The 72,089-nt window shown below is 34.1% G+C and overlaps 3 protein-coding genes and 1 long non-coding RNA gene across 5 annotated transcripts; 3 read left to right on the top strand and 1 right to left on the bottom strand.

The window, feature by feature from the left end:
- Positions 1 to 13,083: 13,083 nt before the first annotated feature.
- LOC145632257 (heat stress transcription factor B-3-like) lies at positions 13,084 to 19,261 on the top strand. Its single transcript, XM_081684582.1, has 2 exons — positions 13,084 to 13,677; positions 18,532 to 19,261. The coding sequence occupies exons 1-2, from the start codon at positions 13,435 to 13,437 to the stop codon at positions 19,045 to 19,047; spliced, it is 759 nt and encodes a 252-aa protein (XP_081540708.1). The 5' UTR covers positions 13,084 to 13,434; the 3' UTR covers positions 19,048 to 19,261.
- LOC145632258 (uncharacterized) lies at positions 15,389 to 16,792 on the top strand. The gene is made up of 2 exons (XR_014112537.1): positions 15,389 to 15,788; positions 16,614 to 16,792. It is a non-coding gene; the product is annotated as an uncharacterized LOC145632258 (long non-coding RNA).
- A 1,552-nt stretch (positions 19,262 to 20,813) lies between the features above and the next one.
- Positions 20,814 to 53,685, bottom strand: LOC145632256 (ABC transporter A family member 1-like). Of its 2 annotated transcripts, XM_081684580.1 has the most exons (40): positions 53,409 to 53,685; positions 51,344 to 51,423; positions 50,610 to 50,781; positions 46,909 to 46,991; positions 46,455 to 46,671; positions 44,017 to 44,246; positions 43,869 to 43,929; positions 43,679 to 43,765; positions 42,008 to 42,240; positions 41,811 to 41,925; positions 41,640 to 41,729; positions 40,349 to 40,506; positions 40,152 to 40,264; positions 39,552 to 39,658; positions 38,561 to 38,623; positions 38,063 to 38,149; positions 36,992 to 37,090; positions 36,711 to 36,895; positions 36,353 to 36,407; positions 36,106 to 36,177; positions 35,112 to 35,807; positions 34,774 to 34,952; positions 33,880 to 34,090; positions 33,072 to 33,155; positions 31,644 to 31,685; positions 31,432 to 31,528; positions 30,891 to 31,018; positions 30,690 to 30,794; positions 29,488 to 29,634; positions 28,264 to 28,536; positions 27,212 to 27,347; positions 26,183 to 26,262; positions 25,997 to 26,104; positions 25,427 to 25,577; positions 24,764 to 24,900; positions 24,598 to 24,672; positions 24,171 to 24,474; positions 22,198 to 22,331; positions 21,217 to 21,275; positions 20,814 to 21,140 (listed from the first exon to the last, which is right to left on the bottom strand). In XM_081684580.1, the coding sequence occupies exons 1-40, from the start codon at positions 53,493 to 53,495 to the stop codon at positions 21,059 to 21,061; spliced, it is 5,622 nt and encodes a 1,873-aa protein (XP_081540706.1). In that variant the 5' UTR covers positions 53,496 to 53,685; the 3' UTR covers positions 20,814 to 21,058. The 2 variants fall into 2 exon arrangements, with proteins under 2 accessions (XP_081540706.1, XP_081540707.1); XM_081684581.1 differs by lacking the exons at positions 46,909 to 46,991; positions 51,344 to 51,423; positions 53,409 to 53,685 and having other exon boundaries at positions 50,610 to 50,738.
- A 3,614-nt stretch (positions 53,686 to 57,299) lies between these two features.
- Positions 57,300 to 60,410, top strand: LOC145631009 (meiotic recombination protein SPO11-2-like). The gene is made up of 11 exons (XM_081683120.1): positions 57,300 to 57,462; positions 57,537 to 57,620; positions 57,734 to 57,863; positions 57,960 to 58,097; positions 58,565 to 58,653; positions 59,096 to 59,224; positions 59,311 to 59,405; positions 59,493 to 59,555; positions 59,631 to 59,707; positions 59,793 to 59,920; positions 60,043 to 60,410. Exons 1-11 carry the CDS (start codon positions 57,385 to 57,387, stop codon positions 60,175 to 60,177), a joined length of 1,146 nt encoding a protein of 381 aa, XP_081539246.1. The 5' UTR covers positions 57,300 to 57,384; the 3' UTR covers positions 60,178 to 60,410.
- Positions 60,411 to 72,089: the final 11,679 nt, after the last annotated feature.

The following is a 72,089-nucleotide window of genomic DNA, read 5'->3' as shown; positions in this document are numbered from 1 at the left end:
AAATGGAGGGAGTACTTGTAAAAACATGACTTATGATTGTTTAAAAGATACGGAGTATTTAAAACGCACCTTAATAAAGTGTGAAATAGACGACCCATCACGTCCATTGTACAAGACTTTCTGACTTTCTCTTTCAATCTTTGGTTGATTGGAAACTAAAGTACTCGTGTATGTAATTACAAATAGCCAAGGAGTTTATTAATTATGCACTCCTTATTTAGAATATTCCAAGCTCACCTAACGATGGATCAACTTGAGGTCATTAACGTTACCGTATTGTACCTCAAAGATAGTTTAATAGGCATAGTACATAGGTAGAGATAGCAATGGATCTTGATCTGGATCCGGAGATCTGATCTGGACACCGGATCCAGATCCGCTTTACAGGATCGGGATATCCAATTTTTGGACCCGATGAATCTGGTTCTGAATCCGAATCCGTTTTGATGGACCGGATTCGGATTTAGATCCTTTTTTTTTTTTGAAATCTGTATTCAGTCTGGATCCGACCCGTGATTTTTTTTTTTTAAATTTTTTTTTATATATTTATTATGGTGTTATTTAAGATTTATGTACGTACTAATTAAGTTGACTAGCCTTACATAGATATAAACCTATATTTTTTCAGTTGTTACATACTTTGTTTGTTATTATTTTATGAACTAAACTTTAATCAATTTTCAAAACAATGATTTAATTTTCGTAAAAAAAAAAAAAAAAAAAAAGATAAATCATGTAGATACTCCGTATATATTAATTGAACTTATAAATATATATTTTAGCTCCTTTTACACAAACAAAACTTTTAAAAGTAATAAATTTCTAAAAAAAAAAAAAAAAAAAAATACATACAGATCCGAATCCAAATCCGTGGATCCGTTAGATCTGGATCTGGTCCTAAAATTTTGGATCCACGGATTCAGATCTGGATCCATATCCTTAAAACGGATCTGGATTCGGATTCAAAAGGATCTATTTCAGATTCGGTTCGTTGCCATCTCTACATATTGACATATTGCTAATATATACACATACTCCATTCTTTTTTTTAAGGGTTTACGGAGTACTTGTTTGTAATTTGCGCAATCTTTTTGTACAATTTTGGGTTTTGAACATTGATATTAGATAGCTAGGACAATACTTGCAAAATAGTGAGGTAGAAATAGCTTAGATAGTCTCTCTGTTTCATGAGATTCTAAAACAGATATTTAGAGATCATTCTTATCACTGCCATGTATAGAAACAAAATATTCTTCAAGATCATACCTTTGATCAAAACAACTATTCATAAATCACATTGATGTATACATTTTTTTTAGATTTCAAATACATAGTACTATATTATATTATAAGCAAGCATGCAATTCTTGCTAAAGGTGGTGGGCATTTTCTATAGGGGGTGTTTGGTTCACAAAAAGGTATGACCGTATGAGGTATTTAGTTCACAAAATGGTATAGTTAGTTTGGAATCAAGAATAAAACTAGGGTGAAATGGTGGTTGGAACTTGATTCTAATTATAATTACCTTACATTTGGTTGTTGTTCAGAAGTGAGTTTTTTCTTTTTATTTAATACATAGAGGTGTGGTATGAGAATTGAGCCATACCCCTCTTCTAAATCTGGTCCCATATACCTTGTGGTGGGTTTGAGCTTTGAGATATGACTTTAGAATTTGAAATTTTCATAAACAAACATTAGGGATGGGTTTTACTCGCTCATTCCAAATTAAATTCAAACTCATACCTCTTTAAAATATGCACGCCATGTATGCGATGCTATAAAAATTATTTATTTAAACTATATATTTCAAATTTGTCACACATATAAAGGAAAAAAAATTATTAAAGATAAAATATTACATGAAAATGATTATATTAATTCTCGAATATGGATAAAGGTAGATAGTTGGTTTAGTACTCAACTAACAAGATGGTATGACTCATATGAGTTTGATTGACATACATTCTTTCATCGTCAATATATGAAATTTAGAATTATGTACTATCTCTATTCTTAAATACTTAATACACCACATGTAAATACAGTAGTCTGACCTTAATTAGGTATAAATGATTAAATATTACTGAGTAGTAAAACATATAAAGAGAACTTGATATATAAAGCTTTATATTAAGGAAAATGCTATACATGCATAGCTTTTAGGGTTACATATATAAGTAGCTAAAAATGAAAAAAATTATATAAATATAACATTAATTAATTACATCGATTTGCGTGTAATTTCGACATGCATTCCTAAATTAATATAAATAAGGAAAGTTATTAAATGCTTATTCATAGCCCTAAGTGCTACATATAGCATTATCCTTGTATTAATACTCATTTAACAAAAAAATTCATTATAATTTTTATTTTATTTTATATGTTACTAAAAACTATAGTCCAAGTTAGTATATAAATAGTGAAAAAAGTCAAACATGTCAATTAGCTTAGGTTAGGTTCACTTCACCTTCAAAAAATAGTATTCAGTAAAAATAATGGCAGTTTGATAAAAATAAGTTCTGTACAGTAATTTAATTTTAGTTCAGTAAAAAGCAGTAACTTTAAAGAAAGAATATAACAGAAATTTAGTAAAAATAATCCAATTCAGCAAAAATAAATTAAGTTCAGTAAAAATAATTTAAGTTCGACAAAAATAATTTCAGTTCAGTAAAAATAATTTAAGTTCAACAAAAAAAATTTCATTTCAGTAAAAATAATTTTAGTTCACAAAAATAATTTCAGTTCAGTAAAAATAATTTCAGTTCAGCAAAAATAAGGTGAAGTGACCGTGGCCTTATTTAGAAACAGAGAGTTATTGATTGATTGCATAGACATAAAAATTTATTAGTTTTAATTTTAGTTTGCTGATGGATTAATCTTTCCTTTATATTTACGGAATGATTAATCTTTCCTTTTATTTGCTAAATGATAAATATTTCCTTTTTATTTGCAGATTGATTAATATTTCCTTTTATATTTGTTGATTGATTAATCTTTCCTTTTTATTTACCAATTAATTAATATTTTCTTTATTTTAATTTTCGTTTACAAATTTTAAAAAATAAAATAAAATGATGTTATCATTTTAGTTGGACACCACAACCTCCTTCACTGATATAATAGAGATATGTTCCATGGATTTAGATCTGCCGTCAATTCAGGTAAACGGGTCGGGTTTTGATCGGGTAAGAGTGGGTCGGATCAATTCGGATTAATTCCATAACCTATGTGGGTCGGGTTTGGGTTGGGTCATGCTTGAGTCGAGTTACCTCGGGTCATACGTCTTATCGGGTTTAGGTCAGGTTAATAACAGGTCGGGTTACATTCGAGTCGGGTGAACAACAGGTCGGGTTTATTCAGGTTTTCACGGGTTAAAACGAGTTAGGGTGAGGAATAATTTGCGGCTTTTAATCAGGTCGGGTCATTTTCAAGTCAATAATTTGCGAGTTTTAATTCGGGTTTTCAAGTCAATAATTTGCGGGTTATAATCAGGTTGGGTCATTTTCAAGTCGGGTCATTCTCGGGTTCAAGTCGGGTTCGGTTCAAGTCAATAATTTGCGGGTTATAATCAGGTTGGGTCATTCTCTTATTCAAGCCGGGTTATGTTCAAGTCAATAATTTTCATGTTACAATCAGGTCGTCGGGTAATTTCCAAGTCAGGTCATATTCGAGTTCAACTAACTATAAATAAATAATTATCATTTTTATCAAGCTAATTATTTCCTTTGACTATAATATATATGGTAATATACTAGGGAACTATATATAGTCTATAATTTAGGAAGATAATTATCTCCTTTGACAATACAACAAATATATACTATATTTAACTCTTAAATTTGAGGATGATGCTTATTTCTTTTGCCGGCCTGGACCGATTTGGTCTCCCTATTCAAAATGCTTTGATCAACAATAATAAGGTGGTCTAAATTGTATCTAAGGTGATTTGAAGTCGGATAAGAAATAATTTGGGTTGAATTTAGGTCGGGTCAATAACAAGTCGTGTTAATTTCGAGTCGAGTTAGAAACAGATCAGGTTGAATATTTGGGTCGGGTAAGTAATAGGTCTTGTAAAATTCAGGTCGGGTCAATAACAAGTTGGGTTTAATTTGGGTCAGGTAAAAAACAAATCATGTTGATTTCGGGTCGGGTTTGTAACATGTTGGGTTAAATTCGGGTCAAGTTAGAAACGGGTCGGGTTGAATTCAGTTCAGGTTAGTAACAAGTTGGGTTAAATTTGGGTTTTGACGGGTTAAAATGGGTTTGGGTCAATTTCGGTTCAAGTTGGGTTCGGTGCAAGTTAATTAAATTGGTCATTGTAAACCGGTAAATCGGTGCAAGTTGTAAACCGGTAAAATGGTCATTTAAGGAAAATTGGATGGTTCTACCCACCTAATTGGACTCCCGAAGGGTATAAGGGACCATGTTAAAAATTTCAGCAATTTTTAATTTTCGGGCGAAAAAATAGTCAAAGAATTCCAAAACTGAAGTCTAATATCCACGCTTTTTGAGAAATTTTGGAGGTTTAGGGGCCTATTCTTGAAAAGTCTTGAAATTTTAGGGAATACATCTCGAGGTCATATAATATCATTAAGAACCATATATGATCATTATTTGTAGCCATAAGTGTTCGTGGTAGGCTTAAGTTAATGAAATCGATGCAAGTTGTAAACCGGTAAATTGGTCGTTTATGTAACACCCCAATAATTCTCTCTTTAAACCTGTGAGGACCCTGAACAATATTCAAGAGAATTACTGGCGTGCTACCGCCACATGTTCAAACGTTAAGGCTATATCAGAAATTAGCAGCGGAAAAACTAAATCAGTTATAAATAAGTTTCAAAACCAAAAAAAATAAAACCAAATTAAGTGATACAAGCTGGAACCATTAAGGCCTTTATTCAAAACCCAACAAAAGTAGTAAATAAATAAAACTAGAGTTTAAATAAATTCAAACTTATGAAAAGAAATAAACTGCGAATAATAACCAACTCTCCACTCAAAATCCCACAACCCTGATGCGAATGCTGCATGTGTAAGAACCTGTGGTTAATCTGCTTCCAATATTACAAGTGTAAAAATTGGATCGTCACAGGGTCATTGAAAGGCGAAGGCCATGACCAAAGAAAGACACATAAAGCACGCAATCAGCAAAGCTGAGTACATACAAGCTGCAAAACATAAAAGAAATCCCTAACATGCTACTAATAGTCAATCATCACGCATCATTAGTTTATAGACTTGACACATGACTCAACTATTTACATTACTAAGACTCCATTAATTAATAATAGGTAAATCATTATTTTTATTCATTGGATTACGCAATAGACAAGGTTGTCCAACCCATGCTCCATTTGGAACATAAATAAAAGAAAAACCCCATGCCTCCTTTCGGAAACATCAATAAACATCCAACGACCACGGGCGCAACTCCGTGACCATAGTTAGTATGAGATCTCACCTAACTCCTAGTTTTTAAAAAAATAATATTTGAAATAGGAGACTCGTAGATCAGACGACCTCGATAAAAGTACACGGCTAATACCCCATGTACCCCAACCCCTGATTGTCATATCTCCAGATGTGCACCAATCCAGAGTTTTATTGCTCATCCATCTTGCACTTTACGTGATTTACAGGTTTAGACTTGGTGATGACTCATATGCATAACAATACAAACATTCTAAATACAATTCAATCAAACAAGACAAGTTTCCAATTTAAATTCTTGATTTATTAGTGACAAGCAACATTTATTATTTATCCCTTTAACTACCTCGGTGTATAAACACCTTGAGTGCATAAGACACCCCAAAACCTTAACCTCGTCTTATAAGACTTGAATTCTTCCTTTACTCATCCTGTTTGCATAATCATGAATGAGTAATAAATTAATCTTTACACCAATCACATACCTTTGCTTCTAAGCGCACCTTGCATAATTAGAGCACAAATAATACTTGCAATATAAAATAGTGCACATCATTTGAAATTCACAATGTATAACCAAACAATTTAACCCAGTCAACCCTATACATGATACTAAGTTCTCGATCCGTCCTTAAACATGCACCTAAAAGAAAGGTTTCGTAACTTGTACGTACCTTGAGCAAACAAATTGGTCTGCCACTTTACTAACTAGAAATAACCTTCAATAAACTCCTCTCCTAAACCAAATAATAACATCTCAATCAATACCCAATCAATCAAATTTACAGCAATACTAACTTACTTTAAAACCTTCAAAATTCAAATCAAACAACACTTTAAAACCTTCCCTTTAGTTAAAATTAAAGGTTTATATATATTTCTTTAAATTTTCTTCATAAAAATCGTAAAATACACTCTTATACATGGAATTACAACAAGTTTAAAGTTTAATAAAAAAAATCATAAAATTATTTAAAAACCCCTAATAATCTCCCTTTTTGATGGGTGATTAAATCCTCTTTATAAAACATCAAAAGTAGTACTTAGAAACTATTTCCAGCACTTAAATCTTCAATAAAAACATATATTTATGCTTAATTAACTTTAAATATAATTAATTTTATTAATCAAACTCAAGGATATTTTTTTTTTTTTTGAAACACAAGGATAATATTTTAAGTATAAAAAAACTTCGTTAAAATCAAAAACTACCCGAAAATCATATTTAGAGGCTGAATTTGGCCACGAAAGGGTGATGGTAGTGAGTGTTTCTTAAAACGTTGTTTCTACATGAAAAACACTACTTTCTTTTTTTTTGTTTTATCAAAATCGGATGATTTTGAAACCTGATCGGGATTAAAACGGGATTAATATTAACGAACAGAAATCTAAAAATTAAAACACGAAATTACATGTCCAAAATAATTTGGAATTAAGTTAAACTAATCAGTAGCTATAATCACCAAAATTTCAAAACATCATTACTATAAAAGCCCTAAATCAATTGTTCATAAAAACCCTAAAATCATGATTTTCAATAATTAAAAACCCTAGGTTATAAAATTTACAAAATCTGAAAATTATGACATTTATAAAATCTGAAATTTATAATCTTTATACCATCAAAATATAATTTGATACTAAAGATATAATCTTTATACTAAAATCAAAACCCAAACAATTAAATTAACATTAAGCAAAATAATGAAACAAAGGAGGAAGAAAATAAGACTAACCTTTTTGTGTGGGAAATTTTTGGGGATTCATAGGGTATTTTTAGGGGAGAATGTTGTAGGGTAAATAGGAAGATTGGGCCTCATAAAAATAATGGGTCGATTAAGTAAACAAATGGGTTAGGCTTGTGTGATTGGACATAAATTGTAGAATAAAGGTGCATAAATAATTTGTTCAAATAATTTTCGACCCAGATTTATAATTTGAAACTTTTGAAATTAAATTATGAAAAATAACAAATAAATATTATAAATAAATTAAAATAAATTTTCATTTATAAAATATTTTTAAAAATACGGGGGATTACAGTTTAAAGGCAAATTGAATGGTTCCACCCATCCAATTGCACTCCCGGAGGGTATTAGAGGTCATGTTAAACATTTCAGCAATTTTTATTTCAGGATGAAAAAAGTCAAAAAATTCCAAAATTAAATCCACGCATTTTGCGAAATTTTGGAGGTTTCAGGTCCGGTGTCGAAAAGTCTTAAAATTTTAGGAAATATATCTCGGGGTCATATAATGTCGTTTGGAACCATTTATAATCATTTTATGTTTTCATAAATGTTCGTGGTAGGCTTGAGTTAATGAAATCAATGCAAGTTGTAAACCGGTAAATTGGTTGTTTAAAGGCAAATTGGATAGTTCAACCCACCCAATTGGACCTTGGAGGGTATTAGGGACCATGGTAAACATTTCGGCAATTTTAAATCCGGATGAAATAAAGTCAAAATTTTCCAAAATTGAAGGCATTGTCCACGTTTTTTAGACATTTCGAAGGTTTCGGGGCTTGGTGTCAAAAAGCAATGAGATTTTAGGGGATACATCTCGGGGTCATATAATGCCGTTTAGAACCATATATGATCATTATATGTTGTCATAAATGTTCGTGGTAGGCTTGAGTTAATGAAAACAATGCAAGTTGTAAGCCGGTAATTTGGTGATTATTTAAAGGCAAATTGGATAGTTCCACCCGACCAATTGGACTCCCGGAGGGTATTAAGGACCATGGTAAACATTTCGGCTATTTTATTTTCGGTCGAAAAAAGTCAAAAAATTCCAAAATTGAAGGCTAATATCCACGTTTTTTGAGAAATTTTGGAGGTTTTGTGACCCGCTGTCGAAAAGACTTGAGATTTTAGGGAATACATCTTGGGGTCATATAATGTCGTTTAGAACCATATTTGATAATTATTTGTTGTCATAAATGTTTGTGATAGGCTTGAGTTAATGAAATCGGTGTAATTTGTAAATCGGTAAATTGGTTGTTTAAAGGCAAAATGGATGGTTCCACCATCCCAATTGGACTACCAGAGGGTATTTGGGACTATAGTAAATATTTCAGCAATTTTAATTTTTCGGGCGAAATAAAGTAAAAAAATTCCAAAATTGAAGACTAATATCCACACTTTAATTTTAAAGAAATTTTTGAGGTTTCAAGGCCTAGTGTCGAAAAACTTTGAGATTTTAGGTGATATATCTCGGGGTCATATAATAATTTTTTAAAACATAAATGATCATTATATGTTGTCATAAATGTTCGTGGTAAACTTGAGTTAATGAAATCGGTGCAAGATGTAAACCGATAAATTGGCCGTTTAAAAGCAAATTGGATGATTCCACCCACCGAATTGGACTTTCGGAGGACATTAGGGAACATGGTAAACATTTTGGCAATTATTATTTACGGGCGAAAAAAAATCGAAAAATTCCAAAATTGAAGGCTAATATCCACGTTTTTTCAGAAACTTTGGAGGTTTCGGGGCCTGGTGTCGAAAAGCCTTGATATTTTTGGGGATACATCTTGAAGTCATATAATGCCGTTTGGAACCATATATGATCATTATGTTGTCATAAATGTTTGTGGTAGGCTTGAGTTAATGAAATCGGTGCAAGTTGTAAAATGGTAAATTGACCGTTTAAAGGCAAGTTGGATGGTTCCACTCACCCAATTGAATTCCTGAAGTGTATTAGGGAAAATGATAAACATTTTGGCTAGTTTTTATTTTCGTGTTAAAAAAGTAAAAAAAATCTAAAATTTAGGACTAATCCACTCATTTTGCGAAATTTTGATGGTTTCGGGGCTCGGTGTCGAAAAGTCTTAAAATTCAAGGCAATAAATATCGAGGTCATATAATGTTGTTTGGAACCATATATGATAATTATATGCTGTCATAAATGTTCGTGGTACGCTCGAGTTTATGAAATCGTTTCAAGTTGTAAACCGGTAGATTGGCCGTTTAAAGGCAAATTGGATTGTTCCACCCACGTAATTGGACTCCCGGAGGGTATTAGAAACCATGGTAAACATTTTGGCAATTTTTACTTCCGCGCTAATAAAAAAGTCAAAAAATTCCAAAATTAAAGGCTAATATCCACTTTTTTGAGTAATTTTGGAGATTTCAGGACCATTGTCGAAAAGACTTGAGATTTTAGGGGATATGTCTCGGGGTCATATAATGCTGTTTAAACCATATATGATCATTATATGTTGTCATAAAAGTTCGTGGTAAACTTGAATTAATAAAATCAGTGCAAGTTGTAAACCGGTAAATTGGTCGTTTAAAGGCAAATTGGATGGTTCCACCCACCCAATTGGACTCTCGAAGGTTATTAGGGAACATGGTAAACATTTTTGAAATTTTTATTTACGGGCAAAAAAAAGTCAAAATCTTCCAAAATTGAAGGTTAATATCCACGTTTTTTGAGAAATTTTGGAGGTTTCGGGCCTGGTGCCGAAAAGTCTTGAGATTTTAGGGGATACATATCGGGGTCATATAATGTCATCTTGAACCATATATGATCATTATATGTTGTCATAAATGTTCGTGGTAGGTTTGACTTAATGAAATCGAAGAAGTTGTAAACCGGTAAATTGGCTGTTGAAAGGCAAATTTGATGGTTCCACCCACTCAATTGGACTCTCGGAGGGTATTAGAGACCATGGTAAAAATTTCGGCAATTTTTATTTACGGGCGAAAACAACTCAAAAAATTAAATAATTCAAGGCTATATCAACGCTTTTTGAGAATTTTTGGAGTCTTCGGGTCCGGTTTTGAAAAGTCTTGAAATTTTAGGGAATACATATCGGGATCATATAATGTCGTTTGGAGCCATATATGATCATTTTTTGTTGTCATAAATGTTCGTGGTAGGCTTGAATTAATGAAATCGGTGCAAGTTGTAAATCGTTAAATTGGTCGTTTAAAGGAAAATTGGATGGTTCCACCCACCATCCACCCAATTGGACTCCAGAAGGGTATTAGGGACCATGGTAAACATTTCGGCAATTTTTATATCTCGGCGAAAAAAGTCAAAAAATTCCAAAATTGAAGGCTTAATATCCACTCTTTTTAAGAAATTTCGATTGTTTCGGGCCAGGTGTCGAAAAGTATTGAGATTTTAGGGGATACATCTTGGGGTCATATAATGCCGTTTAGAACCATATATGATCATTATATGTTGTCATAAATGTTCGTGGTAGGCTTGAGTTAATGAAATCGGTGCAAGTTGTAAACGGGTAGTTTGGTCGTTTAAAGGCAAATTGGATGGTTCACCTTGCCAATTGGACTACCGGGGGTATTAGGGACCATGGTAAACAATTCGGCAATTTTTATTTTGGGGTGAAAATAAGTCAAAAAATTCCAAAATGGAAGCTAATATCACGCTTTTTTTAAATTTTGGAGGTTTCGGGTAGAGCTGTCAATTCGGGTAAACGGGTCGGGTTTAGGTCGATAAGAGTGGATTGAGTCATCTCGGGTCAGGTCAATTCAGATTAATTCCATAACCTATGCGGGTCGGGTTTGGGTTGGGTCATGCTTGAGTCGGGTTACGTCGGGTCATACTTCTTATCGGGTTAGGATCGGGTTTAGGTCAGATTAATAACATATTGGGTTACATTCGGTTCGGGTGAACAATAGGTCGGGTTTAATTCGGGTTTTCACGGGTTAAAATGGGTTAGGGTAATTTTCGGGTTCGAGTCGGGTTCGGTTCAAGTCAATAATTTGCGGGTTAGAATCAGGTCGGGTCATTCTCGGGTTTGAGTCGTATTCAGTTCAAGTAAATAATTTGCGGGTTATAATTAGGTCAGGTCATTTCAAGTTGGGTCAGTCTCGAGTTCAAGTCGGGTTCGGTTCAAGTCAATAATTTGCAGGTTATAATCAGGTTGGGTCATTTCCAAGTTGGGTCATTCTCGGATTTAAGTCGGGTTATGTTCAAGTCAATAATTTGCAGGTTACAATCAGGTCGGGTAATTTCCAAGTCAGGTCATATTCGGGTTCAACTAACTATAAATAGATAATTATCATTTTTATCAAGCTAATTATTTCCTTTGACTATAATATATATGGAAATATATTAGGGAACTATAGTCTATAATTTAGGAAGATAATTATCTCCTTTGACCATACAACAAATATATACTACATTTAATTCTTAAATTTGAGGATGATGCTCCTTTCTTTTGCTGGCCTGGACCGACTTGGTCTCCTTAGACAAAATGCTTTGATCAACAATAATAAGGTGGTCTAAATTGCATTTAAGGTGATTTGAAATCGGGTCAGGAACCATTTGGTTTGAATTTAGGTCTGATCAATAACAAGTCGTGTTGATTTCGATCAAGTCGGGTCAGTAACAAATCGGGTTGAATTTTTTTGTCGGGTTAGTAATAGGTCTGGTAAAATTCGGTTCAGGTCAATAACAAGTCGAGTTGAATTTGGGTCAGGTTAATAACAAGTCGGGTTGATTTCGGGTCAGGTTTGTAAAAGGGTGGGTTGAATTTGGGCGGGTTAGGAACGGGTAGGGTTGAATTCGGGTCAGGTTAGTAACAAGTCAGGTTAAATTCGGGTTTTGACGGGTTAAAATATCGGGTTTGGTTCAGGTCAATAATTTACGGGTTACATTCGGGTCGGGTCATCTCTAGGTCATTTGATGTTCGGGTTCGGGTCTCACATATTCGGGTCAAGTCGGGTCTAGAGTTTGTTTCAGGTCGGGTCAGGTCGGATTTGGGTCACCATTTTTTCGGGTTCAAATGGTCCGGTTAATAATCGGATTTGAATCGATATTTCGGCTCGAGTCAACTTTTTACAAATCTACATGGATTACAGGGAATAGAGTTTGTTCTCCGTACCAATTTAATATGGATTAATTTGGTCATAATTTTTTTGTCAATAATATTACAGTTTACCAAATATAAAAGATGTCCACGATATCACTCAAGATATTACGAAGCATTTTAGTACAAACTCTTTCAGAAATAATGGAAATCAATTTTACATAGATCATTTTGATACATTGAGTGATTTCAACGAGCGAAATATTGACACGACAACATACATACATCTCTAAACACCAAAATACATACATCTCTTTCTTATGTATAGTATAAATTACATATATCAATTAAAATAGATTATACTACCTCCGTCGTTAAAGGTTATGTGCAACGATTTGACATAAAGTAGAGGGGGAAAATGTCTAATCGTTGCACGTAACCTGTAACGGAGGTAGTCTAAATAATGCAAAAATCAAAATTGTAAAATTAAAAAAAAATGAAAGGGGTACTAAGGGCTTGTTCTATTCATCTTAATTTCAGTTCAGTTCCGCTCCAATAAGTTCAGTTTCTAATTTTCTTATCTTATAGACAATTTATTTCAGCTCTATTTAGTTTGATTTAGCCCCAATCAGTTCAGTTCAGTAAATCGAAACAGATCCTAATTTCAACAAAGAAACAAGGACTTTATACAAGAAAAAGAAAAAAAAAAAAAAAACAAAATATATACGTGTACCTAATATGAAAAGCATGAAACTAACTGTTGTTTCTAGTTAGTACGGACTATATAAAGACGGTCCAACATTGAACATACGTTTCAACAACTTCATATTACATAATTCTTCCAAACTCAGAAATGTAGAGAGAGAAAATCAAATAAATAAATACAAAATTTAGAGAGAGAAATATAACAAGGGGAAGAAATTAAAGAAAAACATCATCTAAGAAAAGCTTCCTTGCAAATCTCATGAACTGTGGTGTCGTCTTGGGTTTCTACTGCTGGGGTTGGGAGTTCTTAACTGCCCTTCTTCTTTTCTCAACCCTTTTTTATTCTTCTTTTTAATCATATTTTTTTTCTTCTTCCTTTCGTTTTTATTTTTAACAAATTTCTAAGATTTTTATTCCTTTCTTTTATAACATAAAAAAGGGTTAAGAAAATTAGTAGTTTTTTGTAAAGCACAAAAACATTAAAAAAAAAAAAAAAAAAAAAGATTTTAATGGAAGGTGTTTGTGAGAAGGGGTTGTTTGAGTATGGAATAATAAGGAAATCAAATCCACCACCCTTTTTGTTGAAGACATACATGCTTGTGGATGATCCCGAGACCGACACCGTTGTATCGTGGAACGAAGGCGGTACCGCCTTCGTGGTGTGGCAGCCGGCCGAGTTTGCCCGGGACTTACTCCCTACTTTCTTCAAGCATTGCAACTTCTCTAGCTTTGTTAGACAACTCAATACTTACGTAAGTTTTGCTAAACTACTATTGTTATAGTCAACTTAAATGGTTAATTTTAAAACATAATTTTATGTACACTTTGAGCAATTTTGTAACATTTTAAAATTGACTAGTCATATAATGTAGTAAATATTTATTAAAAAATGTCTAGTCTATTTTTAAAGGTATATAAGCATAAATTTAATAATTAGAAAAATTAATCAAAATTAGGAACATCATTTTGATCTTTAATTATGATTATGTTGATCTTAATGTTGTTGTTTGTTGTTGCGGGTTTGCCAAGTTTATTTAATCATGATTAACAAATGGGAAAAGGATTAAAGGTTAAAAGCTATTGTCAACAAGTTGATTATGATTGTAGTTGGTATTTGTCTGTTTGTAACAAAGATATAAGTTAATTAATCCTTCAAGTTACGTTTACTTGGGTAATTACAATTTTATAGATTTACTTTAGGTAAACAACAATGTAAATATTTTGTATTTCATTTGTTTTGAAAAGTTTAGTAAGCAGTCACATGTACTATTTTAGGATATTGAGACTATGATGAGTAAAGTTCGTCATGCTATAGTACGGAGTAATACATAATGATTTATAAGTCGTAATCTTGAATCGAACAAATGTAAAATATAATTAAATGGTTACCTAATGATACCTTACTGGACAAAATTACATTTAAATCTTATTATTAATATTTCCTATAATACAAGTATTATAGTAATGGTTTATCTAATGTTGTAACTATTATGTAACACTTTGCTCAAAAAAAATGTACTCCGTAACACTTTGCTCAAAATAAAATTGATTATGAGTGGTAATTATAAAATCCATACCCCTTTTCAAAATTGTTCATAAACTATTTTACTCTGTATTAATTTTCTTTCCATATTTTAATGATTGTAATTAATATACAAATAATACAGAGTAATTGCAAATTTGTAGACATACATGCATCTCTCCTTTATAGGATGGATTAAGTGAATTCTTTTTTATTTTTGGTAATTTAAATGATTTTAGTGAAATTTAATATAGGTTGAATAAAGAGAAGTTGAAGGACCCTCATTAGTCCTACATATCATTAACATTATTGATAAGATAAATATGGATAATTAACAATAAGCATTTAGTTATTCCAATGATAAAATAATGAGCTTAATTAATCCAAGTCAAATAATGAAAGTTTCAAGTAATAAAAAATTTCATCAATTAAATGCTATGACTTAACACTTATTTGCTATGTTTTCGATAAAAAAAAACCTTTTATATGCTAAATTCCGAGATTTAGGGCCTGTTCTGATTGACTTAACTAAGCTGAACTAAACTGAATATTTTATGTGAGAAGGAAATCAAGAATTGAACTGAACTGAAAATAATTTGAAGAGAACATGCCCTTATAGACCCAGATAAAAGGTATAAGAAAAATCTTCATCTCATAAACCATGACTCTTAAGGACCAAACTCTTTATTTTAAGATCACAAGATAATTAACTTTCTATCTAAGTTCTAAAAATTACACTCTTGATATATAAACAAAATTGATAAAAAAAAAATCTTATATACATTCAAGTAGGGGTGAGCAAAAACTGTGGGTACCCGGTGTTGGAATTGGAACCGGTTAGGACCCGGTGGGTCTGGACCCGGACCCGGTTATACCGGTTCCAATTCTGGGTCCAAAATATAGGACCCGGTTATATCCGGTTCCAATTCCGGGTCCTATAATTTTGGACCCGGTACCCACTGGGTACCCGGTTATACCAGTTCCATTACCGGGTACCCGGTCTTGGAATTGGATTTTTTAGTGCAAAATATGCTATTTCGAAAATTCGAATGCTTGGATTTTTTTTTTACAGCCCAAATTTGTGTAAGCCCAACATATTAATGTACTCATATATCTTTTCTCAACACTAACCCTAAAATCTCACAGCCTCCATCACTCTTTCAGATCTCACATTCTCATGGTCTCACCCCTTGTCCCCTTCACTGCTCAGTGCTCCATCAGCACGGCGGCTCCGTTCAAGCTTCACCACTCCATCAGCACGGCGGCTCCGTTCAAGCTTCACCACTCGGATTCTCCATTGAAGCTCTCACCGTGACTGTGTTGTTGCTCATATTGTTAAAGGTTCTTCTCCTTTCAAGCTCTTTTTATAATTTTACTAAAAATTTTAACTTATTTTAGTAATTTATAATTTTATATACCGTAAATTTTCTGAAATTTGTATTAGTTTTGCATGTTTATGATAATTTTAGTTAGTTTCTCATGTTTATGAAATTTGTATTAGTTGTGCTATTTTTTTGGATTAGCTTCGCATGTTTGGGTAATTTTCTGGGTTTGTGAAGTTCTGGTATTTTCTTTCAATTGTGTTGAGTTCAAATTTATATGTGGGGTTTATTTAATTCGTGTTATTTTTGCTGAATTTTGTAAAATTTGTTTGTTTTTAACAGAATTTGGGAGTATTCAATTGGTCAAATTGATGAATTTTATCTGGGATGTTGATTATTCATTGAACCCAATTGATGAACTTACAGCATTATGCTAAATTGCGTAGCTTTAGTCGTTAATTGTAGTATTTGATCAAGTGGGTCAATGCTTGATTATGCTCTAATAATATTTTTCTTTTTGATGTTGAATTATGAAGAACTAGGAGGGTTTAAATCTGATAGTTGAAAATGGGATGCATTCATTTTACTGCAAGTTTGGCGTGCTTAGAGAATTGATACTCTAAAAATGAAGAAGTGATATTGTGCTATTTTTTTATTACTGCAAGTTTGTATAGCAATTTTCTCTAATTTTGGTTGTGATTTAATATATATATAATTTATATATATGTATATATGTATATATATATATATATATATATATATATATATATATATATATATATATATATATATATATATATATATATACTCTTATGATTTTAATAAATGTGCTTTTTTTTTACAGGTTATTTGTGAAGTGTGCTTCATGCTTGGAATCAAGAGATTTTACCTTGTAATAAAGTAGGATGTTTTATGATTTTATGGACTTTATGTCATTTTGTAAACTTGTCATTTTGATGAAGTTTGTATGGACTTTGTGGAACTTATTATCAAGACATTTTTAATTATGTAAACATTTTTCAATGTTTTTTTTTTCTAAGTTCAGAGATTACAGGAAGCAGGTAGGTAGTAGGTTACAAGAAGCAGGTTAAAATTTCAATAAAAATAGCTTGCAAAAAAAAAAAAAAAAAAAAATCAGTAAAAATAGCAAGTAAAATAAGGAAAATAGAAACCGGGTACCCGGATTTGGAACTGGTACCCACCGGTTCCAATACCGGGTCCAAAATTTGAGGACCCGGTATAACCGGTTCCAAGACCAGTTCCAAGTATCCAGGACCCGGTACAACCAGTTCCAATACCGGGTCCGTCAAAATCAACCGGGTACCCGGTTGTGCTCACCCCTACATTCAAGTACACATAGAAGTACGTGCAACTAAATTAACAGGGATACCGGATACGAATAGTAATATCCATTTGATATGTGTAAAGTACTAGTTTTGTACTATTTGCTTACAAAGTAAATGGTCAAATACTGTGAATATGATGGGGCTAGATGAGTCAAACTCTCAACGAGAAATTTGGAAATTGGAAGTATCAATCATCTCTTTTTTAGCTTTGTTCTAGATTAAGCTGGATAATGTGGAATAGCCACTTGACTTTTTTTTTTTTTTTTTTTTTTTTTTTCCCTCTTTTTGCAGCATTAAATGTCACCTGAACATTCGTCTTATTCTAATAGTCATTTTTTTAGAGGAAAACAATAAAGGGAAAATTTGACGAAGAAAATAGGAAAAAAAAAAAAAGAGGGGGTTGGTAGGTTTTGTATTCTACACGTTTTCTTTCCTTATTTTCTTAATAAGGTGTCAATTTTTTAAATTGCGGAATTGGTAACATCTTTGGAAAAATGTATAGAAAAGAATAAAGTTGAAAACTTTATTTATTTTAGTTTTAAATCCATGGGCTGCCCTTCTATTGATCAAATTATGCAGTAGGTGGTGTAATACGTCAAGTCGTCAATTTTATGGTTTGAGATTCAATACTTATATTGTCTATATTTGATAACACTTGATCGTGTAGCATACATATGTAGCTTTCTCCTTATTGATACATTATACATTATGTTAGGTATAAGTGTGAGTAGAATTTGTCCTACATTGAAAAAGAAAGCAAAGAGCTTTCAATTTATAATCTAAGTTGCACAACTACGGCTACTGACACGGATACGAATATGAAACAGATACGAGAAAACGATTATCTCAAAATAAGAGACACGGGTACGAAATGTTAAAATTCATATAATATATTTTTAAAAAGAATTTGACCATATATTTGTCATTTCGTTTGCTTATTAGATCATATATCATATTAACAATGTGATTTATATGAAGGCACTCCTATTATTTAATAATTACCTTACAAATCTTAATTTACTTAAATTTTCTCATTTTAAAAAGTTTAACAACCCATATCATAATAAGGTACGATTCGAGACGTATCATTGCGTGTCCCACAAGTGTCGGTGTCTGACACGGACAGTTGGATGAAGTGTCCATGCATCCTAATTTATAATCCAAGCAGTTTATTACTCCTATTATCAATTAATTTTAAAATGAAACCTCGTTATGGGCTTTGGTTTGTGAGCTTATCTCTCTTGTATCCTCTCTTATGGTACTAATATTGGGTTATTTGTAGGGACCAATAAAATAATCGTTTTATTTATTGCCCTCAATTATTTCTTCAATATATGCCCTATTTTCTCTTTAATCATGCACTATTTTATTTACTCAGCTTAAATAATATTATGTATTTCCTGTTTTCATACTCAGGGGTTTAGGAAAGTGGCAACAAGCAGATGGGAGTTCTGCAACAACATGTTCCAAAGAGGCAAGAAAGAATTGATAGGCCAAATTCGACGTCGGAAAGCCTGGGCACACCGTCCACAACCACCAACGGTTGCAGCCAACCCAACAAACTCCGAAGCTCCTCCAAATAATCATGATGAAGATCAAAGATCCTCATCAACTTCATCATCCTCTGAGCTCAACATTCTAGTGGATGAAAACAAGAGACTAAAGAAGGAAAACGGGGTGCTAAGCTCAGAGCTCACAAACATGAAGAACAAGTGCAAGGAGCTACTTGACTTGGTCGCGGTCTACACAAACCGAAAGGAAGATCAAAGCCAAGGCAGCAACAGCAACAATGATGATGACGAAAACTATGAAAAACAGCCAAAGCTGTTTGGGGTAAGATTACAAGTCCAAAGTGAAAAAGAGAGAAAGAGGAAGAGGTCAGAAGAAGTTTATGAGACGGCAAGACTTTTATTATCTCAATCATGCAAGTAAAAAGGCTGCAAATATGAATACAAGTCCATTATTAGAACTTGGTTTAATTTAGCTGTCTTAGTCTTAGAAATTTATCCTGATGAAAACTACAGTTCAGCTAATTACAAGTATGATTATTGAACTTTAATTAGTGAAGAATTCAGGAACATAATTGTAGATAAATGTTTGTTCTAGTTCACAAGTAAACTAGAAATTATGAATAAAGGTTGACATATGATATAGTTTATAACTTTATATTGGCTTATTAGTTTTCTTTCACTCTAAAAGATATGATTGTGAACTAATAAATAGAAAGGTACTTGTTCCACACTTTAGAATGTGATCAAGAGAAGGTAAATAAGTGAAATAACAATCAAATCACGCTATCGGATATTTCAGTTGAATTTTCTGTAAAACCTTCTTTCTTTTCAATCTAGATCACCTGTTTCAATGATGGATTTTCTGCTTGTATGAACCAAAAATGTATTTGGACTAAGTGACTAACCCTAGCCACAAGCCATAAAGAAACATCTTTTGCAATAGAAAATGCTATAAGACTGGAATAGACCCGGTCTACAATAACTTATTGTAGACCCAACCTTCTAGTTTACCATACGAATGTGATTATATCATACGAAATGTGATTATATTATTACAAAAATGATTATATCATCTTGAAACTATTATGTAAATGTATCACTCAAAAAGTGAATTTATTATTATAAAAAGTATCAAATAGTAAATTACATCATTCAAAAGATGATTTTTAAATTTTATCATCCTAAAGATAATTATATAATCTCATTAAATGGTTTAATATGAGATCAAAATATGACTCACAAAAAGATAATTATATCATCTAAAAAAGTGATTATATCATCCAGAATGTGATTATATTATTTGCAAGTGTCAAATTTTGGGTCTACAATAATTTATTGTAGACTGGGTCCATACAAGACCAATTGGTTACTTAATAAACTTAGATTGCTTCATTTTTTTTTTTTTTAGAAAATGTGCATACAATACTTTGTTAGCAAATAAGGTGCTAAAAGTGGGAATATTAAGCTATATCAAAGGTTATTTACTTATTTATACCTATCGACCAACACCATGTTTTTTTTTTTTTTTTTTTTTTTTTTTTTTTTTTTTTTTTTTTTCCAGCAATCCTAGGACTCCCGTAAAAACAATGACAGATTATGAAAATGTACAAATGGGTATTTTTTAAGGAATTCTGGAACTTAAAATAAGCTATATACCTTCAAAAAAAAAAAAAAAAACCCCAAGATATTGTTTCCACTCATTAATTTATGCCCGATTTTTTTTGGTTTTTACAATGATATTGGCAATGAGTGATAGACTCATAGAGCCAATGAGTCTTAGGTGTTGAACAATTCAGAATAGTCTAAAATTTGGAATCTCGGGGTTAGGAAATTACTTATCGTATATTGGACAGCGAGACGCAATATTTGGGTCTTAATCTTATATATTGGACACTGATTATCTAGGGACTCAAGTCACATTGCTGATCAAAATCGAACAATTCCCCACAATATAGTTCCTTGGGTTCAAATGTTAGTCCCTCGGGTTAACAAAAAGTTAGTCCACATAAATTATTTTTTGCGTTTGTCAAGGGGATGGAAAGAGTTAACCCAAGCAAACAAAGTGGCCAAAACGACGTCACTTCTACAGCACTTCTGCAATTGTACAAGCTCATCCATGGCTTCAACTGCCATATATGCTATTCGATATCTTCAACTTTACGAAACCAATTAGATGTGAAACACATATCATGATTTCAATTAGATTGTTTCACATTTAACTTGTTAATAATATACATAAATATTCACTCAATATGTTGGTTATACAAGATAAAACAAAATCAAAATTTGTGCTCAATCACTGTATAATTATGAGGTTAATATGAACAAACTATTGTGGTCTCTACCTATTGCAGGCACGTCAGTGACACTAACCTTAAGTTTGCCTCAACAAGATACAGAAGCCTCCTAGATATTCAAGTTCGCATATATCATCACGAGTTAGCAGCAAAGTGATTAAAAATGGTCTCCAAAGTGGATTGACTGATGCTATATTCTGCTATACCAACTTGAGTCCTGCAAGAGTATTTTCCATACAAGTTATAAACAAAAAAGAGAGGCAGGATGATTAATAAATTTAGCAATTCTTTACCTGTTCCGTTCGATGTGACCAAAAGCATCTGCCAATGACAGATCCTCGCCAAATGGTAACTGCAAAGAAAAAGTTTATCACATACTAACTTGATTTGAAGCAGCTCACCAAGAAACAGATGAACATCAATGACTTTCTACTAGGCATTTAAATGTCAAATTATGGTTCAAATTGGCCAGAAAAGAACTCCATTGAACATAAATGTACATTTGCAAGATACAGTGGCAAATCCATGTTGGTTTGAGTACACACGCAGATCCTTTTTGGTTGGGACCAAAGGTTTACCCCTTCCATCCCGTTTGCACCAATTTCCTTAAGCTGCAGATTACTCCCTCTATCCCGTAGTTTGCACCAATTTCCTTATGAGTTTGTACTTTTTAGTTTGCCCCATAATATTAATAACCATGGGGACAATCACTTTACTCTGACCAAACAAAAGGGGAGGGAGGGATTATTACCTATGATGCAAAGCTGTGCCGGTGTACCCAGATATCAGAAACACTAATTGGGGGGACAGGATTGAATGTCTAATGCAATAATGCTAGAGAATTATAATACGGATACTATGAGGGATATAATAAGGCAATTGCACAGACTGGATCACAAGTCACTGAAATCATACAATAGATAGACAAGTTGGACATAAGGGATGAAAGGCAAAAAGGCTTATTGATCAAAGCAGAAAAAGTCATAGGATCAGTTTTCCTTCACACAGTATTTTGAGATCAGAGTGCACCTGTGGTATAGTGGTATTTTTACTCCAATCAAGATAAGCCAACAAGACCAATCATTATTCCAGACATTTTAAGTGACAACATCCACAAGCTAATCTCAAAATCTATAACTAAAATATTTGCACGAATATTTACCACTTTCTTTGCCCTATAATTACAAAAACATTGGATGGCAGGTAGCAAATGAAAAAAACAATAAAAAAATTATCAAGGATAAGAGAAGAAAAGCAGCAAAAATTTCCAGTACCTGGTATCTAGCACTCAATCCATTGCACCCCTGAAAAGTAGAACCAGGAAATGATGATAGAATAAAGGACTCTATTACACTGAACTTGTCCTTTGTCAACCACCATTCAGTGAAAACCGGTAACGGGATGCCACCTACAAAAAAGCATAATCAAGTTAAAAAATGCATCACTTCTATTCTTATAGCTAGAAGCACAACATAGCTTTCTATGAAAGGAAAGCTCAAAATAGTTTCGACAAGCAGTACATGAATATTTCAAAGAATCAGAGCGAGAAAAAAATAGCTTAATTAGAACAATAGTTACAGGCTTACAGCCCTACTACACCCCTACTACACTGGTAGTAAAATAGCTTGCATGAGTTCAATCTCACTTTGGGAAGTAAAATTTGACATTAAATCCACTCAGCTAGTTTATATCGTGTTCTTGCACCAATATATCATGAGAATTTGTCATACAAGACAAAGCGCTCAAGAATTTAACAAATATCGCAAGCGTCTTAGGTGGATTAATTCTAGGGAGGTTTTCAGTTTATCATACTACATAACATTGACAATTGCAGTGAAACTGATTAATTTAATAAAATATCATAGGGGACAAGCTACGATTATCAATATGAAGACAATTTCTTTGTTGTGAGATAAAAAATAAATGTCCCATCTGCCATCTGCACATGCTTCAAGGAAGGTGAATAAGAAAACAAAAAATAATTTGGTTGATTAAAGGTGAATATAACAAACACGATAGTGGAGTTTGGTTGATTTAAAATTTAAAATTGAATAACAGAAGAGGATACTAGAATTTGGTTGTTTAAAAGTGAATTTAAAATTAGCAAAGGTGAATTAAACTTTTATACAGGGACAAATAGTTTTTGGGTGAAAAGAGACTTTTATTTGAGGACGGAGGGCGTATAAATTTGCTGCTAGCAAGTTGGGAAATCAAGTAAGCTTGTTAAGTCCACCAAAATATCTGATCGCAATGCCCCACACAATCCATATAGGGCTGGCGATATTTTCTAGTTGAGAAACAAATCCAAAATTGAATTACAAATATTCTAAAACCATGGTTTGGGTATTTTGATTTGGCCCTAGTTCGAACGTTTGATACGATTTCCTTTCATATCTCGGTGGTAAAGGGATGGAGGACTAGGACAGAAAGTAAGAGCGCCACTTTTGGCACAATGGGCCTCTTGTTGGAGGCCTGCATGACGAAATAATAACTCAGTAGTAAGGGCACGGAGCCCCTCAAAATTGCATGGGAAGTCAGGGTTTGCAACCCCTAAATCAAATAGTGAACTGTATATGCTTTCTGCTCTTTGGTAGTTTGAAAAATTCACAACTGTAAGTAATCAGCTATCTTAACTAAATAATGTACCTAATCCACAATGCAGTGAAATCAAACATTAGAATATGTATATTAGACGATGAACCCATACTCTTCCTCTTGAATGACCATTAAATCAAAAATATAAAAAGGATTATTGATTCTCTTTAGTCCATCAATCATGGGTATTATAACATTGTGCAACCAAGGCACCAAGTTCTCATTACCTTGATTTAAAAGGCAATGAATTTCATCACTAATATCAATTCATAATGCAGACCATCTACAAATATCAATTAGTTGGCAAAGAAGTTAGCAGGACACATGCACGAAAAACACTGAAAATTTGTCTGAAAAAGAAAATCCACTTCATTTTCTCACTTAATTTCTGCAATTATTGCTAAGCTTCCGGACCAAGTGCATACACTGTTGCCCCTTCATAATCCAGATTATATCTCAATTATAAATATATTGAAATTAAAATTACAAATCCACATTTTAAACCAAGACATGAAATTAGCAGGTAATCATACTATTCAACATGCAAGCTTCAACCATAAATATATGATCCAATCACTTTTAATGAAAAGAAAAACCATAAGCAGCTACATATACAGTAAGAAAAAGCAGAGATTGAGGGAAGAGGCCATACCATCACGGATCAGTTGATCTGATAACTGTTCGCTTAACATCTTATCAGATGCCATACTTGAATTTATTAGAGTAGCTACTCGTTCTTCATTGCCAAGACATCGAGCTATCATCACTATCAAGTCTCTTGACAAGCTGATTTCAGCTACTGGTATACTGTCAGCTGTGATATCATCAGCAGTCCCAATGCAAGTCTCCAAGTCTCCTAGTAAGCTTTTAGGATGAGATGGAACTTCAGCAAGCTTCTCTTGAATCATTAACGATAGAGCTTCCAGTTGCTCAGACTTTACTTCCGTTGGTTTTATCTGAAAAACAGAGGTAAAGTTGTAAGATATCTTCAATTACTCACATGTTGTCTCTTTTCTACTTTCTTGTGCAATATACAATTTTCCTTCCAGAGGGATTAGAGTTGAAAATATGATTAGTACCTCCAGCTCAAGATGATTTCCAAATCGTGTCTTCAAATGCTGTGGACTTCCAATACATCTTAAACGTCCCCCAACCTTAAAATCACAATAATTAAATAATATGGTCACTAAAAGCTGCAAATTAAAAGTGGAGCTTAAAAAAGACAATGAATAATATTCTTCTTACCATTATTCCCATCCTGGTGCACAGTGCCTGGGCTTCATTCATGCTGTGTGTAGTGAGTATAACTGCTGTTTTCCCTCGTCTTGTAGATAGGTGGGAAATAACATCCCACATGAATCTTTTAGCTATAGGATCCATGCCTACAGGGATAATTAATTACACAGAATAAATTCATCTTTAGTTGAGCCTCAACATATTTCGAAAGAGGGGAGTGGCCAGGTGAAGAGGGGGGGGGGGGGGGGGGGGGTTGGGGTGGGGTGGAGAGAATCAGATCAAGACCATCAAGTCTGCACACCATTACCTAAGAGCAATACCAATTGAGAGTTCATAACACATTATAATTCTCAAAAGATCATTCGATTAAGATTAAGACATAATTGTTTTGAAGAATATCAAAAAAAAATTATAACTGTCTAAACGAGGGTTGAGGGTTGGTTTCGTTCACCATCCAGTCTAGACAACAGAAAAAAAAATAAAAATGGCAGAAGGCAAAATGAATCTGGCATAAAAATGTTAATTCACTTACTCTCATACCTAGCTCAAAATTTATTATCAGTCATTTGCCGAGATCAATAGCAAGATCATGGAAGTCACAAAATGAAAACATTTCCACAGAAGAATTTGGAGAATTATCAGAAAGAATGATGCTTTATCAATTTAATTTACCTGTAGATGGCTCATCAAGTATGACTATGGAAGGATCTCCAATCATTGCAATTGCCACAGATAACTTGCGCTTGTTACCCCCGCTAAGGGAAAAAGACGGTTTATTGGCGTGCTTCAACAAGTCAAATTCAACTATTTTCTCCATAACTACCTATAAAATATTTGATTAGCTTAAAGAATCAATTAATAATTAAACAGATCTATAGTGATACAGCCTAAAAATAAGACATATAAAACAACAGAAAATAACAATGTAAGCTGGTCATGAATGATGATCAAAAGGACACTTTTTCAGAGCCAAGACAAGAAACACCTAGAGTCAACTTATACTGAACTGTACTCAATTATCCAAGATACTAAGCTGTTGAGCCATTCCAAAATGATAAAATTGTGGATCTGAAAATAAAGTAATGTTAAGCATTTTGTACACATAATGGAACAATTGAGATGCTTAGTAAGGGCACAATAGGAAGCAAGAATGAGAATCTTAATGCGTGCAGATAGAATATTTAACATATATACCATAAACAACGGATAGAATTTGCTCCACAGCATTTCATAGTTTCATACCTCTTCAATCCGATCGTCTGATACTCTTTTAATCCTTGCATACAGTTCAAGATGTTCCCAAACTGTCAAATGTTCTAACAAAGCATCAAACTGGGGGCAGTAACCTATCTGTAAAACAACAAATTACTATTCAGTAGGTAAACATGTGAGTAGGTGATTAATTGCGAGAAAGAAAGAAAGACACACATGCTGACGAGCAGCCTTGGGATCCGAGCGTATATCTTTTCCAAATATAAAAGCAGTTCCCTCTGAAGGGAATTCTTCGCCTGCATATGAAGGTTAGAATAGATTATCAATCAAGTATGCTCAAAAATCATAATCTGTTGAAATGACCTTACTTCAAAATGCTCCAAGTATAATTTAAGTTAAGTACTCAGATAATATCAACTTCCACGTAAGGTAATCTGGTCTTATACAGAAGGGGGGAAAAAAAAAAAAAAAAAACACCTTTGTAAAAGAAACGTAGAAAGCCAGAGAAAATTTCATAAATGTTAACTATATGGCAAATTTTAACATACACAGTAATCTGTAGCATCTACTGTACTCACAAATATAGAAGAACAATTAGGTACCAATAGAAAACTAAGAAAATATCAGTAATAACAAATAAAGAGAAGAACAATTAGGAACCAAACAATAGAAAACTAAGCGAATCTACGTAACACTTTCCAATATGATTTCACAACTTTAATTTTCCATGGTTATTCACATTACTAAGGTTCCCAAACAAACTATCCCCATGATTTCCCTTAAGAAATTCACCCTCTTACTCCTTAATTTCAATGATTTCAATGTCCCACTCGGATAAGGAAATTCCATTCTCTCCCACACAAACAAAAACGAAATGTTTTTGCTCGCATAACTGACAACAAGTCATCAATTTGGAACATAAAATTGAAACTGAATACTTCACATGATTTGCCTAGTACTGTTTTACTATTACATCAATCAATACATTACCCATTGCTACCCAGAGTTAGTTTTGTGGGCTTAAAGGGCCAGGAAAGAAATATTGTTGTGACGTAAAGCATAATGCAGCATAACACTTTTATGACAATCCCTGTTGCACTTGAGGTTAAAAAAGAATGCAAATGTTTTCTCAGGAACCACACAACTAGTGATTTACAATGAATTAAAAAAAATATCAAGAATCTTTATGAATAAAGGTAGTGGGGGCATTGCCAATATATCTACTTCAAATTTTTGATACTATACCAGATAACATTGACAATGTGGTCGTCTTTCCCGCTCCATTTGTCCCCAGAAAGCCAAAACATTCTCCTTCATGGACAGCAAAAGTTAATGAATGAACTGCGACTTTTGGGCTTTGAACTTTTCCACCGGGGTAAACCTAAAAATTTCACTGATTCATGTCAATACTATATATCAATCAATCAATCAAAGCCTTAATCCCAAAAGTGGGGTCGGCTAACATGAACCAAATTTGATTATTCCGTGTAGTCATCAACATAAATCTTTCTCCTCCATCCCTTACGATCCAAAACTTCATCCTCACGTAAATCCATGCACTTCATATCCTTCCTCACTCCTTCCAACCAAGTCATCTTTGGTCTCCCTCTTCCTCGTTTAATCCCTCCATGGTCCCACTCTTCCACTCTTCGCACCGGTGCACCCTCGGGTCTCCGTCTTACATGTCCAAACCAACGCAAACGATTTTCCCTTAATTTATCTACAATGCCCGCCACACCTACTTTCTTGCGAATAACCTCATTTCTGATTCTATCTCTTAAAGTGTTTCCACACATCCACCTTAACATGCGCATTTCCGTAACCTCCATCTTTTTAATATGCTCTTTCTTAGAAGCCCAACATTCTATACCATAGAGCAACACTGGTCTTATGGCAGTCCTGTAGAATTTTCCCTTCAACTTTAAGGGAATGCTGCGGTCGCATAACACTCCCGTGGCCGCTCTCCATTTAAGCCACCCTGACTTAATCCTGTGGGTCACGTCTTGATCAATGTCACCATTCTTCTGGATGATCGACCCTAGGTACTTAAAACATTCACTCATGGTCAAATCCTTTCCATCCAAACTCACCACTTCATTGCTTGTCCCCCTCTGAGTGCCAAAACGACATACCAAATATTCAGTCTTACTCCGACTTAGCTTAAACCCTCTAGATTCCAACCTTTGCCTCCATTGCTCCAACTTGACATTAACCCCATCCTTAGTCTCATCCACCAAAACGATATCATCTGCGAACAGCAAGATAAAACAACAAAACTAAAACAGCAAAAGGCATACCTTGCACAGGTTACGCAAGTATATAATAGCTCTATCAGCAGCACCAGAAACCACCCTATTTCTTTCTGCTTTTACATCAATATCCTCATCAAGGTCAAGAGTCACAGCATCAGAAGATGAACCCAATAGAGGTTCTAATATATTGTTGGTGCTCGGACTGTTCACACAGCACAAACTCTTAATTCTACTCCAGCACAAATTAATTGTAATGGGTGTTATTTTGCGAAGAGGTAGAGCTTCAAGTCCAAGCGTTAATAGAAAAAAGAAGATGCTCTGCAAATACAAAAAAAAAATTAAAATAAATAAATAAATAAAATAAAAAAGCCATTTCAGAGACCTTTGTGATCCTCCTAATAGTACAAGTAAAAGTGTTCAATCTATCAAGTATGCCCAATTGCTTTTAATAATTTTAGAGCAATTACAATGAAAAATGTACATACAATGTTCTAATATCAAAAGATGAAACACGTACATACAATTTGAGTACTATTCTGCTATTATTTTCTTTCAAAAGCAAAAGATTGAAATAATACATAAAATTAATAAGATATTTTGACAAAGAAACAACATAACTTGCAAATAGATTGAATACCATGGGGGTGACAGTGTGACACACCGACACCCAAATTAGAAAGGAAAATCAGAGCAATTATTGCTCATGCAAGATATCATGTAAAGTTTCACATAAGAGTACAGAGAATAAATGAACTGCTACAGTACATCATTTGGCAAAAAAAAAAAAAAAAAAAACCTTCACAATAAGAAATCTGCTATTTTTTTTCCCCATGTGGGCATTCATCGCCCAAAAAACAAAGTTGGTGATAAACCAAAAGGGAACCAAAAGACCATTCTACTCCCAATTCGGGTTCCATTCATAACAACACACTTGAGCTCACTTTGATAGAGACCAAGTTACACTAGGCCATGAGGGTGTGATTGGCTACTGATAAGTCAAGCGGATGTAGGAGACATACAATCCCAATTTATCCACAAACACTCAGCATCAAAGAAAGAATAATTCAGAAGCACTATGAAAATGAAATACACAATAGATAATCCCCGGAAAATTGTACATATAACACATTTGATGGTGATTTGAAGTTTAGAAGAAAAAAAGGCAGAAGTTGGCAATCACAATATTTATGAGCATTACAACAAAAATAAGTGTGATTGTTATTCTTGAATGAAAACATTTCTAAAGAATAATTTGGATGAGTAAAGAACCTCAAAACCTAAATAGCAAATAGAGGCACCAGTAACATTCCAGTCAAGAACCCCATGACTGGATTTATCTTTCATCCCTTGGCGTAGAAGGGCTAATGATGCAAGTCCATCTGCAAAGCAGAATCCAGGTGCTAGTCTGAAAATGTTCTGCAAAATTATAACATATGTCAGGACTATTATCAGCATTGTCAGCAAGAAGGTAAACAAAAGAACATAGAAAGAAGATTATTAGTCAAATCATCCAGATAATTGATAAACAAATCAATTCTCCCAAAAAGCAAATGTCATATAATAAGCATTACCAACAATATAACATGTCAATTAAAAATCTCAAAACCCTGCACCAGTAAAACTGTTGCAATTAATCTGAAATGAACGAAGCAAGAAGAAAAGCACCTGACATGGTAAGATAGAGCATCTACAATGGCAGCTAACTTGCCATGCCATGTTACCTCAACGATTAGCTACTACCTTGCTAATTATATAATGCTCACTTGTCAATCAACTTTTAGTAAGGAGTTTGCTTGCCCAAGCAAAAGCTAATTTCCCATTTCAATTCTAATGGACAAGCTAGTAGCTTAGAACTAGGGGTGACAATTCAAGTCAACAGGTTGGGTTGGGTCAGATTTCAGGTCGCTTTCGAGTTGGGCTAAAAAATCTACTTCACAGTGATATTTTCAAATCGGGGAAAAAAATACACATTACAGAATTAATCATTTATAACGAAAAAAAGCCTGCTACACAATGCAATTGCCACCTCACATAACAGAAGAGATGAGGAGACTGAAGACTAGTTTATGCATCTCTACACCTTGTAGCACAGATATACAACAGTTAGATTCATGTCTTCTGTAACAGACTTAATAGGATTTACAAAAGTGGCAAAAGAATTGGCAAGAAAAACATAAGAATTAGGTGAATCACAGAGAGACCAATCCTGATATTATGAATTTCTTATTTCTTTTAATAAGGTTCCAAAACAAGTTGTGTACTTCCAAATCAGAGCATGAACAAGACTGTAAGTGATAAAGCCAGGAGAGGTATATCAGAATGAATTACTAAATTTCTGGTGAATAATATTAAATTTTTTGTGCCACGGCCATATAATTGCGTTCCCATAGAACTAAGGAAAAAACAAAAGCATACAATTGTTATCAAAGTATAAAAGCTGAAACAGAAAAAAGCAACAATAGAGCCCAAACCTTAAGATGAGAATTTACTGTAGCAGTTGTTTCCATCACCCCCATTACAAAGGAGATGACCATAAGAATAAGTCCGGTAAAAAAGTGGACCAGTAGAACAACATTCTGTGAGAAAAAAATAACATTATGCTAAGCAGGGAACTAACTCTGTTTAGTATAAAGCTATACAGATCATGCTAAACAACTCAGAAAAGAACAAACCTGTGCCACACTATGGTCAGAGAAAAAAAAAGTCAAGCAATATGTTGAAGATGCAACTGCTAGACCGTACTCCAGAAAGATAACAACTGTTGGGAAAAAACCGCCTGTTCCCACAAACTGATCCAATCCTGTAGATCAATATGACAAACGAAATTTTTAGGCACAACACTGAAAATGAAGAGTTAAACAAGTACCAATATGAAAGAAAAGAGAAAGTTCGTCAAAAGAGCACATTTTCCCATCAAGATTCTCAGGTCAGAAATATCAGTTTCCACTTATTTGCACTTTCAAGACAAGGACCAGTATGTATGCTGCCATAGGCAGAGACCACGAAGAGGAGAATAACAGCATAAAAGATTAAATTTTGGTAGATTTGAAGACAAAGACTCACTTTATATAGCCTATAATAACAAATTCTACACTTTAGTTGACATGTAAAAATGAAGAATAAAAATCGGATATGCTATAGCACCAGCAGGTGACTCAAAGTTCCATAGAAGACATGAACCCAAATTTGGGAAACTAAAGGAATGATGCATACCAAAGATGTAGAAAAGAACAACTGCAAAAGACGTCGGTAAAAGGAAGCTGACAAAGTCCCATAAATAGGTGGAAGCCCAATACGACAGTACAGATACCTGAGGCAAAATGAATAGCTACATGACTTTAACCAAAAGAAAAGTAATAATCACCCATTACAATAGCATAATATCTAAATTCCAAGAGGAATATAAAGGGCCAAATGAATCATACCCCACTCAGTAACTGCTGATGCTTAGCTTTTACTTCACGTTCCTGCAGTCACACATTTCGACTTCTTTAGACCATTGTTAACAATCCTCAAACAATACCAACATGTAAAATAAAAACCTTTACCATAGAAACAAAAGAAAGTAAAGGCAACAAATCAAGCACATCACAGCATAATATAGTTAATTTTACTCTTTCTAAAAGGAGCTACATTCTGTATATTTAAGCTTAATGATTTTTCTATGCACACGTTTTTTACAGATATGGACAGAATAATGATAAAAAATATTACTAACACTACTCTTAACATTTACTATTTGCACAAATTTATAGAAGCTTAGTGAGCGAGTGGGTGGGTGTAAGAAAATGATGGTTAACGAGAGAAAATGCACAAGAGTGGGTGGGTGTAAGAAAAAGGTGAATTAAGTAAGAGAGTGAGTATAAATGTGAATATTGTGGGGTAAGAAGGGTAATGTAGTAAAAGGAGTTTGCCAAAGTGAAAGTTTTGAGTGTTGACATATTTTAGAAATGAACCAAAATGGAAAATGTTAAGCTCATTCAGAAACAGATTTAGCAGTAGGAGAGTAGATAATGATGCTTAGGAAAAAAATTCTTTGGTATATGGAGAAAAATTCCCATGCACTTGACGAAGAGTTTGGCAAAACTAATTATAAAATATGCATAGGAACTAAGTGACTTGGTCAGCTGGTCCACCAACTTCACCATATTACTCATAAAGAGAGTAAATTTCATACATGCCTTCTCTATAACAATGCTTGTAGGGTTGTAGAGGAAAAAGGATGAAGGGACTTGGTCAAAGTGCCAAGTTACAATTGCAACAACTCAATAGCTCCCTTGGCAAATATATCATGACAACAGACATTTAAATGGTCCTTCAATGTACCACTTTGTCTGAAGAGGAGCTCCATATCACTCGATTAAAAAACCAAATATGTAAACGTTGATTTCAAACTTCTCCTAGACTATCATCTATAATGGCATCAGTTTGACAAATGCATCCAACTGACGTCTAATTTTGGTTACTTAAACATGAAACAGGCTATCACAGAAGTATTTCAGTTACATAACACAACATTAGAGCCATATAACTGCAGATATGGTACTCTTATGCCTTTCCAGAAAAAGATAATAAATCTCTAACAGATACTAGAAATCTGCCACATCTAATGCAAGGAGCCAAGGAATAATGACACGGCAGCATTAAGGATTTGCTGCACACTAATTTAAATGTCCATAGCACCATCAAGTACAGTAACGAACAAACAGCTCTATTGCCTCTATAAGCTGTTTTCATTATTATCGATACAGTAAACCAAAATAAAAACATTTTCTATACAAAAATAAAAGTCTGTAATATAACCATTATCTATATAAAAATAAAAGCCTGTGATACACAGCTAATACACGTACCTTTACTATAGGAACAGCAAATGAAGCAGGAATAAAAGAGAAAGCTATGGTGACAATAATTGCAGCTGAGAATGCATCCAAGTCCTGCAAATCAAGAATGTAACATGAGCTGCATGCCATGTAATCACAGTTGCATCTAAGGACACTTAAAGAATGTAACATGAGTTGCATGATATATGTCACACGCAGTTAATAAATAGAGTCATAACAAAAATAATTTGTTTGAAACTCGATCATCGAGTTTTGGTAAATCATTTGCAAAAATTATTGTTAGTTGCAAAAGCAACTTTAAATTAAAAAAAAGCTAGCTAGTTCATTAATTTAGTGACAAAGAGTCACATACGGGGAAATCTCACCGGAACAATGATCTTCCCACACTTGTTCAATACCAAACTGAACTAGCTTAGCGAGATGATATTTCCACACTTGTTTAATAACAAAGAGTCCATAACTCCATAAGTACATATGAGGAAGTATATTTGTTAATTGCAAAGCACCTTTGTCTCATACAAAAAAATTAATATGTCAATCATTCAGATAGGCTGGTGGTGGCTAGCTCGAGATTTCTGATAAGAACCTCTGTAGCCAGCTCCTCAAACTAGTCAGGCAAGCAAAGGTTGGCTAAACATGTTCATACTTTGAAGACACATAACAACCCCTAAGCTACCTCTTAAAAACAATTATCATAGACGAAGTCATGCATATGAAAACTTGAACATTTGTGGTTATTGAGCCAATCAAACTTGTCACTAATCACTGGTAAATAAGTGAGCACAAAATATCATTGCATTAGGATATAGGGTCATACATGGTGCTGCAGGTGTTGGCTTTTTGTCATTGGTAGAGGATGATTACGTGTTTGGATTGTCATGTTTCTATCAGAAACAGCAAACCTGAGGATTGCTGAATTCATCAAATTAATATAAGTTGGAGCAGCATGCTGGCAAGTACTGTTGTGTAGCACTGTATAACTTAGACTTCCATCATCATTCGGCTTATCCATTACAACAGCTCCATATCTGCATGGTATAATACAGCCAATAATAAATCCAAACAAATCATTAAGCAAATCATTATACACAAATTAAAGAAATATATGAACCCATTTAGAATGTCTCGTTAAAGAACCAAAACTTTGACCATGAATATTAACCAAAATGCAAGAAAATAAAACAAACTCATGTGGGGTCTTGTTAGAATTGTTCGATATGTAGTTTCAAAACATCAACTTTTTAAAATATTAACAATACATAATTAAAGATATTGATGACAAAAAAAAATGTGCATTGAAGGTGGAAAAGCAAATGGATTACACTATTTACATAATGCCATCAATAGGACAAGAATTCAGCAATCAACATTAGTGCTAGGAGTATGTTTTAAATTAATGGTTTTTAAAAGTAACAATGGAACATAAAGGACACAAAGGTGGCAGGGTCACCCATATAGAAAAGTGAATGTACAAGGGACAGGAGCGTTAACGCCTCACATTCATCAACAGAGGTGGAACTAAGCAGTGCAGTGGTATTCCTAAGTTGTCTTCTATTAATAGTGATAATAGGTAAGATAACCTAAATTAACGGAAATGCATACATGTAAACCATAAAGGAAATTGACTGCAAGTGTAGAACCGCCAATCTGCTAAAGCAAGAACAGAATTATAGAAACAAAAAATATGATGTCATAGGAGTGGAGCTCATACCTTGACTGATAGGATTCATTTAAGCTAGACATCAAAAATTCACTCATAGAAAGTAAGCGTGGTCCCAAACTTGGCCCAGCAGCCTCGATGGCATCTGATAGTGCCTTTTCTGGATCAGGAAATCTGTATGTACTAGGTTTAAACTCCTGAATCCAGCCACCATCTATCCATGATGCAATCTGAAATAGAATTCTTTTTCTGATTACGTTGTTTGATGCATTCTATTACTAATAATTTCACGTATATTCACTTTGATTTGCTTTTATGCATCATATTTTTCTTCACAAAATAAACAAAAGAAATTGTAAAAATCAAAAAGAGAATCCTAATCAACAAACCTCTTCTGAGATAGGATAGGCTAGATCAAATGGAATTGGAGCACCACCACCACCACTCAACAGAGGATTAAAGTTAGAAGTTGTAAAAGTTACAGAATTTTGGTCAGGATGAGGCTTCAGTTTAAGAAAAAGAAGTCCAAAAAATAGGAAGACAGCTGGAATTAGAAGCTGAAACACAATTGTTTTCTGATCTCTCCTAGCAGATACTGCTCTCTTTTTAATTAATGCCTTTGAGTGTTGCCAAAAGTCTGACCTCGAAATTACAGAAGTACAACAAAATTGCATTAATAGAAAATTAATGAAACACCAGATTGCAGCAAAGAACACTCTCACGGTCCTCCCTACGATAAGACACATGACCATCATAAAGTCCATGTAACTTCCACAAATCTTAGCAAAGAAGCTTTTTTTAGGCGTTTGATATTCTGAGGCTGAAGTAACCAGAGAATCATGGGGAGTTGATTTCTGCTCTACAGACTCTAATTCTTCAAGGTCAGACCCAGCCACTCTCAGAAATACCTCTTCCAATGTTGTCACAGATATGCCATAACTTTCAATACCAACACATTCATCCTCAGATGCACCAGCTTCATAGTTTGATGTTGACCTTTTCATACAACTTTCAAGCTCCTTGAACATTTCTTCAAAACAAGATGATGATGTCAAAGGGAGCTTAAATGAAATCTCTGTACCCACCTAAGACATCAAATAAATACCAATATCAGCATGCAATGAAGTACTTAAACCTTAAAAACTAAGTCATGTAATCCAAAATTTCACTTAGAATGGACAGCCTATCCACAAATATGAATATTACATCCGTGGTTCAGGATGGAATGAAAAATAACAAAATAGAAACATCATTATGTCCAAGATCTTCACAAATTTCAAGAACAAGGATTCAACTATTAAAGTCTGTTTTCCCTTATGTGGTGTTCAGGTGCAAAGCAACAAAAGGCTATTCTCCCACATTTTTACGAAAAAAATCACATACCTCACTCACTACAGTGGCTGCAGGTATATGACGATGAACAATATCTGCAGCAAAAGTGGCGCCGGGCGCAGTCTGTAAAAAACAAGAAGCAATTAGACTAGTGATGTCATGTAATTTTTTGTGCATAAAATTATCCATATGTGCAAAAAGCTAGTAACAGAAGATGCAATGAGACTAGTGAAATCATGTAATTTTTTGTTAAAATAAGCAACACGATTATCCATATGTGCACAAAGCTGAGACTAACCTTCACTAAAGTAAGGGTATAACCAACCCCATATTGATGCTTCAAGAAAAGGGAACTGCAACAATAATGAATCCAATTTCAGAATAAATAGGGAGCTGGGATTCACTATCTAATCCAATAATTTAAAAAATACACACACACACACACACAGCAACACACTATGTGAATGTAAATAAATCCGTAATTTAGGTGAAAAAATTTCAGCCCTCTCCCTCTTCACATGAGAAGAACATCACTATTAAGTAATAACCAACACCATCAACCCTACGGAACAAGGAAAATAAAAATATAATGCAAAATACTCATTTTTTATAGTTCTACTTTTTATTCACGGTGATGACTCGAGATAAGAAGGAACCTTCCACAACATTTCAAAGAGCCATTTGCCATGATAGCTATACGATCTCCTAATGCTTCAGCCTCATCCATTGAATGTGTCGTCAATAATACTATTCTTCCTTTCTTAATCTTCTTTATTAGCTGCCATGTCAAGCGCATTGAATAAGGATCCATCCCACTAGTGGGTTCATCCAGAATAATAACCTGCAAAACACATGAGCAAGCTTGTAGAGAGATTCGCAAAGAAAAAAAAAAAGATAAATATAAAAAGGAAATCACCCTAACAAAGGGATACCCAACCTTACTGTCTCCTATAAGAGCAATTCCCAGAGAAAGTTTCCGTTTCATACCACCAGATAAACATCTTACGAGGGTGTTAGCTTTGTCAGAGAGACCAACCTGTCAAAAAAATATAAACAAGGCAAAAAGCTAACGACCAAAGCAGAAAGGAAAAGAATCAAGATAATTTTTTTTTTCCAAAAGGATATTTCATCTTCAAGAAAAACCACCCTGATATTGTGCAAATTTCATGGAAAAGCTTCAGTCTAAGTTTTCTAGTAGACAGTACCATCAAAGTCAAAGGAAGGGTTATTTTGCACAGAAAAAAAAAAAAAAAAAAAAAAAAAAAAAAAAAAAAAAAAACACTATCTTTAACTAAGGATTGTAATGTGATGGGAGAAGGCTGAAAGGCAAATATCAACATATTTTAATATTTTAACTCATAGAATGACCGCACAAACAAGGAGGGCCATAAAGAAAGAAAAGGCATGATCCAAGAGAAATAATTACAAGAGAAACTCTCTAGATAGAGAGGACAAAGAATACTCAAAAATTCAAAATGAAGTGCATGGAGCCAGCTATAAAGAAACTCTAAAAAGGGTCTAAAACACATGAAAAAAATTTCAATTCTAAATCGATAATTATTTAACTTCCAGCCCCCTAATTGCCACTAAGTATAAGAAACACGATAGATTATTCTATCCATAAAAATGTAACAGACGCAAAAATATACTGACATGTGAAAGAATCAGTGCACAGCTCTGACATTAGCTCAGGCAAATTCCTTCAATTTGAAAGTTCAATAATTAAATCACTACATGAAGTGTCTTCATGACAACAAGTTATAGCCTATTGAAACCACTATACCAATATATGATAAATCATCCTGCTAGCCAGCTCTATTGGCTCTTTTGTATAGACTATAGTGTTATTTCAGATAACTGAAACAACAAAAGATACTGCAGAAATGGGGACAGTGAGTCCTCGTCAATGAGATAGAAATCATGAACAGATGGAACCAAATAAATAAATAAAGAAGAAATTAGCAGCAAGCATAATTCAGGAGCCCAGCACACCATCAGTACATAATACCTCATCAATCATATCTGTCACAACCCTTTCTAGAACATCTTCCTTCACACCTTTCAGCACGCCAAACAATTCCAAATGCTCTTTCACCTACAAAGATTTGAATCATGTCAAAGCAATGAAGCATACCAGCAGAAGTGTTCAAGCCAAAATCACAGAGCAAACTAATAGAGACATTGACATCAGAAAATCAGCCCTACAACTCCTAAGCAATGACTCAATATAGAACCAGTCACCACCAGCACAAATGCCTCTTCAAAAGGTCAAAAATAGTTCTCAATAGCCTACAAACATTTTGAAGCTATCAATAGATTTGAGATGAATCATTTCAAATCTCCAAATAACCAGAACAATGACAGTCTAATCGCCTCTGAAAGGCAGAATAAACCTCCTATGTGCAGTTGTCGGATCTGAGGAGGTCTAGCTATACACCATATTTTATCATACTAGACTATCACAGTTTTCAAGGATTATACTATCCAAATTGCTTGAAATGCTTACACTGAGTTCAGGAAAAAGAATATCACTTTGAGGGCATACTCCCAAGTCCTTGTGTATGTCATTCTGCATCAGACAAGAAAGTATTACATATTAGACTGGATTCAACACTTATAAAGTTAGAAACAACCACATAGGAAAGTAAGACAACCAGTAAAAGAAACACTACATGTAGATTGGATAAGCTCATTCACTCTCTCTATATCCACGGCCCACGGGTAGGTCGCAGCGGCACACTGTGAGATTTCCAAATCTCACATAGTACAATTTTGGTACCAATATCACATATTTTGGTACCCAAAAAAATTGGTACAAAACCCGCATGAAATGGTACAAAAATTTGAATTTGGTACAAAAATGTGATTGCTTGGTATTTTGGTACCAAAATATGCAATTTTCGTACCAAAATTATATGGAAATCTCACACAATGTGCAGCTAGGAGTTCCCTCTATATACACTAATATGAGGACGATAAAATAAACCATACAGAGCAAATCTGAATCTCTTTCATCAAAACATAAACATTTTACAAACACAATGTCTTTACTAGGGACATTGGTAATTTTATTAGGTACACTATTATTAATTGACCCAATAGTGAGGCCTTAAACCAAATCACTTGGCGTTAAAATACGACATCTAATCATGAAACAACTTTTACTATCCTCTAGTAACAAAAGGTGGAAAGTCTTTACAAGAATAGCCAAATCTATGAATCCACAAGTCTATTGCTCATATTTTCAGAAAATTTCAAAATGTGATCTCGTCGCTACAGTATAAAGACAGAAAATAGTACGGATAAATTAAAATCACCCAATCTGGAAAGCGAACTATTATATGAAACATAGATGATAGCAGTACATACACATACGTAAAGCACAAAATCAACAGACATCATCATCCACATCAAATCCTAATTGAAGATATATAACAAAATAAATGTGGAAAGCACATATAATTAAATTATACAAAATCTTCTGAGGAAACACATACCATATCTGTCAAAATATTTTTTCCAAAAACCAAAGCATCCCCGGAAGTTGGAGGAATAAGTCCAACAAGCATAGATATGGTTGTGCTCTTACCAGCCCCATTGTGTCCTACATAAAATAAAGCAGAAATTTAGCTACAAACAAACATATTATACAGAGAGAAATCATGCATAGTCTTCCTAGATGACATAAAATAAAGTGGTCTACTTCATATTCGTATTAAACATTGCTTTGAATATTAACAAAGCAATGTGTTTTCAGAGTACTCAATTTGGGATAAGAGAACTAGGAAGCCATTAATTTTCTTAAATTATTTTTTGAAAATATTTGTTAGCTTCGTGCATCGCTAAAGTTAGCAATAATACACAGATGACACATCTCTTAGTAGTTCGGCAGTTTAAAACCCTCCCATCCATCCTACAAGAATGCTGACCTCTTCAATTCTAAAGCTGGCTGTAATGAATAATTTGATAAATAAATTGCAATGTATCTGGAAACTTAAGCTTTTAATCACAAATCTCCCAGTAACATATATTCAATAAACATTTTCAAATATTTGATTGTTAAAAAAAATAGAGTTAAGGGCTGCCTGCATGCATACCTAGAAGAGCAAGAATCTGATTTTCATACAAAGTCAGCTGCAATGAGTTCACAGCACAGCAATTCCCTTTTTTGGAAGCATATACTTTATTAAGATTCCTTATTTGGAGGCACCTGCACATCAACATGCTAAATTTAAAAAAGTAAAGGGGAAGGATAAAATTTTAGTCACATAGATTTGTGGATGACCCAACCTACCGGCCTTCAACTTCTTGCTGTTTCATTTCCAAGCTAGTACCCTCGACTTTCAATCCAGATTCAAAAGAATAAGGCTTAATTTTATCTTTATTTCTCCTGAGGCATTTAGGCAAAATAAGCTTCCATGAAAATTTGGCATGATCCTCTTTTGGTAATACCTGAATACACAATAGAAACTCTGTAAATTATTAGCCATACATAAACCATTTAGTCCAAAAGAATTACTAGATATTTCAACAAATACTTTTGATCAACACCTTTAGAAAAAGATTTACTAATACCTAAATGATAGTTTTTCTTTTCTTAACAAAGGTTAAAGTGAGAAAAAGGGAGGAGAGAAACTAGGAAAAAACAAAACATTTTCTTGCATCAAGCTTGCATGTCTGTTCCAATGAAATTTCTACTTAAACCGGAGGAGAAAGACTCGTGACAATATCGGCAAACATGATAACACATTAAGTGCAATAGTTATCTAGTGGTTTAGATCTGCAAATAATCATCACTTCATCAGAACTTCCTTCTCTTAAAAAAAACACTTCAGTTTTTTTAATGCACCATTTTCCTTTTTGAAAAGTTGCATATTAATTGCACCATTTCCTTATGTGGTATTTTTTTTTCACTTTTTCGTTGTGTTCACACACGAAATTCCCTACCTACCCTTGTTCACATGTTATAACAACTTTTAATACCCTACCTTTTCTATCTCTCATTTGATTTTTTTCTCATGGGCACTTTTGACATACTCCGTATTTTACACCTTTTCTTAAATCTTGTGCCCAACCCAAATAGTGCAATTATAAAAAACGGAGGAAGTATTTCATATTTCACGCCGTACTTTTGTGATCTAAGTGTCAAACCATGTAAGCTTTTGACCATAATTTAGTTCCCTCATGCCACTCAGTTATAAAATGATATCAAATGCAAGAAACATTATTACATTAAAACGAGCTTAACATTTCACCAAAAAAAAAATTTAATACAAGTTTTAACATGATATCTTTACATTATAACACAATTTATTTGACCGCCAAAGTGGCATTAATCTTGAAATGAAGGCAGATTAATATTATCCATTTAAGATGCACAAAACTGAAAAGTCTCGTTGTGCAAGCAACATTTTTTTTATTTTCAAGAAAACGAATCAAAAAATTGTAAGGCTGGTATTTCAAATAAGTACTTCCGAGTTAAGAAGCATTTAGCAATACAAAGTTAGCAAAGGAACAAGAAGCACAAATTGTCAACCACATTTATTCCTTCATCCTTGTTACCAAAGAGGTTTTGATGATCATACCTTATCCAAGTAAATACCAATCACACCGTATAGCATTGCATCAAACACCATCATGCTCAGACAGACCAGAAAATTAACCCCAGATGATTCCTACATGAACCATTAACATAGACACTTTAATACTTGTAGGAAGCCATACTGAGAAATGCATCTTAAATAATGTAAGCATACACGCCATATATTGCTCCAACGCAATCCAACATGTGCTCTCTCATAATCTGCAAAGTTTATGGATCCCAACGCAAAGGCTGTAGGAGACAGCAACGATGCGGCAGCCTTCAATACCCTGGAATAAAGAAAATTAGAGAAACGATACAGGCACACAAATCTAACAAACTATCACCATCGTGAAAGACTCAAATACTGACATTGGTACACCTGGATCATTGACAGTATAATAAGGAAAGAAGGCTCCTAAAAATGCAAGTGTCCCAACTGCCACAGCTGTTTTAGCTCTTGTGAAAAATGTAGAAATTAAGAAAGAAAGTGTTATAGCGCTAAGGCCAAAGAAAAAGAAGTATACAAACACCAACGACTTATCACTGTACTCAAACAGGGAGCACATAGTGAAAGTGGTAATGATCCCGGAAGATACTGCAAACTGCATATTGGGAGAGAAGCCAAATTAAAATTTCATCAAAATCCAAAAATGGATAAGCAAAATAAGCAACCACTACAGGCTACATAATCCATGAATCAATTACAGCCAGAGGAGGACCAAAGCCCACCAAGATAAAGTATATTGGAAAAACAATTCGAGTTACAAGTTATATACTTCCATTGTTCTTTCATAATTGCAAAATTTGGTGACTATGTTTTTTCTTTAAGTATATATATCACAAAAATGGTCGAAGGAGAGTGCATGAATGGTGTAAAAGTCTGGAGTTTGTATTTAAAAATAAATAAATAAAAAATAAACAGGATGAAGTATGAAATAGACATGCCAAAAAAACACCCATGTGAATGTGCCCAAAAAAAACGCTAAGCACAATTTGCCTCAGATATACACTTGATCCCCCAAGATACCATCAATTCTGTACAACCTCATTAGACAAGTGATCCCCAAAATCCCATTTTCTCAAACCAAATCACTCAGAAAATTGTAAGCTGAATAGAGGGCATTAGGCCCTAAGCTTGCCCAGCTCCAAGCTAAATCTGTCAAATTTGTCAATTGGTAGGTTTCAAGTTTGGATTATTTAAAATTGGGTCATTTTCAAATACAAGTTGTGAATAGCGAATGCTAGCAATGGCCAAAAAAAAAGAAAAAAGTTTAGGGCACTTTAACAATTTCAAATTTTGGCAAATGTTTGGGTATATTTCAATGTGAATTTATTTTAAAATTTCATAACCTAAATTAAATGTATTATCAATATTATACTACCTCCATTAACTTTTAGTTGCAACTTTGGGGTATTATTTGTGAGATATAAAATATTCCAAAGTTGCAACTAAAAGTTAACGGAGGTAGTACATCTTTTTTTAAATGATTTTGTAATTACCAACCATTAAAATTGTCTTAATACAAAAAAAAAAAAAAACCATAATGACGTCAATTCAAAAACTAAGCTAATTATTCACCATAACTGAAAATTAAGGCTCAAAATAACAATTTTTTTTTTTTTTTTTTTTTTGCCTCAATTGCATGTTGAATAAAGGTAATTTGAATAAATTAGGTCATTTAAACAATCAGGTCGATTTTTCTTAAACTTATTACACAGGTCTCAAGTCATATGGAACAGCTTTGAAAAGACAACCCCCAATGTTGAGATTATCCCAAAATTAATCAATAGTTGGGATTGTTTAAAGAAGATAGGGTATAGTTGGACTATATTATTATATAACCCAATAGCACATAATGTTAAGATTCTATTATATGAAATTAACAACTCTATGAGACGTCCATAAAGGATGTTTTGACAAGATGTATAAACTATAAAGGATGAAAAAATATTCAGAAGCAAGCAAAGAACAAGCAGGACACATCCGACAAAATAAAACTTATTGTGGTTGAACTTCAGAAGGTGTAGTGCATTAAATACCTGTAGAGCGTAAGTTATAAACCATGAGATTTGAAAAATGTCACTTTTAAGACCCATCATGTATAGCCCATCCTTGATTTTTTGCTCCTAGAATAACAAAAATGAAATAAGCTTAGGCCAGAACTAAGAAATATAAGATATACATAATAGTTATTTGCTTGTTTCAAGTATCACCCATTCATTATCCAACCTTTTCAAAAACAGAATAACTTATCAGGCGAGATATGGGGTAAAGAAAACCCAGCAGGTACCTGTGCATCACAATACAAAGACGTGAACAACTAAAGGCTTATATTCTGCAAATGTAAGCTTATAATGAGAAAACAAATGTTACATACAATACTCCCATAACTTTCTTAATAATAAATTGGAACTCATCATCAGTGTAATCACGAGTTGGAAAAGGAACCAGCCGTATGTTTGAAGGAATGAACTGCATTGAAGGAAACTTCAGCGAGGATTGTATGTCAAAGGAATTGAACACAGGGGCTTCAGAGCCATCAGAAATGTTGCTAATATCAGATTCCTGAGCAGCAAATATTATGAAGGAATCGAGAACTTGTTGAAGCTGCACCAAGAATTAAATTAAAATGAATAAAAATCAAACCCTGCAGTGATAATAGTTAACATACGATTACAGCACACAGTGGTGACGATGAAGAGTCCAAGAAGGCAACTTGTAGTAAATGCTAGATAGCAACATAACACGGCTGGAGGCCTAACTTACACCATTGGCAATCACTTAGTTATTTGGCTATTTGAATTGTAATAAACTTCAATGTTAAATAGAAGCTTGGCCCTACGTTTATACATAAAAGTAACTTGGGGCGATTGAGTTTACAGGTATAGATGATAGTAATATGCAAGATTTAATCAAAACAGTTATAAAATAGTACAGTAATCAAGAGTCAAATAACCTACTAACCAGGCCAAGAAATGCAAAAAATTTCATAACTTTCAACATAGTTGTTTATGTAAAGCACAATCTGACATACGAACATGCTAATCGCCATTTCTGTTGTTATAGATCAACAATTACTCTTCATTTAATAGGAAAAGTTTCAGAATATAGGGTATGAGCTGCAAACATGAAATCTCTACAATCACACATATTTCAGAAATTTCATACAAATCAACAAAAGAATTTTAAAGTCATGTATTCTAGATCTACAAAGTAAGTCACATTTTGTTGATGACTATAAAATTACAGGTATTTGGTTTGTTATAGAATGTAGAAAAGCCATTTAGTTTGTCATTGAAACTAACATAAGAAATTTCTTGATTTCACATAAATAAAGCCAAACTTCAATGTTGACCTAAGATAAAGCACTCCTCTACCATGCTGCAGAAACAATACAAGACTCAGGCTCCAAAAACTCATCAAAGATGGTTAGTAGTACGTGTGGTTGTATAATGATGTCTTTGATTGAGGGAGATGGGATAGCTATCTTCCCTTTATTTAATATGATTGTATTGCTAACGGGATGTGGTGTGCTCTGCGTTCATTTTGCCCACCACATAATAAATTAAAATTATATAGTTTGTCACAGAATTGTCGAAGCTCGTGTGGCTTAGTATATATAGAGCATAGACTTGGGAATAGTGGCGGAACTTTGTTTAGGCTGGCAAGGGCCCGACCCCCCTAAGTATTTTGGAGTTGTTCCTTATAAGCAATTTGATGTCTATTTATTGCATATAAAATGTTGTGGTTGGGGGATCAAACCTTAGCCCCCCCAACTTTTTGGCCCCAGATCCACCACTGTTTGGGAAGATAGAGATCTAAAGTCTCAACATAGCTATCATCCTTTTATGATAATGAGAAGACACTACCAATTAATGAATCAAGTGCCAACTCAAGTCACTATGTTGTAACTAAAAACAAGGGGTTCCATGTGGCAAGGAGCTGTAGAAAGACATTGCTTTTTAAAAAAAAAAAAAAGTAAACACCTACATTAACACTTATGCTATGGTTGGATAACAAATTAGAAGGGAAATGGAAGGGAGGGAAATAGGAGGAAGGGGAAGGAAGGGAAAGTGGAGGAAATGATGAGCTCCATTTTCCCTCCAAATCTCTCCAATTTTGAAGGGATGGTCTTTATTAAAGGAGGAGGGAAAATGGATCCCTCCCTCCCCCTCCCCTTCCCTCCAAACAAGGAAGTTTGTCTCCCTCCCTTTCCCTTTCCCTTCCCTTCCTTTCCTTCCATTTTTTGTTATCCAAACATAGCCTTAAAGTTTCTAAACAATGTTTTACATTATAGGATCTCCTAGCCTCTTTGATGAATACGAGACCTATGAGACAAATGCAACTAAGATTTGAGTTTCACCAGATCGACTGTTTAAGTATAGGCTAAAAAGAAATTTCATGGTGCAGTAGAACTCTATATCACTAATTGATACACATTATCAATTCCAATAACATAAAGACTAACAGTCTAAAAGTGAACTAATGTCTTTATGAAACACTAATACATGGCCCCCACATGTCCATTAACTAACACATATCACCAAGGTCCTAAACGAAAGAAAAAGTTTGACATAAATTCAGGTACATTATTCTATAAGCATATAGTATGCATAATTGTAAAATATGTTTTTTTTTTCCCTTCTATAATCCTATTTACCATACTTGATACCAACACAGGACTGCACATGTAATTCCTACAATGCAGCTCTTTCCCAGAGAACTAATTACAATTGCATGACTGATTATAAAAAGGCAGGCAGATAGGTAAAAAATGTGCAAAAATGGTTGTATAAGTATAGGAAGAGATCATACAGTCAAGAAACCACTAAATCCATACTGCAAAATTGGAATGGTGTTCACACCCAGTTCCAAGTCATTAAGATAAGGACCATCAACATCCATGATGGATTTGACATCAGGAAACCCGGAGAAAGCCCATGTGTGGTTAAGGCGAATACTGTAGTCATATAACTTAGGACCTTGACTGTGAAATACCACTGCCCCTCTGATTTTAGGATATGGACAATTCCTGAAAGAAAAAAAAAGACAAAAAAATAAAAAGATGAGTCTACACTGAAAAACAAGCTGAATAAACAGAATTTACATGGTTTGGCACACACACATTTTAAATCCTACAATAGTTTAATCTCCCGTACTGAGACATTCTATCAAGAATCTTGCAAAAATTTAATCAGCCCGCCATTCTAAAAGGGTAAAACAAAAACTTCAATGAATGTTTAATTAAACACACATATAATGTACTCACTTCTCTTGATTGCAGGTACCATACAAATCTGAGCGAATGTAGGTTTCAAATTCCAATTCGTCCGTGTAGACTCTAGCAACTAACTGTGAACAAGTTAAATCAATATAAATAAAAGTTCATAAAGATTCAGGAAGTATCTTAAGCTCATATAAATCTGGTAAATGAAAACTTGTAGAAGAGGTTTTCAAAGAAGGTTTTAGAAAAACAAGATGGCCGAGATACAAACCAAGAAATTTCTTGTGTGATTGGATATTTAGTGTTCTTATCTGACTTAATCTTGTTTGCTGGTTTGGCTTGGCTCCATGGTTTGGGATGAAAAAAAAATTCAGAAGGAACATATGTCTTGTACTCCATTTAAAAATAATGGTTATGGTTTGCTTTTCATCACAACCAAGGCAATCATTGGAAAGTAAGAGAAAAGAAAAAAGTGAAGAGATAAATTATAAGATTATGTATAGTTAAGGAATGTCATAAGAAAAGTATACTTAGATAAAGTAAGTGGAGTAAATGTTTGGAAAGAAGAAATAAATAATGTACGTCCTATGTTCCAAAATAGAAATAGTAAAAGTGTAATCATAATTTTGGAATGGCTGAGTGTGACCATTAGTTCAAAGCGGAGAAGTATAACAATTCATAGAAGTGATAGAATAGCGCCAACTAAAGCTAGTGTAGAGTTGCACCAACTTTAATGTTGGTTGTATAGGGAAGGATCAACTTTAATTAGGGTGTGCATAATGACAATTCAACACAACCCTCCCCTCTCCTTTCTTCGGTCCACACCAGCCTTGCCATCACCAAAGAAATACAAAATAAAACTAGATATGCCAGCCTTGGACAGTTTGGAAAAATTGGGCACGGAAAAGATAGGGGATGCCACTATTGCCCTTTTTGAGCTCCTCAAATGCTTGAGTCACTTCTAAACTATGCCCAACACTATCCTTCATAGGTTGCAGAATTGGCTATAAACACCTGTTTAATCAATTAAACCTAAAAAACCACATATATCAGCCTTCCCTATCCTTTTTAAGTTGTTCCCTTGTTGTAGAATTAGCTATGAATGTTTGCTTAACCAGTTGAATCAATCAATCAAAGCCTTAATCGGTTAATCCCATAAGTGGTGTCAGCTACATGAACCAAAAGTGATTATATTGTACAATCCCCAACAAAAATCTTCCTCCTCCATCGCTTACGATCAAATACTTCATTCTCATGCAAATCTATATGCTTCATATCCTTCCTAACTCCTTTCAACCAAGTCATTTTCGGTCTCCCTCCTCCGCGTTTAACCTCTCCATGATCCCACTCTTCCACTCTTCGTACCGCTGCAACCTAGAGTCTTCGTCTTACATGCCCAAAGAGCAGGTGATTTTTCCTTAGTTTGTCTGCAATGCCTACGACACCCACTTTCTTCCGGATAACTTCATTTCTAATTCTATCTCTTGAAGTATTCCCGCACATCCATCTTAACACACATCTCCGTAACCTCCATCTTTTTAATATGCTCCTTAGAAACCCAACATTCTTGTACCATAGGGCAACATTAGTTTTACAGCAATCCTATAGGATTTCCCCTTCAATTGTAAAGGAATGCTTCGGTTAAATAACACTCTATGGCCACTCTCCATTTAAGCCACCCCGACTTAACCAGTTAAACCTAAAAATCCATATAAATCTACCTTCAATATTCTAGGATGTGGCCATGGCCTTGCTAGATGTCTTTCTATTGGTGTACTATCATGGAGACCCACTAAGGGACTAGTAAGTTTTTATTCATTAATTTGACTCCATTATAGCTTTCTCGCTAATACAATTGATGCACGGTTACAAACTGCACACTAGGGACATTCTGTAAACTTGTTTTATTTTATATTGCTTTTTAGTAAATACCGAGGGTAAGCACGTGTGCATAGGGTTGTACAGAGTGCGGTTTAGACCGCAAACCAAACCGCAATTTTGCGGTTTGGTGCGGTTTGCGGTTTGAAATTTGCGGTGCGGTGATTAAAAATGACCAAACTGCAGTTTGCGGTTTCAAAAAATATTGAGACCAAACCGCACGTTAATGCAGTTTGCGATTTATATACTATATTTTCATTAAAATTATATAAAAGAACTAAATTATATGAGCTAATCTTTAACTATTAGTTAATTAAAGATTAATTAAAAGAGTTTAATATTTGAATTATGAACTAATAATTATAAAATAAAATAAAAGTTTTGTTTTTAAAAGAATAATTACAATTTTAAATACGGTTAAACCGCACCGCACCAAACCGCATTTTGCGGAGCGGTTTGGTGCAATTTTTTTTAAAAGTGCGGTTTGGTGCGGTTTTTTTAAAAGTGCGGTTTGGTGCGGTTTTTTAAAAAGTGCGGTTTGGTGCGGTTTGAAAAAATTACAAACCGCACTTTTGCGGTTTGGTGCGGTTTATGATCCAAACCGCACCGCGAGTGTGCAATTGCATATGTCCAACTACCATTCTCTTTCTCTATTTTAATGTAATAAATTATATGCCTTGTGGTCACTAAATAATAATGGAATTATTAAATTGGTCTTTGTTCTTGCGTACTTGTTTTACGTGCTCAAAAATGTTCTCAAAGAAAAATATATATAGTCATGGGATTTGAAAATTTGGAATCACTTGGTTCTTCTAATTTTTAAATAGTTGTCTTTGTTCCTAATTCTCTTTGATTTTTTTGGTTGGTAAAGGTATATGGATACGAGTGAGGAAGTTTATATAAATGACTTAATTATGAGACAACTTAAATTTAATATCTAGTTTTGAATCTTTGGGAATTGATTGGGATTGCAAACTAATTTCATGACTTGTAGGCCACCTAAATAATGGTCTGAATAGTTTTAGTTTTGATTTTATTGTTGTATATTCCCAAGGTTTGAACCCTGGTTTCAAATAAAATATGGATTTTGATTAAATAAAGAATTTCAAATTTTGTGTGTGAAACAAACTTCATTGGTGATGCTTCAGCGATTCAACAAACAAAATTCTACATGCTAGAAATAACATTGCAAATACAAGTAATGTTTTAGCAATATCCTTGAAAGTTGATGATGACTACTAGCAGCTATGACCCATAATTTTCCCAGCAATCTTATAATTAAAACAACACCTTCTCTGATTTAACTTCTTATTGCCGCTAATACTAACTGAAAATCTCTGGTCAACCCAAGAATATGGTTGGAACATAGATCACCACTAAATTTTACCTCCAAGAAAACCATAATTTAAGATTAATCCCACAAAAATAGTTTCATAGCCTGAACTTTCCCTTTCCAAACCTCTTCTCGCTGAACAACCTATCCAACCAGCTAAATTGACCACAAACTTATCACATCTACCATGGAATAGCAACAGCACCATCAATGTGCATAGCAACTTCTCACATCCCCTAGATCCCAAAGCCTTCATCTACAACAATGAGTGTCTGTGGGCCATCATAGAAGAATAAAGACAAAAGTGTATGGTAGAGAGAGAGAAAGAGAGAGAAATCCACCAACTTCCCAAAATAGAACTCCAAATCCATTCGGCTAATATCTAAAGAGTTTGTTTCAGCTCGCAAATATTGCAGCAGCAGTGAATCATAAAGGAATACATAAATATGTAATAATTTAAATTTGGAGCAAAAGGTAGACTAGCAAAACTTAAAAGAAAATTTTATGAAACAAGGTAGAGCCAAGCAATGCAAACCTTCAGCAAGGGGAACCGCAATGACAGCAAGTTAATCATTGCTCTTGTCTCGCTTGAATTGGGAGTAAAAGCTAAATACTCATTCTTTTCAGCTAAGAACGCCAAAATTTGGTCAAAGGGACGAGATATATCGCCTTTACCAACCTCCAACAGCATATCTTTCCGAATATTCCTATAAGAAATTTAGCAAGTCAAGTATCATTTTACTTCTACAAATGTTAATATTTACATACAATTCAAAGTAGTTCCTTTGGGTAAAAATTACCAAAAACTAAACAACATAATTGCAACAAATAAGCAACGAGGACAAAAATGATATATCCAATATCTTTTAATTTCTGGGTTCAGGTCAAAGGAAGTAACTCCTAGCTCCAATGCTGGTCTCTAAGGATTTTCAATGATGTGAGTTGCTACCGAGTCTGGATTAATAATTTAATTGTAAATTTTTCTCTTTTCTTATCTTTTTAACATGGACATTGTGCCTCAAATTAGAAATTTTCACTCACAAACTTATAATTTGGATAAAACAAAGAGATGAAAAGTACTCCCCCTTTTCCAATTCATTTAAGTTGCAAGCCATTTGGTTTCTAGCCATTTTAATTTAGCTCCTTCTAAATATTTTATTTATCAGAAAAGTAGCTAAGCCATACAAACAGAAAATGGCATGGTCTCATGTTGATGCAGAGAAAAGATGACAAACCAAAATAAAATATCAAAAGTTAAGGATAGCATACGGTTGGGCAGGGTGTATGCGTGTGTCAACTTGAGTTCGAACAGCAATCAACATCAGCATCACAACTGTAGGAAGAAATATCTACATAAAAAGGAAAGGTAAAAGATGAATAATTCAGAAAGATGAAAAATACATCTTAGATATCCTTCTTGCCATCATCACATAATTCATAAGCCACAAAGGATCAACCGCAGCCAAATAAATGCATACATAAAATACAAAACAAACTAACATGAATTAACAACTAGTATTGGTCTTTAGAAAAATTTATCAAAATCGAGATTCTATTTTGAATCAAAGGGGCTCTAAGAAGTAAGTCATAAAATCGAACGACTCTGCTGCCATGCATAATCAAGACATCATATCCAAATTTCATTGAAAATACACACATTCTAGGTAAAAAGCCTAATTATTTATTAAAAATAGTTGCTTGCCAAAAAGCAACCAATAATTGACAATATATATTTATAAATAAAATATTGTAGGCATGTTTTAAACTTGTAAGGTTTTCACTAATTAAGAGAAATATGTAAAATAAGGTAGAATCTTAAATCTAATCGTATGGACATACATGAATCATAGAATCGTAACTAACTAAGATTTAAATCGAGATTTTTATAACTATGCTGCAAAAAATACTATTATCGCAACTAGAAACACATTTCCCAAATTTACAAACAAAAGACTAATGATGGATGGATAAACCATTGTTTAGCTACATTTGACAAGAACAAAGTTCCTGTTCTAGCCTAGAGTTAGCGCCTTACTAGAAAGGTGACTATCATGAATATTCATCCAAAATTTACATCAAAGATCCTTACATCTTTATATATCCAAGTCCACTATATGCTTTGTTTCCATCTCTATTAAAGATTTTGTGACCCACAAGTGGTAGATCATTAGATGTAGGAAGCACATATGTATTGTAATGGCATTAGAATTGAGCGCCACATCGTGTCACACAAGTATCTAAGAACCATACCTTTGACCATTGATAAATTGAATATCTTAGATATAAATTTAAAATATAAAAACAAAAACAAAAAACCTAGCCTCATATTGAAGCAGGGAATGCACTTAGGCAGTTAGTCCTCGTTTGGTTTGATGTAAGCATTTTCAATGAAAATTAATTGACATAAAACATATTTTCATATAAAAACACAATTGCAAATTAGTTTTCCTTTGTTTGGTTGCATACAAGAAAAGTTAAAGAAAAGTAAAACATAAGAGTGAGAATGTCACGATGAATGATAGGAAAGTAAATATAAGGTAGGAAGGAGGGAGGAAAATGTGGCTTCCCTTGTTTTGTAAAGGAAAATATTTTCTATCATTAAGGATGCAATTTTCCACCATTGGGGAAAATTGTTTCTTACCCCTTCACAAACCAAACAAAGGAAAAGGAAAAATCATTTTCCATGAAAACATTTTATATCAAACCAAACATGGGCCTTAAAGGAAGCAAAAAGTAGTGAATTTCTTCCTTTCCAAATGCCTCATTTAACCCAAACTTGAAACATCGAGGTTGTTTAGGTGAGCAAATTAAGCAATAATCACTTCCAAAATCCTAGTAGAACACTAATTTTCCTCTATCCACTTAGTAGTCCCCTCCCAACTATTCTATATTTTAATACACCTCTAGCAACATTCCAACGTATCCTAATTCAAAAAGTAAAATCTAACAGCCAAATTAAAGACTCTAAACCAAAAATAAATAAATAAATAAATAAATAAATAAGTAAAAATTGAATTATAACCATTTCATATTTTCGTTCATTCAATCCCTAGCTCTTTAGCCTGAAAATGAGAGCCCCTCCATTTCACTCATTCCTAGTGTTCTTTAATCTACAAAATTACAAAAACTACGCGAAAAAAATTAAAAAATAAAAAATAGACAGGAACATGATCAAGCTTTCATTTTCGGAACTACAGGACACCCAAAAACAACAATCAACTGTATGATCAAAAATCTTAAAACAGCAAGCAACAATCAAAAGTAGAAAAACAACAAAAATTCAGTTCAAACATTCAAAACATCAACAACAACAAAAAAAAACAAGGATCAAAACCTCAGCAAAAGTAGCGTAAGGATGGCGAATTTTAAGGAGCCAGTTTTTGCGAAGCATCGCCTTCAACTGCCGCCGTGATTCCGCCATAATCGGTGAGAGAAAAACCCTAATTTCAACGATAACGTCACCGGAAAAACATCGGAGTAGGAGAGAGAATTTAGTGAGAGAGATAACAAAAATTAAAATAAAATGCAGAAGTAAAGTGGAGGTGGCGGGCGGGAGGTGTTGAAAAAAAAAGAAACAGTAGAAACAAGTAGACAAGTGTTGGGAAAATTGGATGTTAGTGTAATCGGAAGTTTCCTTTGATTTTTATGTTAAAAATAGTATTTTAGTACTCTGTTGTTTTCAATTGAAAAATATAGTGGGGAATAATCGTCGTTGAAAATACTCTTTTCTATTTGTGTTTGTAGTGAAGCTAACGTTATTTATTCCTTGCTATGTTTGTAAGCAAGCAATTTGATTTTCGAATGGATGGGGACAAGTTTATTTATTAGTAGTACTAGGACAGTTTCGATCGTCATTACTTTATTGGAGTGGTTCGTGAGGGTGTAATTCTATACTCTATAATTATTTTAAATGAAGTACTCCCTCTGTTTCATAATGATGTTTTTATTTGGAATCTTTGACTTTTTAAAAAGGAAAAATGGAAAAGAAAAATCCAACCTTTCAACTTTTTCTTTACAAAAATCCAACATTTTGATTATTCCTCAAAAATCCAACCTTTATACCCCTCCTTCTCCAACAGGTCCATTACCTGCTGATGACCCATTTTTGTAAGTCATATTCCACGTGTCAGCTATTAATAGGTTAATTATTTTTTTAATTATTAAAAAACAAAAATAATTAAAAGAAAAAGAAAAAAAATCAGAAAACTAGCTTCACCCTCTCCCTTCCCTGACCACCCCAACCCACCGCCACCGGAACCCAACGCACAGCCACCAACAGCCACCAACACTCACACCCAGCCACCAACTCCACCGCTCAGCCACCAACACACACGCCCAGCCACTCCAAAAAAATTTAAAAAAAAACTCACTCATCTCCTCCACCAGCCACCAGCGCAGCCTTCCTCCTAACCCCCGGCGCCGGCCGCGCCCAGATCCCCCTCCCCTGGCGCCGCGCCGACCCCTCTCCCCCACCGCCATCCCCTTCCCTCTTCCTCGGCAACCAGCGCGAACCCCCTTCCCCAAAACCATCCCTCCCACGCAAAACCACCAAAAACCCATCTCCCACGCTCGATCTGCCCTAATCAGCCCCGCAACTCCTAACGCACAGCCACCACCTTCCATCACTCTCACTGCATTCTCCGACGCGACAACGGGGCATTTCGTGGTTTTCATCTTCCTCAATTGCTCTCCTCATCGCACTATCCAAGTCCACCCCATCCTTTGTTCATCGCTGTCTTCGTTGTCGGCGAGGGTTGGTAGAAATCGGCGATTTCTGCGGTGTTGAGTGGTGGTGACGGAGGTGGGGTTAGTGGTGACGGAGGTGGGGTTGGTGGTTGAGGTGAGAGGAGTGAGAAAGAATAGGAGTGAAAAGGGAAAATGCAAAAAATAAAAAATAAAAAAACTTTTTTAACCTGTTTATCAGGTTATAGGTAAAATGGACCTGTTGGAGAAGGAGGGGTATAAAGGTTGGATTTTTGAGGAATAATCAAAATGTTGGATTTTTGTAAAGAAAAAGTTGAAAGGTTGGATTTTTCTTTTCCATTTTTCCTTTTAAAATAAAGAGAGAATCTTCTAAATTTCGTAATCTATAAGAACAAATATAGTCATGAGATCTAGTTTGATTTGTCTTGATGAGTAGATTATTAATATCTAACTTTTATAATTTTTGCTAGTGTGAAATTAAAGATATTTACGGTCAAAGATGGGTCAAAACTTGCATTGATTTCCGCAAACAGGAACATCAATTTGAAATAGAGGGAGTATTATAATACTCTTTTTGTTTTATTAATTATATTATGAAAGTAACATTTTGACGAATCTAATGATACATTATATAATAACATTTATTTATTTCATAATAGAAAAAAAAATTACGTCAACCATGACATGTGAATAGTGCAAAAGTCAAACTGATACATTTAAAAAAACAGAGGAGTATGATATAAAATGAGTGAGCCCATTTGTCAGGCTAATTTACAAATCTGAAAATCGATATAAGTCCACAAAAAACGGTTATTGATGATTGAGAGTAAAATGATTAAAATTCCGTCAACAAACAGATTATTGTATCACGTCTTTGAAATATTGAAACCGAAAGCTCTTTTTGAAATCCTCTTCTCTCTCCTTTTCTGTACTAATTTTTTTTATGAGCGTGTTAGCTACTCCTCCATCTCACATTCACAAGGCGTGATAGCCCACTACCAGGTATGGAGTATACCTAGGGGCAAAAATGTACTTTCATGCAAAAGCTTTGAGAGTAATACATTTAGTTACTAAGTTGTTAAAAAATGCTCTCTCTCCTCTTTCTCGTTTTCTACTTTTTATCCACCGTAATTCTCACCTAAATAATAACAATATATTCATCAACAATAACACTATAATCATAATAAAATAAATCAATTTTTATAAAACGATAACATTTAAATCAAACCAACAAAAATCCCAGAAAACAGAGAACATATAAACTAAGATTCACATCCATGAAAATAACTTTTAACAATTTGAAAGTAAAATTAATTAAAATTCAACAAAAAAAAATTTATTCATTTATGCAACGATTGTATATTAATCAACAATAATATAGTATACTATAACGGGGGGGGGGGGATAATCATTATGCCTAATTTTTATATCGAATTATCAACATAATTTCAGGGAGATAGATATGAGCTTTGTGCTTAATTTTGCTGCACATAGGATCAAGCCTTCTACTCGAGATCTCCACTGAATTTTTGCGTGGGATAATTCGTTGAGTAGCTTATTAATGGTAACTTAGTTTTCTTTAGTGGTTTTCCGACTCCTATTAGAGGGTTTCATAGATTTCGCGTGAAATAATATATAGTGGGTTAAGCACCTTTAGTTTTTTTAACCCCCATTATCTCTCTATTTCTTATTTTATTATTATTAACCTTTTTTAATAATCAATTTATTTATAGTATGGACCATTTTGGGTACCATTACTTCACACTTAGCTTACTTTCCTCTTTTCATCCAAGTAGCTATATAAGCCACTAATAAGCCCAAAACTTGAATTCTCAGCTCATCCTTTAGTTCTCATTCTTAATCCTACTCCCACTCTATATTCCTCAAAATCTCATTCCCACGTGTTATGAAATAGGACCGTTTGGGACTTTGAATTTGATTGTAATAACAATGCAATTTAAAATGAGAAAACAAAAAAATGAGCAAAATAAAACACATAAGCTTTATAGTGGTTCACTCAAAATGAGCTACATCGACTTTAGGGGAAAAGAGATAAAGCTTCAATTCTATTACCAACTTCAATGGAGGAAAAGAATTACAAGAGATGAAGCTATGTGTGCTAATACACTACATGTTTCTTCATTCAACCAACATGAGAAGACCAGAAGACTTTATGCACTAGTCTTATATCTCATATGACTTAAGAAGAAGAAAGAAACAAGACACCTATGACACCATATTTGCATGTGCCTCTAAAGTCAATAAAGTAATCATGACACTAAAGTCATCATGACATGCAAGACTAGACCAATAGACATTATCATGACATTCAAGACCAGACTATTAGACATATCATGACACTAAACTCATCCTGACATGCATGACTTAAACTAGTCATTACATGTACAACTTTACCGTTTTCTCTTAGATCGTTTGTAATAAAACCCCAGTTACGAGTCGCACATTAACACCACGTGTTAAAACGCTATGTTAATGTTAAATTTATGTTGCATGTAGGCTTAAATTTACAACCTTGGCGCCACAAACTGTTAAAAGAGCAAGTGTAGCAACTACCAGCAAACACCAGACCATTTTCAAAGCACACAATGTTGGAGCTCTTCCAATCCTCTCTACTCTTCTCTCATCAGCAACTCTGCTATGCCGACATTCTCTCTCCTTCTCAGGTACTCTTTCTCTCTCTTAATTCTTCTCCTTCTCTCTCTAAACAACTCACAGTTTCTGCCTGAATTTCCAACAGGTTCGAGCTCGAATCGAGGTTGCAGTCTTGAATTTCCTGAAGATCTTGAACTCGCCGAATCCAGAAATCTCCGATCTTCCTCTGGTTTGATTTCATCTTCATCTTCTTACTCTATCAATTTCAGAATCAAAATCTTTCTGTTTCAATTGAAGTTTTGATTGTAAATAAAAATTGGAAATTCTTGATTGAGTGAGCAGACGAGTCGAAATTCAAAGAATACGAATGTTTATCGAGGATTAATGAGTGATAATTCACACATATTTCTCTCCCACTCGTTCTCGAAACGATCTTTGATGAGAGAAAATGCTACGAAAGCCTTTGTTCGAGGTTGGTCTATCTATCGCCTTCTAAGTGTTTGTTAAAATGTCAATGAGAAATTTCTTTATTTTCTTCAGTTTTTGATGGTTTTAATGTATTGTACAGTGTGGAAGATGATGGATATGTGTTACCAGATATTGGCGGAGGAAAAGAGAGTTACTCAACGAGAACTATACTACAAATTGCTTTGTACTTCATCTGAATATTTTAGCTCTCAAACACAGGTCAATAGGACTGTTCAAGGTCAATTTTTACGCTCTCGTTTTGGTTTTCGTGTTCTTTTATTGAAAAACCTTTTAGCAATTTGTGTTGATACATTCATGAAAATAGAAATTGCATACATAAATTTTATTATGAAATAAAATATGTATACTCCCTCATATTCAAATTATGTCATTTTAGCTTATTTTGTTGGTTATAAACAAATATTAGTCGTTCTATATATGTATGTTACAAGTCATATGAAGTATAAAAACATATGAAAGGCTACTTTACCATATTGATGCAATTACCAATTGCTTAATGTAGGAATTTATTAATACAGTGGCTAAAATCACTCATATTCTGGATTATGAGGACTAGAGTTAGTTACTTGAGGCATCTCATTTCTTTTTTCTAAGGGCGCCTAATCTTAACTTTCTTGTTTCTGTGGCAATTTTGGACTAATCACTTGCTACAAGGTGGGTAATTGTTTGCTATGTATGCTGCAGATGTGGTTGCATTGCTTCATTGCAGCCGGTATAGTCTTGGGATCATGGCTTCTACAAGAGGGCTTATTGCTGGCCGGATACTGCTTCAGGTACCAAGCCTCTCTCTTTCCTGGTAAATACTAGGACATTAATGTAAAATTCAAACTCGGGGATAAGGATTTGGTTCAAGTTCGGATACAATTGTTTGACCCCATTTATCATAGTTAAGTTGAACTGTCCAGGATTCCAAATGTCTACATATATATTCTAAGTTGCAGCGAAGAGTCCCAGAAACATAAGTTGGCAATATTGAATAGCAATGGTGCAATACATTACTAGCAACACCTGAGATGTGGGGCTTCTTCCTTTGCAAAAATGGTCATGTACTATATTCCAATTGTTTCCATTAGTTTAACATATGAAGGAAAACTTATAGAGCTTTGAAGAGGTTGCTGCCTCTGTCCACAATATCTACGTATTATAATCACAGGTCACTCGGTATATTTATACAGAACTTGCTGACTTGTTGCATGCATTTTCAATGATGGATAGGAGCCAAACAAAGAGGTCGTGGACTGTTCAGTTTGTGGGTCATCAGGGCATCCTATCTCAGGCGATCTTAGCATACTAGAATCTCTCAATATGAAAACAGATGCACGATACATAATTGTGATAGAGAAGGTAATATCGTTATGGATTGAACTATTGAAGTAGCCACCAAATGAAGGCTAGTTGCATTGCTTCAACAATTGTTTTGATCTGTTCAGCATGCCATATTCCAACGATTGGTTGAAGATTGCTTCTTTAACCAAGTCCCAAGCATACTTATCACAGCCAAAGGGTACCCAGATCTAGCCACAAGGTATGCTCCTATGCTACACGTTATCTAACTTGCAGCTTATTCTAGGCAAGATTCATAATCAACTCCCTCATTGCTCTTCCAAAGCAGGTTTCTGCTTCATAAGATGACCAAAGCTTTCCCAAATCTGCCTATTCTGGCACTGGTTGATTGGTACATATCACTTTCTCTTTCTATTTTATCCTTGCGTTGCTGATGTATTGATCTTTCTAGCATCCACTTGTGAAGGAATCCGGCAGGACTAAGTATTCTGTGCACCTACAAGTATGGAAGCATTGGAATGGGACTTGAGGCATATAAATATGGTAACTGCAGCTAGTACTTGTACAAGCACATAGATGTTACTTTCTCAAGCTGCAGCTTGACTTCTATCATGTTTTTGTGTTTCAGCTTGTAATGTGAGATGGTTAGGAGTGAGAGGAGATGATCTGCAGCTGATACCTGAAGAATCTATGACCCCACTGAAGCCGAAGGACAAACAAATTGCAAAAGGCCTCACATCTTTGGAGATACTTCCGGTAGTCAATAGAAGCTCATTACATTTCACGTTCAGCACTAGATCTTGTGAAAATTACTTTGGACATAAACTTACCTAGAAGTTTTTTCCAGCCTTAATTGAGCACAATTCCGTCTACTGCAGGATGATTATCAGGAGGAGTTATCCCTAATGGTTCAACATGGCCAAAGAGCAGAGATTGAAGCTCTCTATTGTCATGGATATGATTTCTTAGGAAAATACTTGGCAAAGAAAATAGTCCAGGCCAATTACATATAGAAGATGAACAGGAGTGGCACATACACAGCATCATAAAGAGCGAGTCTGGTAAATAATTGAACCTTCTCCGAGGAAGATTGATCAGTGTGATAAACCAAACAATTACGTGCTGCTTTTAGTCAATTACATCAACTGAGGATGTAGAACAATTTAACGCAAGTAAAATAGGCATACTTGACATTCCTTTATACTTTGATGTATGAAAATCTATTAACCTATACTAAAAGCAAATCCTTTTATGACACTTGTCATTATCTTGTGAAAAAATTTTCCCGCAAAATTTCTGAATATCTTTTATATACTTTATATTTAGTAATATTATTGTAAAAAACATCAGCACGTTTCTAGTGCGGCAAGGTGCCATATCAGTAACCCTTCTAGTAACCCCTCTAGTAACCCCCCAGACAAAGTAACCCCTGACCGACTTAGTAACCCCAAGTAACCCTTGACTGACCTAGTAACCCCTGACTAACTTAGTAACCCCAAGTAACCCCTAACCGCTGGTAACCCTGGCCGACTTAATAACCCCTAACCTAGTAACCCTGAGTAACCCCTAACCGACCTAGTAACCCCTAACCTAGTAACCCTAAGTAACCTAACCTAGTAACCCCAAGTAACCCTTAACCAACCTAGGAACCCTTAGTAACCCCTGACCGACCTAGTAACCCCTGACCAACCTAGTAACCCTTAGTAGCCCCCGACCTAGTAACCATTAATCCACACCCAAACCTACCGTAACCACCACCACCACCAACACCAACCTTTCTCAACCGCCGTCCTCAAAACCTTAAACTCCACCACACCACCACCACCAACTCCCGTACCACTAACAACCATTAAATTTTTTTTTTTAAAAAAATAATAATCGAACAAATACCTCAAAATAAATATTGGCTTCGAATTTCACTTGAAATATGGCTAAAAAGGAAATATGGCTAAAAAGGCCATATTCAGCTATAAAAACTCTAGATCTAGAGTTTTCATGGCTGAATTTGGCCTTAAAACCTCTAGCTTGTTTTTCGACGACGGAGTGCGAGGAGCTTCCTTACCCCTTACCACCGCTGCTCTATTTAAGTTGTTTAATTTGAGTGGGCTAACTAGAGAAGATGAAAATAGGAGAGAGAAAGAGGAGAGAGGAGAGATAGAAGAGAGTTTATGAAAGGAGTGTGTTTAGGTGAGAAGAAGAAAACAGAAAAGAGAATGGGAGATAGAGAAAAAAATTAAAAAAAAAAATTATATTGTAGCTGGTCGTACGGTGCGGTCAGCCGCATATGAAACTTTTGTAAAAAAAACATTTAACAACCGTACATTACACGGGATTTAAAAGCTGGCTATAATACCAAGAGTATACAAATACTAACATGTATAACTCTCACAAACAACTGAAACAAACATTATATTATTAAGTGTGAGAATGTGAATGAAGCACCCTTATTCTTTCATAGTAAATGGTTGCTGATTTTAAAATAACAACTATAGTACTCCCTCACTTGACGTTTTAGCCTTTTCACCTGTAAATGTACTTAGAAGTTTTTAAGTGATAGAAAAAAAAAGTTTGGCTTCATTTCTTAGTAGAGTCTCAATGTTTAAAAGTGAATTTGGAACCATATCAAATGTATTACGAAAGTACGTAGTCCATCATTGAGAGAAATTGAAATCCAAAACATTGCACCTTTTTTTCTCAAAAAATAAAAAACAAAAAAAAAAACATTGCACCTTTAAATTCAAAAAATTGTGTAGAAGCTTTAGAAGAAGAACAAAAAAAAAAAAAAAAAGGACAACGAGTAATAATTATTGTCATTGGCAATAATTCATTTTATAGGAAATTAACTCTTCATAGAAGTACATTGCTATTTCTTTGGTTAATATTAATGGGGGATCAGAAAAAGGGTTAGAACTACAATTAGATTAATCAAATGGAAATCAAACACTTACCAAATACAATAAAGTAGCAAAGAGAACTTGCCTCGTGTAACAACTCTCATAATGAGTGAGTACAGAAAAGTCTTACAGATGGAGACAATCACTAATGGCAATAAAAATTAAACCTAAATTATACAGTAAAAGTAAGGGTTCGTTTGACATTGTTTTTTGTTTTAAGTTTTTGTTTTTTAAAATTGAAAACTGATTTCAGTTTTTGATTCTTTGTTTTTTAAAACTGTTTCTATTCCACCAATTTTGAGGTTGCAATTAACTCTTATATTGTACTACTTACTTTTATTATTCAGATTTTTCATCAAATACCATTGAGTTTTAAAATAATTTACCAAATACCACTAACATTTTTCAAATTCACCATACAACATTTAGTTTTATAAAAATGTCATAACATGCCATTAATGACTAACGACCGTTAACACCGCTAGTCATTAAGGCTTATAATGACACGTGGCACCTTGTAATTGGTCCCCTTCAAAATTATTTAATTTTAAAATAAATTATTTAACTAATTATTAAAAAAAAAAAAAAAAAAAAAGCAAAAAGTACAGCCACCAACAACGTCCCCCCAACCACCACCCTATCCCGACACCCCCCTCGTCGGCACAGAATCCGACCAGAACCGATGCGGAATCCAATCGACCGAACCCCACCGGCACTCCTCCCATTTCCCTGAACCACCGTGCTCACATCTCTCTTGAAAAACCCTAACCACCGTACCCGCATCACTCGAAAAACCCCAAACCTCCCCTCGAAAAACCATCCCCGAACCACCGGTCGACGCCCAAACCTCCCACCCCTGTGTCGGCAAACGAATTCACCTCGGTCAAGTGTCATCTCTACCCCACTGAACCACCACGTATGCCAAAACCCTAAAACCAAAATCTAGGGATTTGATTTTATTGTCTTAGGGTTTCATGGTGGTGGTTTTCGATAAGTTGGGCGGCGACGACGTTGTGGGAGAGGGTTTGGGCTTCCGGGGAAGGAGGTTTCAAGGTGATAGGTGGGTTTTTGGCTAAGGTGGAAAGTTGCGGAGTGGTTGAATTCGGTGAAAGTGATGGCTGGGGATTTCGGATACGGTGGTGGATGGGATTTTCGGCTAAGGTGGTGGTCAGGGTCGGGGTTGTCGCCGTCGGGACAGGGGGTTGGTCGTCGGCCAGACGAGAAGTGGCCGGGGTATGGTAGGAATCGTCACAGGTGGGGGCGACGGTGGCTTGTACCGGTGGTGTTTTAAATTTTTTTAATTTTAAAAATAATTTTTCTAAAATTAATTAATTAATGAAACAATATTAATAAGAACCAATTACAAGCTGCCCCGTGTCACAATTAACGTTAATGACTAATGGAGTTGACTGAAATGTCATGTTGTGACATTTTTATAAAACTTAATGTTATAGGGTGAATTTGAAAAATGTTGGTGGTATTTGGTGAATTATATTAAAATTCAATGGTATTTGGTGAAAAATCCGTTTATTATTTATAGGTATTACTTCAATCAACTATTACCCTCTCTACAAGTCCCACTCCTCAATAAAACTCAGTCACCATTAACAATGGTGATAGTAAGAAGATTAAAAAAATTGCCCGTATCCGAAAATTTACAATGGCAATAGTACCAACTAAAAAAAAAAAAAATTGCCCATGGTGATGAGATCAAAAATTCATACTTTATCAAGAACCAAATCTCATCACTACTTTAGGCAATTTTATACAATGGCGATAGGACTGAACTTTCATGAACCCAAATACAAGAACCCAAAATAAATTGTATAAAAATTATACAAAGAACAATTATAAATTCAGTAAAATTTAAGAGCAAAGATAAACAATTTTGATCAAAGAATTGAAATTCATTTCACCAACAAAATATAGTAAGAACAATGGGGAGAAACGTATGGTAATTACAAAGGAAATTAAGATAAAAGAGAGAAAAGGCTATGTAATTGCTTGCTCTTAGGGTTTGAGGAAGAAAGATGAAATATTGAAGGAGATATGAGCGTGGGTTTTGATAGTGTTTAATTTTTTAAAAAACAAAACATCAAAAACTGTTTTGAGATGTTTTAGGTTTTTTGTTTTAGTTTCTCCAAAATTAGTGTAAAGTTTTTTTTTTAAAGCTATTTTACCAATTACTGTTTTATTTTATTTTGGGGAAAAAAAGCCAAAAAAACCAAAAACGACAATGATGCCAAACACACCATAATTTTTGTGTTTTCATGTATTCGTGCTAGGATGTGTACTTCCAATTATACTAATTTATTTTATAAACTTTCTTAACAAAGTTAAAAAAAAATAAATAAAAATCATTGTTTTAAAAAAATCACAATTCCAACATAAAATCATTGTTTAATACGAGTATTTCTAAACAAAAACTAGCATTTTGGCCCGTGCAATGCATGTGTTGTTTATAGGTATACAATGTAAGAGCCTGTTCTCATACGTTGAAATTCAGTTCAGTTCAGTTCAGCTCAGTTCATCTCAGTTCAGTTTATGTCTAATGATATTGTTAATGATATAAAGCCAAATTTCATTCTTTTAAGCTCTTATTACAACGACGATAATAATAATAATAATAATAATAAAGAGTACTACACAACTTAAACTAATTTTCATAATCGGTTAGTTCTTCGTCTTCTTCTTGTCCACCAAGCTCCTCCATTACCTCGGCATTCCTCTGAACTGACTCCCATATCTGATAAGTTATTTCTTGTCGTACAATATCCGTAGCTGCTTTTCTGTTAGGATCGTACATAGTATGATCTTCTCTTCGCTCCCTGACTTCAACTTGGTGCGTGAATGGAATCCCTAAATCATGTAAACGAATAAAATTGTGTAGAGTACAACAAGCAACGATTATTTGCAACTGAAAACGTAGTTTTATTTTATTTTTTTAAAAAAAATATTTAAACAACAAAGTGTTTTTTGTTCTTTTGTCATAATATTTTATTTCGGATTTTTCACCAAATACCACTGAGTTAAAGCTTAATTCACCATATACCATAGAAAACTTTCTAATACACCATATAACCTTCAGTTTTACGAAAATGTCACAACTTGCCCTTTCCGTTAACTCAGGGTTCGTTTGGCGTTGTTGCGGTTTTCAGTTTTTTGGTTTTTTGTATTTTAAAAGTGTATGATATATGTCATATAATGAATAAAAAATTAGTCAAACTTATTAAAATCATGATAATTTTGAAAACTGACAACAGAAAAGTGAAAACACCTTTTTCTTGTTTCCTGTTTTTGGTTTTTTGTTTTTAAAAAAAACTAAAAACTGAAAACAAAAAACAATGCCAAACAAGCCCTCAGTTAGTCATTAACGTTAATTGTGCCACATGACAACTTATAATTGGTTCTTATTAATATTATTTATTTAGTTAACTAACTTTAGAGAAATTATTTAAATTTTTTTTTTTAAAAAAAACACCACCACCTCAGCCACCGCCGCCACCAGCCTAGCCCTGACCCTACCCCCAGCTGGCCGGCGATCGTCCCCCCTCCTCGCCGGTGAAATTCCCGACCCCAGCCACCTTTCCCTCCGGAATTCCCAGCCACCACCTGCGAGTTCCTCTATCCCTCTCGAATTCCCAAGCACCACCTACGAATTCCCCTTTCCCTCCCGAAATCTCCAGCCACCACCTTCGCGCGGCAGCCTAAATCCACTCCCACACGTCGCTGCCGCCCAACTTGCCGAAAACCACCACCCCGAAACCCTAGATTTTGGTTTTAGGATTTCGACATACGTGGTGGTTTAGTTTGGGGTGGAAATGGCACCAATAGGGGCGAAATTGATTCGTCGGCGCGGGGGAGGGTGGTTTGGGCGCTGACCGGTGGTTAGCGAAGGGTTCTTCGAGGGAGATGGGCTGTTTCGCGACCGGTGGTTCGATTGTTCTTCTAGGATTTCGCCGGTGGTTCAAGAGAAAGGGAGTACGGCGGCCCGACGGGGGTATTCTCGTCGAATTTCAGGTCAGTGCGGGGGTTGTGGTCGGAATTCGGCGGCAGCGCAAGGGTTATGGTCGAGTTTTTCGCCGACTGGTGGTGGCTGGCTGGGTGGAGGGACATGGGTGGCTGAAGGGACGGTCGTGGCTGGCTGGAGGGACGTGGGTGGCTTGGTTTTTTTCTTTTTCTTTTTTTATTTTATTTTTTTAATTAAAATTATATAATTATTTTAAAATTAAGTAATTTAAAAGGAAACCAATCATATGTTGCCACGTGGCCTTATTAGCCTTAATGACTAACGGTGTTAACGTCCGTTAGTCATTAATGGCATGTTGTGACATTTTAGTTAAACTAAAGGTTATACGGTGTATTAGAAAGTTTTCTATGGTATATGGTGAATTAAGCTTTAACTCAGTGGTATTTGGTGAAAAATCCGATTTTATTTTTAAATTATATAGTATATGTGTTTAAAATGTTTTGGATTTCATGTTTATAATATATTTTCCATAAATATTATAATTATAAAGTATATTTTTCTCTTTGGTAACACTATAGTTTTAAGTTTTCTCAGTGGTGAATTGCAAAAAAACTTATTATCTTTGGTAAACTCGAATTTCTTATATTAAGCTAACGGTAACATTAATGACTAATTTTAACTAAATATTTAACTATAGTTAGGTTTTTTTTTTTTTTTTTTGACATTTAAATGATTTAAAAAATAATTTTAAAATTAATTTATTTTTTAAAAAAAAAACAAAAAAAAATCACCTCCTTCCCCGACCAGCATCCACCACGCCGGCGCCCACTCCCCTGCCCCAACCCACGTCGACGCCTAGCCACCTCTCTCGCCGACGCAGCATCGGCATCTCCAGCCACGAAAATCACCTCCCTTCCCCACGAAAATCCAGCCCTCCTTCCCCGACCAGCATCCACCACGCCGCACCTTTCCCCCTTCCCCGAAACCCACCTCCCTTCCCCACGAAAATCCCAGAAACCACCCCCGAAAATCTGAAATTCCTTAGCCGCCCAATACCCCACCATCAAAATCCCTAATTGGCTTCAAAATCCCCCACCTTCGAAACCAATCGGTTTTTAGAACCATGGCCTTCAACCTAAAGCGCCGCCGCTGATTTTCGCCATTGAAATTGATTGATTTCATCCTTATTTGCGCCGCTAATTTTCGCCGGTGGTTTGGATCGTGGGTTTGGGTTCGATCTGGCGCAGGAAAGGGAGGTTGCGTGAAAGGAGGAGATAGATTTAGAGGATGGTTGTAATGTAGTTGCGGTGGGAGGAGGATCGTGGGCGGTGGTGTGAGGTTTTGGGTGGGTGGTGGTTGAGGAAAGGGATGGGGATAGGGTCGCCGGCTAGGAGGGGATGTGCGCCGGCTAAGGGAGAGGGGGGTTGGGATGCCGACGGTGGCTGCTGGTTGTGGCAGTAGTTGGCTGGTGGTGGAAGGGGAGATTGTTTTTTTTTTTTTTAATATATTTCTAAATTTAATTAATTGTTAGAAAATTAATTAAACTAACCATGGTTAAGGAAAATTGGTTAAAATAGTTATTCTCTTTGGTATCAAAAATTCAAGTTTACTAATGATAATAAGTTTTTTTGCAATTTACCACTGAGAAAACTTGAAAATACAGTGTTACCAAAGAGAATTTCCCAATATTTTAATATGTACATATGTATATACACATATGTATATGTAACACCCCCGATTTACTAACTGAAAATAAATATGAATTAAAGGAAAAATAAACAACCTTTAAAAAAAACTGCGGAAGCATACACCTAAATCGGAGGTATTACCGCCACACTCAACAACCTGTCAAGTGTTAAGGCTTACAAAATCCCAATAATTACAACTCAATAAACTAGGTGAACTATTTATTCAACTTTATAAAATCGTTATAGCATACTAATCGATCACTTGAGCTCCTTTAGCTATGATCACTTGATTAACCTGCTTAAACAAACTTGACTGCTCACCATTAAGGACAAATTCCAAAATAGATCGTCGCAGGACCACCATAAGAAAAAGACATGGCCGCAAACACAAGTAGCACAACAAAACAACACACACACGTCAGCAAAAAGCTGAGTAATCACCACATATCAGAATACAGAGTATAATAGGATAATCAACATTACTAGCTCAATTAAATAATGTAGTTCAAAACTACATAACACATTGTACTCTGAAAATAACCTTTTATCAACTCAACCTCGAATAATAATAATCCTTTACTCAACTCATAACCAATAGTGTGTCATGCTCTTTGTTCTATACCTAGTCTTGGACATGGGTAATTCGAATAAAACCAACAAGTATAAAAACTTGAATACTCCCAATAATTAGAAAACACCTTGAACCAGACCACATACGGGCCAATTCCCACTGTAGGGGACCATAGAAAAATAAATAAAGATTGTACCTCATTCTTAACTCATGATCATTATCTCATTACCAACATACCAAGGACTAGGTGTATAACGTTGAGCCTCAAACCAAGAACAAAATAATAATCTCAAACTTTTTGATCTCATACATCGATCAAATAATCATTGACATGATAATAAATAATATCTCAATATTGGCACAGGTTCCCAATTCATATATGACGACATATTCGGTTCATAAAATATCTCGATCAACTCTTATAGAACTAATACTAGTACCCAAAATTAATCAAATCTCCACCCAAAAATAATACTCTGCATTAACAACCCTAAAACCTTGATAAAACAATACTCCCTATAACAGCAACATTAAAACCCTAGAAATAATACAATCAATCAATGCGACAATTAAATCATATAATACCACACACTAATCATATACATATAAATCATGATCATATATAATTCACAAATTATAAATTTACACATAACAATACCGAGTACAATTAATACTAACAATTTATAATCAAACAACTAAAAAAAAATTAATTAAGGTAGTGTAATTACATATAATAATTATTGTGATCAAACAACTCCAAAGGGCCATGCGTGATTACCTTTCTACGCTTTCAACGTATCGTAATAGAAATTTGATATATAGTACCAGGGACAAAATAATTCGGTAGATTTGCAATTCACGGCTTTGGCTTTACAAATATTGTGTGAAGCTTGTCAATTCACATCTTTGCAATCATCATATAGATAATAATTATGGTGGAGATTCATCATATAGATAATAATAAGATATGAATCAAATTTTGGTTTGGTTTGGTTTCACGCATTGCCAAAGAAAAATGACGACAATCTTTTTTTTTTTTTTTTTTTTTTTTTTTTTATATTACTCTCAAAGCAACAAGATTACAAGAGTCCTACTAGATATTAAATAGGGTTTAAACCTCTCCAAAGTATAAATAAAATAAATATGAAATTAGGAAAGTTATTTAATAAATAAAAATAACTATTATTTTTTTTTATAAAGTATGCAATATAATATCATAAAATATTCGGGTATTACAATCTACCCTCCTTAAAACAAGTTTCGTCCTCGAAACTTAAAATAGAAAAATTTAGGGTATTACAGTATAATAATAAATAATCAATAAATAATCAAAGATCACTAATCCGTAATTAAAAATCACTAATTACTAAGTTCAGTTCAGTTCAGCTAATTTCAGTCAATGAGAATAGACCATAAATACTTATTTTTTAATATATATATATATATATATATATATATATATATATATATATATATATATATATTGAAAAATGAATAATATATAAAGGAGGAGAAGAGGTGGAAATTAAATTTAATTGTAGAAGAAATTAAGTTGGGGGAAAGTGAACCAAACAACATTCATACATGTATTGAATTAAAGGTTTTTTTTTTTTTTTTAAATATGAGAAAGAGGATTAAAAAAAGAAAGATTAATGAGATGACATGTGTCATTGATGAAAAATGAAATTTTCATGTGGCATTATAGGGATGATGGTTTGTGTTTTTAAATACTAATAAAGTATAGATAGATAGATAGTAGTCAAACATTTAATAACGTTAAAATAATTAAACATGCAATAAAACCTCCAAATCTCCAATATAATCATAGTACGAGTGTTATTATAGACTGCTTCTCTTACAGCCTTACACTAATTCATTGTCAAAATTACATTGATATAAGTTACTTTTTCATCCAATATTTTTTAACTTTTAAGGGAATTTATTATGAAATACAGAGCATTATTTCCTTAAACAATTATTTATTACGGAGTATGTTGTAGTGTCAAATTATCCTCACTAGACTTAAATAAAATTACAAAAACTAAGAATCTAGAGCTTTAGAGAGGACAATTACTAGTTTACTTTTATGTAACAAACTAAATTACTTTTGACTTGAGTTGTGTTTTGACTCAATCAATCCAACCCAAACCCAACTTGAAACCAACTCGAAAGTGATGGGTTTGTACAAATTTTAGTGATCCAAACCTAGATTGTAACCAACCCGCAAAACCTATTCATTAAACCCAATTGAAAAAAATTTCATTCACAAGGGTTTGTTCTCTTCAGCTTAATTTCAATTCAATTCAGTTTCTAATTTCCATCTCTCATAAACAATTTAGTTCAGTTCATTTTAGTTTAACTCATTTCAGTAAATCAAAACAGGCCCTTAGAGTAGTTGGTTTTTAATATTGTTTTAGTTGAGTAGATGCCATGGTACATTTGTATGGTTGAAATTGAACCTAAATGACTATAGTCTTTAAAACTTGTTTATGTATTTTCGCCCATAAAATGAGAGAATAAAATTTATATTTAATTAGCTTAATCCATTGATTGAACTCAAAATCACACTTTAATTGTTGAACCTTTATCGTTTGTTGTTAGGTTTTGATGATAGATAACAAATGATGATTATCTAACTAATATGTGTATTGAGATGAGCATGAACATGCCATGAAACATGAAGAATGTTAACTGCAAATTAGATCATTATTTAAGATTACAAAGTATGAATCGTGCTTGAGTTCCTCAGGGGAACACAAGAAGAAGAGTTCCTCAGGGGAACACAAAGAGAAGAGTTCCTCAAGGGAACATAAAGAGAAGAAGAGCTCCTCGGGGGAACACAAAAAGAAGAGTTCCTCGAGGGAACACAAAGAGAAGAAGTCTAAATGTTCAAACGTTCTTTTAGACTTTATATGCAGCTCCTAAGAAGCACTAGAAGCTGGTTCTTCGACGAAGGGAACAAACAGCAGTTCCTCAATGGAACAAACAAAGAGAAGTTCCTTTGAAGGAACTAGAAGCTTTGGAGTAGAAGCTTCATCAGAAAAACATGAAAACGATCGATAGAAAAATAGGAGTATATTTTTCTAAGAATCATGTAAGTATGTTGGACAAGAGAAATTGTTTGGAACAAGCCTAAGAAACTAAATTGGAGCTTTAGTCTAGAAGGAACTGAGTCTGACAGCTTGGAAGGAATTACGTGACCAGTCAGTTCCTTATGGGTCAGTTAAAGAAAAATAAGTAACGTTCTTTTAATGAATGAGTTTATATGTAGTTATTTTTAATTTCTTTAAAAAGATAAAGTTTTTAAATGTGATAAAATTAGTCTTCGAAAAAGATTTTTACTGTTTTTGGAAAATAAATCTTTGATATTATTTTACAAAAAGATTTTATTTTGTTTTTGGAAAATAAATATCTTAAATATTATTTTACAAAAATATCTTTTTCATCAAATAAGATTTTAACCGCTTACTTTATCTTTTCTCCAAGAAATCAGTTTTCCTGATTTTACTCAACGTTCAACGTAGTGCATAAGACTTTGACTACCACGTTCGTTATCACGTTTCTCTACTGCCCAAGTAATTGGCAGTTACCTAAAAATAAGGGAACTGATTGTTAGTGGAGGATTTAGAGGGAGTAGTGGCCAAGTCTTATGCATGCTATAAAAGGAGAGTTAAGTTTTAGTTTCAATTTGTCTGACTTTAGTGAGTCATTCCAAATTAGCGTATATCTCAAGTGGAAGAGCAGTAGAAAAGAATTATATTTTCTCTCCTTGTTTTTGAGTCAGTTCCTCCAGGTTCCAAGT

The sequence above is a fragment of the Chenopodium album genome, chromosome 5, assembly GCF_948465745.1.
Source record: "Chenopodium album chromosome 5, dcCheAlbu1.1, whole genome shotgun sequence".
Taxonomy (NCBI): Eukaryota; Viridiplantae; Streptophyta; class Magnoliopsida; order Caryophyllales; family Amaranthaceae; genus Chenopodium; species Chenopodium album.
Note: the sequence above shows the minus strand (reverse complement) of the source record. Positions and strands in the feature narration are given on the sequence as shown.

Excerpts from the sequence above, each read along its gene's own strand:
- LOC145632256 (XM_081684580.1), bottom strand. The coding sequence starts at position 53,495 with ATGGCGGAATCACGGCGGCAGTTGAAGGCGATGCTTCGCAAAAACTGG. Across the intron at positions 43,930-44,016 it reads AAGAAAGTTATGGGAGTATT|GTACCTGCTGGGTTTTCTTT; the intron begins GTATGTAACATT and ends TGTGATGCACAG. Across the intron at positions 21,141-21,216 it reads GGTCACATCGAACGGAACAG|GACTCAAGTTGGTATAGCAG; the intron begins GTAAAGAATTGC and ends ATACTCTTGCAG.
- LOC145632257 (XM_081684582.1), top strand. The coding sequence starts at position 13,435 with ATGGAAGGTGTTTGTGAGAAGGGGTTGTTTGAGTATGGAATAATAAGG. Across the intron at positions 13,678-18,531 it reads TTAGACAACTCAATACTTAC|GGGTTTAGGAAAGTGGCAAC; the intron begins GTAAGTTTTGCT and ends TTTCATACTCAG.
- LOC145631009 (XM_081683120.1), top strand. The coding sequence starts at position 57,385 with ATGTTGGAGCTCTTCCAATCCTCTCTACTCTTCTCTCATCAGCAACTC. Across the intron at positions 57,621-57,733 it reads AAATCTCCGATCTTCCTCTG|ACGAGTCGAAATTCAAAGAA; the intron begins GTTTGATTTCAT and ends TTGAGTGAGCAG. Across the intron at positions 59,406-59,492 it reads TACCCAGATCTAGCCACAAG|GTTTCTGCTTCATAAGATGA; the intron begins GTATGCTCCTAT and ends CTTCCAAAGCAG.